This window comes from Pelophylax lessonae (assembly GCF_965119305.1).
Source record: "Pelophylax lessonae genome assembly, chromosome: 7".
NCBI lineage: Eukaryota > Metazoa > Chordata > Amphibia > Anura > Ranidae > Pelophylax > Pelophylax lessonae.
The window spans coordinates 287,295,085-287,356,773 of NC_138774.1; the positions used below are offsets into that span (position 1 = coordinate 287,295,085).

The 61,689-nt window shown below is 47.1% G+C and overlaps 2 protein-coding genes across 2 annotated transcripts; one reads left to right on the top strand and one right to left on the bottom strand.

Moving 5' to 3' along the window:
- Positions 1 to 6,116: 6,116 nt before the first annotated feature.
- Positions 6,117 to 13,269, top strand: LOC309559373 (large ribosomal subunit protein eL42). Its single transcript, XM_082262632.1, has 5 exons — positions 6,117 to 6,192; positions 10,253 to 10,358; positions 12,420 to 12,487; positions 12,959 to 13,081; positions 13,206 to 13,269. The coding sequence occupies exons 1-5, from the start codon at positions 6,190 to 6,192 to the stop codon at positions 13,224 to 13,226; spliced, it is 321 nt and encodes a 106-aa protein (XP_082118758.1). The 5' UTR covers positions 6,117 to 6,189; the 3' UTR covers positions 13,227 to 13,269.
- A 12,964-nt stretch (positions 13,270 to 26,233) lies between these two features.
- On the bottom strand, positions 26,234 to 53,508 carry GLA (galactosidase alpha). The gene is made up of 7 exons (XM_082264572.1): positions 53,299 to 53,508; positions 41,311 to 41,485; positions 39,826 to 40,003; positions 35,342 to 35,433; positions 33,625 to 33,786; positions 29,247 to 29,444; positions 26,234 to 26,515 (listed from the first exon to the last, which is right to left on the bottom strand). Exons 1-7 carry the CDS (start codon positions 53,475 to 53,477, stop codon positions 26,261 to 26,263), a joined length of 1,239 nt encoding a protein of 412 aa, XP_082120698.1. The 5' UTR covers positions 53,478 to 53,508; the 3' UTR covers positions 26,234 to 26,260.
- Between the last annotated feature and the right edge of the window lie 8,181 nt (positions 53,509 to 61,689).

The window sequence follows — 61,689 nt, forward strand, 5'->3', positions numbered from 1 at the left end:
AGTGCCCGGTATTAGGGGGGCAGGAAGGGGTGGAAGTGCCCGGTATTAGGGGGGCAGGAAGGGGTGGAAGTGCCCAGTATTGGGGGGGTAGGAAGGGGGGGAAGTGCCCGGGAATTAGAGGGGGCAGGAAGGGGTGGAATGCCCGGTATTGGAGGGGGCAGGAAGTGGTGGAAGTGCCCGGTATTAGGGGGGCAGGAAAGGGGGGAAGTGCCCGGGAATTAGGGGGGGCAGGAAGGGGTGGAAGTGCCCGGTATTAGGGGGGCAGGAAGGGGGGAAGTGCCCGGGAATTAGGGGGGGCAGGAAGGGGGGAAGTGCCCGGTATTAGGGGGAGCAGGAAGGGGGGGGAGTGCCCAGTATTAGGGGGGGCAGGAAGGGGGGGAAGTGCCCTGTATTAGGGGGGGGCAGGAAGGGGGGGAAGTGTCCGGTATTAGTGGGGGCAGGAAGGGGGGGAAGTGCCCGGTATTAGGGGTGGGCAGGAAGGGGGGGAAAGTGCCGGTATTAGGGGTGGGTAGGAAGGGGGGGGAGTGCCCGGTATAAGGGGTGGGCAGGAAGGGGGGGGAAGTGCCCGGTATTAGTGGGGGCAGGAAGGGGGGAAGTGCCCGGTATTGGGGGGGCAGGAAGGGGGGGGAGTGCCCGGTATTAGGGGTGGGCAGGAAGGGGGGGAAGTGCCCGGTATTAGGGGGGGCAGGAAGGGGGGGGAGTGCCCGGTATTAGGGGTGGGCAGGAAGGGGGGGAAGTGCCCGGTATTAGGGGGGGCAGGAAGGGGGGAAGTGCCCGGTATTGGGGGGGCAGGAAGGGGGGGAGTGCCCGGTATTAGGGGGGCAGGAAGGGGGGGGAGTGGCCCGGTATTAGGGGGGCAGGAAGGGGGGAAGTGCCCGGTATTGGGGGGGCAGGAAGGGGGGGAAGTGCCCGGTATTAGGGGGGGCAGGAAGTGGTGGAAGTGCCCGGTATTAGGGGGGGCAGGAAGGGGGGGAAGTGCCCGGTATTAGGGGGGGCAGGAAGTGGTGGAAGTGCCCGGGAATTAGGGGGGGCAGGAAGGGGTGGAAGTGCCCGGTATTAGGGGGGCAGGAAGGAGGTAAAGATGCCGGTATTAGGGGAGCAGGAAGGGAGGGAAGCGCCTGGTATTAGGGGGGGCAGGAAGGGGGGGATGTGCCGGTATTGGGGGGGCAGGAAGGAGGTAAAGATGCCTGGTATTAGGAGGGGAAGTGCCGAGTATTAGGGGGGGCAGGAAGGGGGGGAAGTGCCCGGTATTAGGGGTGGGCAGGAAGGGGGGGGAGTGCCCGGTATTAGGGGGGCAGGAAGGGGGGGAGTGGCCCGGTATTAGGGGGGGCAGGAAGGGGGGAAGTGCCGGTATTGGGGGGGCAGGAAGGGGGGGAGTGCCCGGTATTAGGGGGGCAGGAAGGGGGGGGAGTGGCCCGGTATTAGGGGGGCAGGAAGGGGGAGAAGTGCCCGGTATTAGGGGTGGGCAGGAAGGGGGGGGGAGTGCCCGTTATTAGGGGGGCAGGAAGGGGGGGAGTGGCCCGGTATTAGGGGGGCAGGAAGGGGGGAAGTGCCGGTATTGGGGGGGCAGGAAGGGGGGGAGTGCCCGGTATTAGGGGGGCAGGAAGGGGGGGAGTGGCCCGGTATTAGGGGGGGGCAGGAAGGGGTGGAAGTGCCCGGTATTAGGGGGGCAGGAAGGGGGGGAAATGCCCGGGAATTAGGGGGGGCAGGAAGGGGGGGAAGTGCCCGGTATTAGGGGGGCAGGAAGGGGGGGAAATGCCCGGGAATTAGGGGGGGCAGGAAGGGGTGGAAGTGCCCAGTATTAGGGGGGGGCAGGAAGTGGTGGAAGTGCCCGGTATTAGGGGGGCAGGAAGGGGGGGAAATGCCCGGGAATTAGGGGGGGCAGGAAGGGGGGGAAGTGCCCGGTATTAGGGGGGCAGGAAGGGGGGGAAATGCCCAGGAATTAGGGGGGGCAGGAAGGGGTGGAAGTGCCCAGTATTAGGGGGGGGCAGGAAATGGTGGAAGTGCCCGGTATTAGGGGGGCAGGAAGGGGGGGAAGTGCCCGGTATTAGGGGGGGCAGGAAGGGGGGGGGAGTGCCCGGGAATTAGGGGGGGCAGGAAGGGGGGGAAGTGCCCGGTTATAGGGGGGGGCAGGAAGGGGGGAGAGTCCCCGATATTAGGGGGGCAGGAAGGGGGGGAGTCCCCGATATTAGGGGGGCAGGAAGGGGGGGAAGTGCCCGGTATTAGGGGGGGCAGGAAGGGGGGGGGAGTGCCCGGGAATTAGGGGGGGCAGGAAGGGGGGGAAGTGCCCGGGAATTAGGGGGGCAGGAAGGGGTGGAAGTGCCCGGTATTAGGGGGGCAGGAAGGGGGGAAATGCCCGGGAATTGGGGGGGCAGGAAGGGGTGGAAGTGCCCAGTATTAGGGGGGGCAGGAAGTGGTGGAAGTGCCCGGTATTAGGGGTGGGCAGGAAGGGGGGGGGAGTGCCTGGTATTAGGGGGGCAGGAAGGGGGGGAGTGCCCGGTATTAGGGGGGCAGGAAGGGGTGGAAGTGCCCGGTATTAGGGGGGCAGGAAGGGGTGGAAGTGCCCAGTATTGGGGGGGCAGGAAGGGGGGGAAGTGCCCGGGAATTAGAGGGGGCAGGAAGGGGTGGAAGTGCCCGGTATTGGAGGGGGCAGGAAGTGGTGGAAGTGCCCGGTATTAGGGGGGCAGGAAGGGGGGGAAGTGCCCGGGAATTAGGGGGGGCAGGATGGGGTGGAAGTGCCCGGTATTAGGGGGGCAGGAAGGGGGGAAGTGCCCGGGAATTAGGGGGGGCAGGAAGGGGGGAAGTGCCCGGTATTAGGGGGAGCAGGAAGGGGGGGGAGTGCCCAGTATTAGGGGGGGCAGGAAGGGGGGGAAGTGCCCTGTATTAGGGGGGGGGCAGGAAGGGGGGGAAGTGTCCGGTATTAGTGGGGGCAGGAAGGGGGGGAAGTGCCCGGTATTAGGGGTGGGCAGGAAGGGGGGGGAGTGCCCGGTATAAGGGGTGGGCAGGAAGGGGGGGGAAGTGCCCGGTATTAGGGGTGGGCAGGAAGGGGGGGGAGTGCCCGGTATTAGGGGTGGGTAGGAAGGGGGGGGAGTGCCCGGTATAAGGGGTGGGCAGGAAGGGGGGGGAAGTGCCCGGTATTAGTGGGGGCAGGAAGGGGGGAAGTGCCCGGTATTGGGGGGGCAGGAAGTGGGGGAGTGCCCGGTATTAGGGGTGGGCAGGAAGGGGGGGAAGTGCCCGGTATTAGGGGGGGCAGGAAGGGGGGAAGTGCCCGGTATTGGGGGGGCAGGAAGGGGGGGAGTGCCCGGTATTAGGGGGGCAGGAAGGGGGGGAGTCCCCGATATTAGGGGGGCAGGAAGGGGGGGGAGTCCCCGATATTAGGGGGGCAGGAAGGGGGGGAAGTGCCCGGTATTAGGGGGGGCAGGAAGGGGGGGAGTGCCCGGGAATTAGGGGGGGCAGGAAGGGGGGGAAGTGCCCGGTATTAGGGGGGCAGGAAGGGGGGAAATGCCCGGGAATTGGGGGGGCAGGAAGGGGTGGAAGTGCCCAGTATTAGGGGGGGCAGGAAGTGGTGGAAGTGCCCGGTATTAGGGGTGGGCAGGAAGGGGGGGGGAGTGCCTGGTATTAGGGGGGCAGGAAGTGGGGGAGTGCCCGGTATTAGGGGGGCAGGAAGGGGTGGAAGTGCCCGGTATTAGGTGGGGCAGGAAGGGGTGGAAGTGCCCAGTATTGGGGGGGCAGGAAGGGGGGGAAGTGCCCGGGAATTAGAGGGGGCAGGAAGGGGTGGAAGTGCCCGGTATTGGAGGGGGCAGGAAGTGGTGGAAGTGCCCGGTATTAGGGGGGCAGGAAGGGGGGGAAGTGCCCAGTATTAGGGGGGCAGGAAGGGGGGGAAATGCCCAGGAATTAGGGGGGGCAGGAAGGGGTGGAAGTGCCCAGTATTAGGGGGGGGGCAGGAAGTGGTGGAAGTGCCCGGTATTAGGGGGGCAGGAAGGGGGGGAAGTGCCCGGTATTAGGGGGGGGGGCAGGAAGGGGGGGAAGTGCCCGGTTATAGGGGGGGCAGGAAGGGGGGAGAGTCCCCGATATTAGGGGGGCAGGAAGGGGGGGGGGAAGTGCCTGGTATTAGGGGGGCAGGAAGGGGGGGGGAAGTGCCTGGTATTAGGGGGGCAGGAAGGGGGGGAGTGCCCGGTATTAGGGGGGCAGGAAGGGGGGGGGAAGTGCCTGGTATTAGGGGGGCAGGAAGGGGGGGAGTGCCCGGTATTAGGGGGGCAGGAAGGGGTGGAAGTGCCCGGTATTAGGGGGGCAGGAAGTGGTGGAAGTGCCCAGTATTGGGGGGGCAGGAAGGGGGGGAAGTGCCCGGGAATTAGAGGGGGCAGGAAGGGGGGGAAGTGCCCGGTATTAGGGGGGGGCAGGAAGTGGTGGAAGTGCCCGGTATTAGGGGGGCAGGAAGGGGGGGAGTGCCCGGTATTAGGGGGGCAGGAAGGGGGGGGGAAGTGCCTGGTATTAGGGGGGCAGGAAGGGGGGGAGTGCCCGGTATTAGGGGGGCAGGAAGGGGGGGAAATGCCCAGGAATTAGGGGGGGCAGGAAGGGGTGGAAGTGCCCAGTATTAGGGGGGGGGGCAGGAAGTGGTGGAAGTGCCCGGTATTAGGGGGGCAGGAAGGGGGGGAAGTGCCCGGTATTAGGGGGGGGCAGGAAGAGGGGGGGAGTGCCCGGGAATTAGGGGGGGCAGGAAGGGGGGGAAGTGCCCGGTTATAGGGGGGGCAGGAAGGGGGGAGAGTCCCCGATATTAGGGGGGCAGGAAGGGGGGGGGGAGTGCCTGGTATTAGGGGGGCAGGAAGGGGGGGAGTGCCCGGTATTAGGGGGGCAGGAAGGGGGGGGGAAGTGCCTGGTATTAGGGGGGCAGGAAGGGGGGGAGTGCCCGGTATTAGGGGGGCAGGAAGGGGTGGAAGTGCCCGGTATTAGGGGGGCAGGAAGGGGTGGAAGTGCCCAGTATTGGGGGGGCAGGAAGGGGGGGAAGTGCCCGGGAATTAGAGGGGGCAGGAAGGGGGGGAAGTGCCCGGTATTAGGGGGGGGGCAGGAAGTGGTGGAAGTGCCCGGTATTAGGGGGGCAGGAAGGGGGGGAGTGCCCGGTATTAGGGGGGCAGGAAGGGGAGGGGGAAGTGCCTGGTATTAGGGGGGCAGGAAGGGGGGGAGTGCCCGGTATTAGGGGGGCAGGAAGGGGTGGAAGTGCCCAGTATTGGGGGGGCAGGAAGGGGGGGAAGTGCCCGGGAATTAGAGGGGGCAGGAAGGGGGGGAAGTGCCCGGTATTAGGGGGGGGCAGGAAGTGGTGGAAGTGCCCGGTATTAGGGGGGCAGGAAGGGGGGGAAGTGCCCGGTATTAGGGGGGGGCAGGAAGTGGTGGAAGTGCCCGGTATTAGGGGGGCAGGAAGGGGGGGAAGTGCCCGGTATTAGGGGGGGGCAGGAAGGGGGGGAAGTGCCCGGTATTAGGGGGGCAGGAAGGGGGGGAAGTGCCCGGTATTAGGGGGGGGCAGGAAGTGGTGGAAGTGCCCGGTATTAGGGGGGCAGGAAGGGGGGGAAGTGCCCGGTATTAGGGGGGGGCAGGAAGGGGGGGAAGTGCCCGGTATTAGGGGGGGGCAGGAAGGGGGGGAAGTGCCCGGTATTAGGGGGGGGCAGGAAGGGGGGGAAGTGCCCGGTATTAGGGGGGCAGGAAGGGGGGAAGTGCCCGGGAATTAGGGGGGGCAGGAAGGGGGGGAGTCCCCTGTAGACAATTGGTTCATTTTCTAAGCTGTGTAACAAAAAAATAAAAGATGGAAGCTGACTGGTTGCTATGGTCAGTGACACGATTGCCTGGTTTGTTATGTACTCTCTTGTGACAGCGGGCATTTCTATACACTCCGTTATATTCTATTATATATTTTACCTTCTATTACCTTATGGCACTTTATTGACTTTATGACGGTAACCCATAGCAACCCTCAATCGCTGCTGTACGAAGAATGCAGCGGTGACGTCAGCACGCAGGCGTCCCTCACCGCCGTGCGAGGAGACGCCGGTGACGTTAACACGCCTGCGTCTATATACCATAGAGAAGAGAGCACGGCGTAGTGCTACGGTCTATCCTATAAAAGACTTGGTGGTAGTCTGTAGTGCTCTTCTGAGCTCACTTCCTGTTTCCGGTCCTTCTTTTACGCGGACGGCCAAGATGGTGAGTTCTGTGTTGCTGTTCGCCTCACCCGAATCCTCTTCCATCCTCCACGCTGGCTCTGTCTATCGGGCTTTGGTGATGGTTTATCATACATTGGGTCTGTGGTTGTCAGGGCCGGGTCCTCCAAGGATTGATGTTAGCTGGGAATTTGCGGCCTGTGGCTCTCTATGTCTGAGAGGCCTGGGAGCCCCACTATCACACTGCAGGGGCCCCATCTGTACTTTTTATGGGGTGTTATGGCTTTTCTGTGTATAGGGACAGATCTAAGGCCGGCTGTACCCCGTGCAATCTCATTGGGTCATGTCTGTGGGATGTTTCAACCTTCTTGGAAGTCGGTGACAACGTTGGAAAGTTTCTGCAGAGCGTTGTCACCCCTGGTCTGAGTTATGCCTCATTCTCCATAGAGCTGGGGTGGGGGGTAGGCAATATTAACACACTATTTGATGTGGAACTACAAGTCCCAGAAGGCATTGCAAGACGGGACTGTTGGTGGCATGCTGGGGTTGTAGTTTTGCAGAAGTTGATTATAATGGGGGGGGGGGGGATCGTTTCCAGGGTGGCCAATTGGGGGAGGGGGGGGGATGATTTTGGACTTGATGGTGAAAATTTTAACACCTTTAACCAGTTGTGGACTGGAAAGATTTACCCCCTTAATGACCAGGCCATTTTTTTTACGATACTGCGTTACTTTAACTGATTGTGCGTTTGCCCCCCCCCAGGATCGCTCCTGCAGCTCACTGTATGCACAGTATATGCAGCGGGTGGTCGGCAAGCGGTTAACTGACAATTGCGCAGTTATGATTCAATGGTGAATAAATTGGCTTTTTTTTTTTTTTTTTGGAATGTTTTATATCCGAAAAATATATATTTTTTTTTCTTTATAGTGCAAAAAAATAAATACCACCCAAAGAAAGCTCTGTTTGTGAGGGGGGGGAGAAGGACATCAATTTTATTTGGTTACAGCGTTGCATGACCGCGCAATTGTCAGTTAAAGTAACGCAAAAAATGGCCTGGTCATTAAAGGGGGTAAAACCTTCTGGTCCTTAAAAGTGGTTGTAAACCCCCCCTCTGTTAACTTGTACTTGTAGGGCAGGGATCCTCAAACTACGGCCCTCCAGCTGTTGCAGGACTACACATCCCATGAGGCATTGCAAAACTGACATGACAAGGCATGATGGGAATTGTAGTTCCTGAACTGGAGGGCCATAGTTTGAAGACCCCCCCTGGTTTATATCTTCTACATCGGGGATCTATGAACTACACTTGCCATGAGGCAGTGTAAGACTCTGACAGGACTAGGCATGATGGGGATTGTAGTTCCTGAACTGGAGGGCCATAGTTTGCAAACCCCTGATCTATATCTTCTACATCAGGGATCTACAAACTACACATCCCATGAGGCATTGCAAAACTCTGGCATTCACAGACAGGACCAGGCATGATGGGAATTGTAGTTCCTGAACTGGAGGGCCATAGTTTGCAGACCCCCTGGTTTATATCTTCTACATCGGGGATCTATGAACTACACTTCCCATGAGGCATTGTAAAACTGACATGACAAGGCATGATGGGAATTGTAGTTCCTGAACTGGAGGGCCATAGTTTGCAGACCCCCTGGTTTATATCTTCTACATCGGGGATCTATGAACTACACTTCCCATGAGGCATTGTAAAACTGACATGACAAGGCATGATGGGAATTGTAGTTCCTGAACTGGAGGGCCATAGTTTGCAGACCCCCTGGTTTATATCTTCTACATCGGGGATCTATGAACTACACTTCCCATGAGGCATTGTAAAACTGACATGACAAGGCATGATGGGAATTGTAGTTCCTGAACTGGAGGGCCATAGTTTGAAGACCCCCTGGTTTATATCTTCTACATTGGGGATCTATGAACTACACTTCCCATGAGGCATTGTAAAACTCTGACATGACAAGGCATGATGGGAATTGTAGTTCCTGAACAACTGGAGGGCCATAGTTTGAAGACCCCTCTGCTATAGGTGATCCTATATTAAGGTTTACCTATAGGTACTTTACATATCTCCTAAACTTGCACCGCTTAGGAGATCTTTACATTTCATGGAGCCGATGATGTCATCAGTGCATGCGCTGTGAAGAAACGCCCACCTGTGCCGTTCTTATGAGCTCTGTGCTGTGAATGGCGGCGCATGCGGGGGAGTGATGTCATTGCACCTCCGGCCAATTAGATGGCCGGAGGACTAGAAACGGGAAGCAGGATGGCCGAAAATGTCAGCTGTGTCACTGCTGAGTGGGTGGCACTGTGGGGGCTTCGTTCTAAGGTAAGTATTTCATAATAAACTAGTATGCCATGCATACTAGCTCCTTATGCCTTTCTTACAGGTTTACAACCACCTGACGTTAAAGATGGTGTAGAGCCGAAGCTGGTTTGGCTGTAGATCTCCTATGGATTACAGGAGAGCACTTTGTTCTGCACTCCTGCGACTTGTCCATTCTCTGCTGACATCAGATGTCAGTCCAGGCACTGCGTCTTCGCGACAATGAAGTCGGGATCCGCATGGAGGGACACCCGGCTTCTTTAGGCTGTCAGCACCATGCTCAAACCATGGAGAGCAGCTGAGCATGTGCAGGGTGAAAGTGTAGTACTGGATTTTTAATAGGGATGCACTGATCCGATATTCGGATCGGATATCGGCGCCGATATGGCTATTATAGCTGGATCGGGGGATCGGTAACATTGACCGATCCACTGGCTGATCCGGTTTTTGCTTAGTAATGGCTCAGCCGTCCCTTGGTGCAGTAGTAGTATGGGATGGGAGCCGCTACTTCCTGTATAGTCCCGGCTCACAGGCGGAGTGATATCCGATGCACTCCGCCTGTGAATGGAGGAGCCGTACACATGAAGCAGAGGCTTTGCTCTGTACTGCAGCCGCATGCTCTGTGTGTAGCTCCGGGATCGGTTCTGGTATCAGCGATTTCACAACACCGGATAGCGGTATTGGGTCCAAAAAAGTCGGATCGGTGCATCCCTAATTTTTAAGCTGTGAGGCCCCTTTCACACAATCCGGTCCGTTATTGGACTCCGTTTATCTCAGCGGGGGATCAATCTGCCGATCCCCCGATGAGCAGGCGGATGGCAGCTGTGACTTCGCGCTGTGTGCGGAGACAGAGCTGTCAGGTCCCTGCTGTTCTCTGGGGGAATTGGATGGGAATGGACAGCCTGTCCGTTCTCATCCGATCCGCTGGACGGATAGGAAATCAGGTTTCCATCAGTCCGGATTTGACGGATCGGATGCTGACATCCTATGCCCCATAGAGATGCATGGGGCATCCGTTCAGATCCGCCTAAAGGGACAGGTGGATCTGAACAGTCCGCCTGTGTGAAAGGGGCCTTAAGGCAGTGGTCCTCAACTCCGGTCCTCAGGGCCCACTAACAGGCCAGATTTTAAGTATTCCTTGGGGAGATGCAGACTAGAATACTGCAATCACTGAGCAGCAAATGATATCACCTGGGATGTATTTCTGTTATCTTGCAAACCTGGCCTGTTAGTGGGCCCTGAGGGCCAGGGTTGAGGACCACTGCCTTAAGGCACTTAGGCTGGCCATACATGATCCAATTTTCTGTCCCAATTTTCTTGAAATGTACCTTTAAGTATGTAGTACGAAGGACTGCCTAATTGGATACAAGTGAATGTGTTTAGCTTTGACCTCACATTATGTGGTTTGTGGTAGATCTAACAGAAAATTGTACAACAAAAGTTGAACATGTATGGCCAGCCTTAGATTGCCGGCAGCTTTGCCCTGCTACTTCCTTCCAACTTGGATGCTATTTAGGAGCCGGTACAAGGGCTGAAATCGCATCAAAGTTGGACCAGAGTAATGCCAGAACCTTTTCTAAAGTGGGAGTGACTTGTTCAGTAAAAGTGAAGACGGTTCTCATAGGGAAACATTGAGTTTGATGTGTCGTGCTACCTGGGGGTCTCACACGTTGGATCGCATGTCGGTGTGATCCGAGCCTCGTAGGTCTATATCTACCCAGCGTTCAGATTTAACATCTCTCTCCTTGTTTTGCAGGTGAACGTCCCTAAAACCCGGCGAACTTACTGCAAGAAATGTGGGAAGCATCAACCCCACAAGGTCACCCAGTACAAGAAGGGGAAAGACTCCCTCTACGCCCAGGGTAAGCATGTCTTAAACTTAAAGACCCCACCTTATCTGACACGGTTTATATATATATATATATATATATATATATATATATATATATATATATATATATATATATATATATATATACATTTTTTTGGATGTCTTATAGCAGAAAGTACATTTTTGGGGGGGGGATTGTCGGATTTTTTTTTTTGTTTATAGCGCACAAAAAAAAAACAGGAAGAGGTGATCAAATACCACCAAAAAGCTCTATTTTTGGGGGAAAAAGGGACATCAATTTTATTTGGATACATCATCGCACGACCGCGCAGTTGTCAGTTAAATTAACGCAGTGCTGGATTGGAAAAAAATTGCCTGGTCAGGAAGGGGGGTAAATCTTCCGGAGCGGAAGTGGTTATTCGGCGAGTTCAAGTACCGATACCTTTGGTCAAGTACTCACCGATACAGAGTAGGGATCGACCGAATATTGGTTTAGAGCGCCACCTGATTACACAGTACTCCTGCCTATGATAGCACACTGACGTCTATCATAGGAGCCGGTCCAGGAGGCGGGACTTCGTATGACAGCGCCCGCAATGAGTAAGCAGAAGAACCCTACTTTGTGTAATGAGGTGGCGCTCTATTCCCCCATGCACTGGTCACTCTGCATTGGGTGGGGGGCGCTAGTCACTCTGCATTGGGTGGGGGGGGCGCTGGCCACTCTGCATTGGGTGGGGGGGGACGCTGGCCACTCTGCATTGGGTGGGGGGACGCTGGCCACTCTGCATTGGGTGGGGGGGGACGCTGGCCACTCTGCATTGGGTGGGGGGGGACGCTGGCCACTCTGCATTGGGTGGGGGGGGACGCTGGCCACTCTGCATTGGGTGGGGGGGGACGCTGGCTACTCTGCATTGGGTGGGGGGGGACGCTGGCTACTCTGCATTGGGTGGGGGGGGACGCTGGCTACTCTGCATTGGGTGGGGGGGGACGCTGGCCACTCTGCATTGGGTGGGGGGGGACGCTGGCCACTCTGCATTGGGTGGGGGGGACGCTGGCCACTCTGCATTGGGTGGGGGGGACGCTGGCCACTCTGCATTGGGTGGGGGGGACGCTGGCCACTCTGCATTGGGTGGGGGGGGACGCTGGCCACTCTGCATTGGGTGGGGGGGGACGCTGGCCACTCTGCATTGGGTGGGGGGGGACGCTGGCCACTCTGCATTGGGCGGTTGGCGCTGGCCACTCTGCATTGGGCGGTGGCGCAAATTTTTTTCCGCAAATGGTACTGCAAAGAAATTAGTTTTTCCCCCACTACTCCTGTGTGTAGAAAGTGATTAAAGCGCCATCTAGTGGGCAGTTTAACAAAAGAACTCACAGTATATCTTGCCACATGCAAAATAATCTGCATAGGTGTCCCAGGTTGGCGATGGTAGCAAATCATGGCCGCTGGAGAAGTTCTGGGATCCCTTAGGGCAGTGGTCCTCAACCCTGGTCCTCAGGGCCCACTAACAGGCCAGGTTTGCAAGATAACTGAAATACATCCCAGGTGATATCATTTGCTGCTTAGTGATTGCAGTACTCTAGTCTGCATCTCCCCAAGGTAATACTTAAAATCTGGCCTGTTAGTGGGCCCTGAGGACCGGAGTTGAGGACCACTGCCTTAGGATATAGGGTAGAAGTGATGTCTGCTTGGGGGCAGACCACACCTATACATCTCCAGCCTTGTGAGCACCTCCAGCAGCCCTGATTTGCAATCATTGTCAGACTAGGACTTCGCAAAGTATCAAGTTCGGTATCTGCAGCATTTGGGTGAGTACGGTTACTTGCACAAATGCTTGATATCGGCACAATACGGTATTGGTGCCTCCCTATTTCTTACTGCATTTTTCAACAGTGCTGTGTGAGATGGCTCTTATGCACGATTTTCTGAAATGCCGCATGTCTGCTTTGAAGGGGTGCAGCTGGAACTCGCACGGAGTGGTTGATTTTGATTTTCATTAATGTGAATGGCGCCCGAGTGGACAGGCTGTTAGTAAGCTTTACTCTCCATGATTTCAATGGTCTTTCTGTGATTAATCGTAACTGTTCTCCGCAGGAAAGAGGAGATACGACCGCAAGCAGAGCGGCTATGGTGGGCAGACCAAGCCAATCTTCCGTAAAAAGGTCAGTTCACATATTAACCTTTAAGATAAATGGATGTAGTTATGGATGTTGTTTCTTTTGAGCAAGGACTGAAATGGCTTCCTCTGATTTCACTGCACACTGTGAGCTTCTCACAATGTGCATTAGAGTCTGCAGCAAGACTGATAGAGCCCCTCATTTTCTGGCTGGAGGACATCCACAGGTGTCAAACTGATGGCCCTCCAGCTGTTGCAGAGCTAAGTCCCATGAGGCATTGCAAGGCTAATTGTTACAAGCATGAGGCAGAGGCATGATGGGACTTGTAGTTCACAACAGCTGGAGGGCCAATAAGTCCCATGAGGCATTGCAAGGTTTGACAGTTACAAGCGTGACTCCCACAGGCAGAGGCATGATGGGACTTGTAGTTCCGCAACAACTGGAGGGCCACCAAGTCCCCCTTTTTTTTTCTTTTTGTTTGAAGTGCTTAAAAATTGTCTTTTTGTGGCTCTGTAGGCCAAGACCACCAAGAAGATTGTGCTGAGGCTGGAGTGTGTCGACTCCAACTGCCGATCAAAGCGGATGTTGGCTATAAAGAGATGCAAGCACTTTGAGCTTGGAGGAGACAAGAAGAGAAAGGTGAGCGTTTGGCTGCTGAATGTTAGATGTCTGTTTTTAGCTCTTAAAGCAGAAATAAAACCGGATATTTATTAATGCTAAGTTATTGGTCCACATCTGACTTTTTCCTTTCTTTCTTTCACAGGGACAAGTCATCCAGTTCTAAGCTGCGGTATCACTTTGAAAATAAAATAAAATCTTTAAAATTTACTTCTAATGTGTTTAAATTTTTTTTTTCTGCTCAACTGAATTGCTAGATAAACTAAGTGGGGTGTTTCATGTTCCTGCTAAATTAAAATAGCCTAGAGCAGGGGTGTCCAGCTCAAGTTAATCGTAGGCCGTATCGGCATTATGGTTGCCCATCAAAGGGCCGGTTATATCTGTAAATCAAAAACGAAGGGATTTCCAGTCACTACTTGCCAACCAGCCAAATTAACCTGTCTAACAGTATGCGTTAAAAACAGGGGTTAAGTTGCACACATTTGCAAATACATGCGTAAGCTGCAGGCCGCGCCAAGGCACCCTGATATCTGCAGTCCCTAACTCTACCTTTAAAGAGTCTCCACAATGGAAGCACATGCATTCTGATGAGATAGATGGAGGACAGGTGACTGGAGGGAGCCCACCCCTCCTTAAAGGAGCAGGGTCACACTGAACACCCAGCACATAGCACAATGGCAGCAAAGGTGTCAGTGCGTTGCCTGACCAATATAAACGTTATACGATATTGCAAAAAGTGGCCACCTCCTCTATAACTGGTCTTGATAGTAAGGCGCACTGGAAGGGCAAACGCAGATCAAAAACAAAGGTATTTCCAGTCACTACTTAACCAACCAGCCAAATTAACCTGTCTAACAGTATGCGTTAAAAACAGGGGTTTAGTTGCACACATTTGCAAATAAATGCGTAAGCTGCAGGCCGCGCCAAGGCACCCTGATATCTGCAGTCCCTAACTCTACCTTTAAAGAGTCTCCACAATGGAAGCACATGCATTCTGATGAGATAGATGGACCGGTTATATCTGTAAGACTATTAAAATTTTATCTACGTCCTCCTGCCAAACCTCATCAAACAATGGGTGTGGTGGTGGGAGATCTGTCAAGGGGGCAGTAAATACAAGGATTTTTTTTTTTTTATGCAGGGATCGGGATGGCGTGCAGTGTACATCTCACTTCCACCCCTCCTTGGCTCTTGCACAACCAACCCCATAAAGCTTCCTCGCTTCTTACCCAGCGTGGCTCTAGTACCTTCTGGCAATGTACCGTATATACTCAAGTATACGTTGACCTGAATATAAGCCGAGGCACCTCATTTTACCACAAAAAAGTGGGAAAACTTATTGACTCGAGTATAAGCCTAGGGTGGGAACTGCAGCAGCTACTGGACCACCACGAGACACTAAACAGGGGCTGCAGGCATGGTAGAGAAGATTGTTCGGGCATGGCACAGATGGTACAGGAGATGCAGTGCTGTGGGCATGGTACAGGAGAATGTCCTGTACCATGCCTGCAGCACTGCATGAGGAAATGCAGGTAGGTAAGTGAGACCGTGAGTATAAGCCGAGGGGGGGTTTTTCAGCATAAAAACCATGCTGAAAAACTCTGCTTGTACTCTAGTATGTAAGGTAGGTGGCTCTGCCTCAGTCTCACTTGCAGGTAGATCATTGGTCAGCCGGGCACAGATGGGGGTCACCGTGCAGCTTGCCACTTGATGCCCCATCCTGCGCTGCACCTGCATCTCCCTTGTTCTGCCATCGGAGCAGGCAGGGATCTACAAGAACCGCCAAAAGGAAAGCTGTAAATGCAAGCCTGCTGTGTTTACAAGTGACCCTGGGAAGCAGGTGGTGGAACAGAGTTCCCCCCCATGTTCTGGCTAATAAAAAAGGCTTGGGTGCAAGGGCCACAAGAAATGGCTTGAAGTGCTGGATTCATCCAACAGGCCTTGTTTGACATGTGGTCTAGACAAAAGGTAAAACTTGTATTTAGCTGATATAAGCTGCCCTCCCTTGACTGACCTTGTACTAGTTCTGTAACCGTGACCTCATCTGCACTTTTAGGATCATTTGCTATACTCTAAAAGTAGTATGTGGATTTGAGCAAGATATGCTTGCAACTCCATGGTTTTCAAGGTGAGTGTTTACTTTGTGATAGCTACTAGGGCAGGAGAGATCATTAAACCGTTGGTGCCAGTAGAGTAAGAGGTAATTGTGGTTGGGCTTTTTCTTTAACCACTTGCCGACCGCCAGCAGTACTTATACTGCAGCAGGTCAGCTCTATTTTGTGAAACGACATACTTGTATCAATTTTTAGATTTCCACTTTCAAGTCCGTATAAGGCACATGCACACAGCCGTATCATTTTTACAAAGGAGCTTGCCGGCAGCAAGATTCTACTTAAAATGCTGTCGGTATGCTATACGCGTTTGTGCTAACATTTACATGTGTATAGCGTACCCTATTGGTTGCTGGGACAAATAGGGGTCCTAACATCCTTCAGGCAAACCAAAATGCTAGGTAAATATGTTTGAGCGCTATTGCAATCTAGTTTTCATTATTACTAGGGCCCAGTCGGCATCTCCTTTCTTCATTAAGGTGCAGGTAGCTTGTGTCACCTAATCAATTGTTGCTAGGATGTTGGCTGCTTTTGACTTCTAGCTTCCTCATTGCTAGGGTGCTGGTGGATTTTCACACCTAGCTTCCTCATTGCTAGGGTGCTGGTGGCTTTTCACAACTAGCTTCCTCATTGCTAGGGTGCTGGTGGCTTTTCACACCTAGCTTCCTCATTGCTAGGGTGCTGGTGGCTTTTCACACCTAGCTTCCTCATTGCTAGGGTGCTGGTGGCTTTTCACACCTAGCTTCCTCATTGCTAGGGTGCCGGTGGCTTTTCACACCTAGCTTCCTCATTGCTAGGGTGCCGGTGGCTTTTCACACCTAGCTTCCTAATCGCTAGGGGGCAAGTGGCTCTTGATGTCTAGCTTCCGGTGGTTTGTTTAGGGGTTGGGCTTGGCACCTTAGTTCCAGTGAAGGGAACTCTAAGGTGTCAGCATACCAAGACATTTTCCCGCTCCCAACTTTGTGGGAACATGACTGCCCACCAATACACAAAGCAAGGTTCATTAAAGACATGGATGAGCGAGTTTGAGGTGGAAAAAAACTTAACTGGCCTGCAGAGTCCTGACCTCCACACGATGGAACACCTTTGGGATGAGTTAGTGGAGACTGCACTTCTGGAAGAACGGTCAAACATTCCCATAGACGCCCTCCAAACCTTGTGGACAGCCTTCCCAGAAGAGTTGAAGCTGTTATAACTGCAAAGGGTTCAATATTGATCCCTATGGACTAAGACTGGGATGCTATTAAAGTTCATGTGCGTGTAAAGGGAGGTGTCCCAATACTTTTGGTAATATATTTTATAATAAATGGGACTGCTGGAGCATGTTACACCCTAAATATGAATGTAACATGCTTATCCTTTAAAGCTCCATACATACTGTACTTCATAGGACACGTAGGAAGAAAAACAGCTTTGTTTGCATGAGTGTTTGGTATTAGAGCATTTTATTGGGTAGATTACCCTTTTTATTCTGGCCATTAAAATGCTTTTTAGATATCAGGCTAAATGTCATGTTTGAAATAATCAAGCACAGTGAGCAATAATTGCATCGTCCCTACCGTCAGTGGCGGCCGGTGTGTTGGGGGTGCTGCCCCCCCACCCATGCGTCTGGGCCCCTTAATCTACATGCAGGGGCGCCAGACGCATGGAGTTCAATGGGCTTTTTTTTTTTTTTGCATCACCTGATTAGAGTCAGAGGCTGTAATAGGGTGATGCAAAGGGTGGACCCGGGACGCAGAGCAATGCGCCCTGAGCCCACCCATTGTGTGACGATAGCGAATGAAAATTCGTTATTGTCACATGGATCCTCCTCCTGGCCAATCAGGAAGCGCATCCGATACGCGCTTCCTGATTGGCCGAAAGGCAAACCCAATGCAATTGGCTGGTAGAGGAGGCGGGAGCCGAGGACTGAGGAGACGCCTCCATGCTAGAGAAGCCGCTGCTGTCTTAGCCTCGGTCTCCAGTCCATAGTGACCCCAGAGCGGAGGGTACCCGGGTTACGGAGGCCAGGGAAAGCGGCGCGTGTGTTTCCCATAGTAACGGGCGGGTGCAAAAGGCCGGTCAAGATCAGCTGCTGCGCTTCTGCGACGAGCTGATGGCTGGACAGAGGGAGTCCCTGCTGGGGGAGCTGGAGCTGAGGGAGCACTGCCAGCGGGCACAGGAGGCCTATGTCTGGGAGAAGAGCTGTCCGCAGCGCCTGGACCACAGGATGTGCCTGGTACCGGAGGAGTTCCAGGGCAGTGTGAGGGGGAGCTGAGAGCTGACCCAGTGCTATTCTGTAACTAAAGAGGCCCTGTCATGTCACATATATCACCACACCACCTAGAGAGCTGCCCATACAATATACAATCCGATTTAGATTTACCTAAACAATCCAACTACCTTGTACCCAATCAGATTGGAGATATAAAGGAGATTGTACAATCAGAAGGGAGATCTATGCTATGTATGCTGATCTCTGCATTGTGGGCACGTATGATGGTCAGTACATTGGGGGTACGCATGCTGGTCACTGCATTGGGGTAATGTACGCTGGTCACTGCATTGGGGGCATGTATGCTGGTCACTGCATTGAAAGGGGGCATGTACGCTGGTCACTGCATTGAAAGGGGGCATGTACGCTGGTCACTGCATTGAAAGGGGGCATGTACGCTGGTCACTGTGCATTGAAAGGGGGCATGTACGCTGGTCACTGTGCATTGAAAGGGGGCATGTACGCTGGTCACTGTGCATTGCAAGGGGGCATGTACGCTGGTCACTGTGCATTGAAAGGGGGCATGTACGCTGGTCACTCTGCATTGAAAGGGGGCACACTATACCTTATTTACTGAAGGCCCCTTTCACACTTTTGCGACCTCAAAGTCATGCAATTTTTTACAGCGTGTTTTTGCCGCAAAGCAATGCATATTACATTTTTCTGTTTGCGCCCCCCCCCCCAAAAAAAAAATTTTTGAGCACCGGCTGCCACTGCCTACTGTGAAACGTGGTGGTGGTGGCAGCATCATGTTGCAGAGATGCTTCTGTGCAGCAGGCCCTGGAAGATATCTCCCAGGGTATAGGACAGAATGAATACAGCAAAATACGCTGCTCCAAAAAACGATCTTGATGAGGAAAAACCTTCACGCTGGATATCTATACTGGTAGGGACTGGGTAATGTGTTAGGATCTATACTGGTATGGACTGGGTAATGTGTTAGGATCTATACTGGTATGGACTAGGTAATGTTTTGGAAGGAAAGGATGCCACATCGTTTGATGGAAATGAAAATTCTCACCCTACAGCGGGCTGAATTCAAAGACATCCCGAAAATCAAAGTGAAAAGGCTAGTCCATTTTGCTGAAATTTTATTGCAGCAACTCCGAATGGTCCTCAGTAGTGTCTATGGCCCCCGCATGCTTGTATGCATGTCTGAAAAACGCCACGGGGGCATGCGCTTATTGAGACGATGGATGGGGTCCTGGGGTATTTCCTCCCAGATCTGGACCAGGGCATCACTGAGCTCCTGAACAGACTGAGGTGCAACCTGGCGGTGTCCGATTGGACTGAAACCTAATGTCCCAGAGGTGTTCTATCGGATTGAGGTCAGGCAAGCGTGGGGGCCATTCAATGGTATCAATTCCTTCATCCTCCAGGAACTGGCTGCATACTCTCGCCACATGAGGCCGCGCATTGTCGTGCACCAGGAGGCACCCAGGACCCACTGCACCAGCGTAGGGTCTGACAATGTGTCCAAGGATCGCATCACAATACCTAATGGCGATCAAGGTGCCATTGTCTAGGCTGTAGAGGTCTGTGCGTCCCTCCATGGATATGCCTCGCCAGACCATCACCAAACTGGTCGTGCTGAACAATGTCACAGGTAGCATAATGTTCTCCACGGCTTCTCCAGACCCTTTTATGTCTGTCACATGTGCTCAGGGTGACCCTGCTCTCATCTGTGAAAAGCACAGGGTGCCAGTGGTGGATTTGCCAATTCTGGTGTTCAATGGCAAATGCCAATTGAGCTCCACGGTGCCAGGAAGTGAGCACAGGGCCATTTGGAGGACGTCCAGCCCTCAGGCCACCCCCGTGAAGTCTTTCTGATTGTTTGGTCAGAGACATTCACACCAGTGTCCTGCTGAAGGTCATTTTGTAGGGCTCTGGCAGTGCTCACCCTGTTCCTCCTTGCACAAAGGAGCAGATACCGGTCCTGCTGATGGGTTAAGGACCTTCTACGGCCCTGTTCAGCTCTCCTAGAGTAACTGCCTGTCTCCTGGAATCTCCTCCATGCTCCTGAGACTGTGCTGGGAGACACAGCAAACCTTCTGGCAATGACACGTATTGATGCCATCCTGGAGGAGTTGGACTGCCTGTGCAACCTCTATAGGGTCCAGGTATCTCCTCATACTACCAGTAGTGACACTGACCCCCTCTATAGGGTCCAGGTATCTCCTCATACTACCAGTAGTGACACTGACCCCCCTCTATAGGGTCCAGGTATCTCCTCATACTACCAGTAGTGACACTGACCCCAGCCAAATGCAAAACTAGAAAAAAGAGTAGGGAAAACAAAGTCAGTGGCCTCCACCTGTAAAACCATTCTTGTCTTGGACGTCTTGTCGTTGCCCATTAAGTGCACCTGTGCATGAAATTAACACCAAAGGAGCTGAAACCAATTAACAACCCCCTCTGCTGCTTAACTGACCAGATCGATATCCCAGGAGTTTACTTGACTTTATACTCTGATTAAAAAGTGTTCCTTTAAGTTTTTTTGAGCAGTGTATAAAGAAATCCTGGTGGAGGATTTTTGAAACCTCAGCCCTTCTGAGAAGATCTGCCTTTAAGTAAGACAATGACCACAAGATCCGTTTTTTTTTTTTTTTTTCTTCACTTTTGACATGAGTTTATTTCTGTTGAGCAGCATCAAGAATACAAAATAATCACACTTCCACTTTAAAGTTAAAGAATATATATGAAATAAAAACTTTTTGATAAAATCTGAATGAAATTTACATCTTTTCACAGGCTCTTTTGCAGTAATATGGGATCTTCTGATTTGCATAGTTGTCCAAGACCTTTTTTGGTTTTAGAGATTTTTACCTTCATCAGTTCCGTATTTTTTTTAAACGCTAACTTCACTATTTGTACCGTTACCAGGACTGCTCGTAGAAATTACGGGGCCCTGTAAAATCCAAAAGTCGCCAATCACTCAGGAAAGAAAGGGGCTGCTCTCCATCATGAAACTATCCCCCTGTGTGCCCGTAGCAGCCAGTGAGAAGAACAGCGGGGAAGGCTGGCAGTGCAGGGCAAAAGGGTACGCAGGGAGGCCAGGGCAGAAGGGGGAACTGGATTGTGGACAGGAGGAGGTAATCAGGGGGGCTGTTTTTGAAAGTGACCCCCAATGTAGTTCCCTCCTGCAGCAGGTGAAGGTGGGGAAAGATGGAAGTTCAGGGAAAAGGGGCACTCGGGGTGACCCGGGCGCAGGGGGGAAATTGGATCATGGACAGGAGGAGGTGATGGGGGGGGGGGGGGGTGCAATTACTGGAACTAATCTCCCTGTAGTTCCTTACTGTAGCAGTTGAAAGCTGGAGGGGGCGAGAGGAGGGGTACCCGGTAGTGAAAGTGACCCCCCATGTAGTTCCTTCTTGCAGCAGGTGACGGGTGGGGAAGATTGAAGTTCAGGGAAAAGGGGCACATGGGGTGACCAGGGCGGAGGGGGTAAATTGGATCATGGACAGGAGGAGGTGATCGGGGGGGGGGGGGCAATTACTGGAACTAATCTCCCTGTAGTTCCTTACTGTAGCAATTGAAAGCAGAAGGGGGTGAGAGGAGGGGTACCCGGTAGTGCGAGGTAAAGGGGCAATTTGAACATTGTCAGGAGTGGGGTGATCAGTGGGGGGGGGGGGCAGTTACCGTTTCCTCTTGCAGCAGGTGACGGGAGGGGAAGATGGAAGTTCAGGGAAAAAGGGCACACGGGGTGACCCGGGCAGAGGGGGGGAATTGGATCATGGATGGGAGGGGGTGATCAGTGTGGGGGGGGGGGCCTCCTACGGCAGTTGAAAGCTGAAGGGGATGGGAGGGGAACCCGGCAGTGCGCGGCGGGGGGGGGGGGGCAATTTAATCATTGTCAGAAGTGGGGTGGTGTGTGTGTGGGCAGTTACTGATACCAATCCCCCCTGTAGTTCCCTCCTGCAGAAGTTGAAATCCAAAGGTAGTGAGAGGGAGGGGAAGCCAGCAGTGCGGGGGGAAAGGGGTACACAGGGAGGCCCAAGCGGAAAGGGGAATCTGATTGTAGACAAGAGGGGGTGATTACTGGAGCCCATACTCTTGCCGGTTCTCCCTGCAGCAGCTGAAAAATGGCTTCTTTTTCTCTCCCTCCTTTCAACTTTCAGCTGCTGCAGGGAGCTCCACACAGGGGACCAGTAATTTCCCTCCCTGCCACACTGATCACCCCCACCTGTACACAATCCTCCCCCACCTGTACACAATCCTATTTCGCCTGGCACCCGGGCCCTTCCCTGCTGAACCGATGTGGCCTGGGCCCCATACAGGAGGAGGCCCCTTACTAGCGGCCTTGCATGTTACACCTAAAAAATGTGACCCCCCCCAAATCTCAAACAGTTGCACTACATGGTAGATCTAGACAATGCACAATCAAAACTGGACACTGCATGGTCCTCCTAAGGCTACATTCTATGGCGGTCTCCCAAAATGTGAAAGGTTGCGTGCTGTAAAAGGCTGCTAGTGCAAAATTTAATAGTCTTCTATTAGCATTGATAGACGAATGTCTCCTTCCAGGTATTGTATTCTGACAGCCGGCACTCGCAGTTGTCAGAATACCCGAACAGGGACTACATTTGAGTTGCTGCTAGTGATAGTGGATTTGATGGCTCTGGAACTTCAGGTAGATGTTACCTGCTATCGGCAATTGGTTTTATTGTCTGATAATATCCCAGTGAGGCATCTGGACGATATGTTTCCCACTTCCTTACACCAAAGAAATCCCTTAAGAGACCTCGGGATGTGAGTGTAATAATTGCAACAGAAGATTGGGGCGCCACACCGTAATGGTAAAATTCAAAAACAAGGTTTTATTCTAAACAAGATACAGTGATACGCTAAATATCCAACACGTTTCGGTGAGGCAGTTTGCCCCTTCATCAGGGGCCTCTGCAAGATACCCCAGCTGCTGAAGGCAACTAGAGACCCTACAATTTTCCAGATTTTATTTACGGTTTGAATCCTTAACGTCCGTTCTCTTAAAGCAGAGTTCTCCAAACTTTTTAAAGTTTAAACAAAGGGCCAGTTTACTGTCCTTCAGAATTTTGGAGGTGCTGGACTGTGGTCAGTGGGAGAAGAAAATGGCCTGGCATAAGTAGAAGCAAATAATGCTCATCTTTGGGTGTTGATGAGGAGGAATTGTCCTATCATTTATGACTTTGGGAACAATTGTGCCCCTTTGTTGGGGTCAGTGGTAGGAATAGTGCCCAATTGATTGATGTTAGTGGGAGGAATAGCTCCCCACTGTTGGGGTCATTGGAAACAATTGTGCCCCTTTGTCGGGATCAGTGGGAGAAATTGTGTCCCATTGTGGGTGTCAATGGATGGAATAGTGCCTTAAGGGCCAAATAGAAGAAAGCAAGGAGTAGAAAGTGCCCTGGCAAACAATGTCCCATCTTTGGTGTCATTAGGAAGAATCGTGGCCCATTATTGGTGTCATTGGGAACAATTGTGCCCCTTTGTTAGGTGCAGTGAGAAGAATAGAGCCCCATTGTTGGTGTAAGTGGATGCAATAGTGCCTCATCATTGGGAACAATTGTGCCTTTAGTGGGGGTCTTTGGGATTAATAGTGCCCCATCATTGTTGTCAATGGATGGAATACTGCCCCAAGGGCCAGATAAAAGGAAATGAGTAAAAAATGCCCTGGCATTAATGGGAGAAAACAGTGCCCCATCTTTGGGTTTCATTGGGTAGAATTGTCTCCCATGGTTTGTGTTAATGGGAACAATTGTTCCCCTTTGTTGGTGGGAGGAATAGAGCCCTATTGTTGGTGTCAGTGGATGCAAAAGTGCCCCGTCATTGGGAGGAATTGTGCCCCATCATTGGTGTCATTGAGAACAATGGTGCCCCCTTGTTGGGGTCAATGGGAGGAATTATGCCCCGTTGTTGGTGTCTGTGGATGCAATAGTGCCCCATCATTGGCGTCAATGGGAGGAACTGTGCCCCATCATTGGTGTCATTGGGAACAATGGTGCCCCCTTGTTGGGGGTCAATGGGAGGAATTATGCCCCGTTGTTGGTGTCTGTGGATGCAATAGTGCCCCATCATTGGCGTCAATGGGAGGAACTGTGCCCCATCATTGGTGTCATTGGGAAAAATTGTGCCCCTTTGTTGGTGTCAGTGGGAGGAACTGTGCCCCTTTGTTGCTTTCACTGGATGGAATAGTGCCCCAAGGGCCAGATAAAAAAAAGGAAAGAGCCGCATCTGGCCCCTAGGCCAGTTTAGAGACCACTGTCTTAAAGGATGAGCTCATCACCACCCTTGCAGTTTATTCAGAGCTACAAGTCGTTTGCTGCAGTGAATGACCGTACTTGTAGTTCATTAATTCACAGGAAACTGAATGAAAGACGCAGCTGTGTGGGCTGAGCGCCGTCCGCTTTTTAAAAAATGACAGCGGGTGCGTGGAGAAGAACCCCCACCCACTGTCACAGGGTAAGAGGGACTGTGGGGGGGAGGCGGCAGGAGATGGAACATGTTACATATTTCCCCCCTGAATACGGGTAAAACATGTAACATGTTCCAAAAGTGAACCTGGTAATAGGGCAAAATGTGCCCCCCCCCGAAACGCGTAGGATATTTAGTGTCTCATGTTCGGAATAAAACCTCATTTTTGAATTTCAACATTTTGGAGCGGGGCTCCAATTTTCCGAACGAGCTACCTGATTGGATGCAGCCACTGTTTGGCTCCTAGTTTTCCCCCTGGCTCTGATTTTTTAGATTGAAAGGATGTCAGGTGGGAGGGATGCGACGTAGCTCCCAGAACTCTTATTTTGGTCGGTTCATCAGGAATCATGTATTGGATTAAGCGAACCGTCTTAGTAGTCAAGCAGCATATTAATCAAACATTGGTCATTTTGGGAAGTTTTTGATGATTGTAAAATTAAAATATTAAAAAAAGAAACCCATCCTCATCCTATAATAAAGCAGGAAATATTCCCCAATATAGTGAATAACAGTTTGCCTGTTATTTTGGCTTCATATAAATGGTAATAGAAAAGAGAAAAGTTCTGATTTTTCCTTGTACCAAACAGACCAAATCATCAGGGAGTGCATCTGTCTGTTTGGCCATCCATTTCTTCAATCACCTTTAAAGCTCAATTGATCTTTTAAGTGTAAATCAGCTAATTTTCTTCCTAAAGTAACCACAACCTGAGTAGAAAAGCCGGTCGCTTACCAGCATGCTGTAGAAAGGACCTAAAAGTAGCCACAACCTGCACCGAAAGGCCTGTCCCCTGTCAGCATGCTGTAGAGAGGACCTAAAAGTAGCTACAACCTGAACAGAAAGGCCTGTCCCCTGCCAGCATGCTGTAAAGAGGACCTAAAGTAACCACAACCTGAGTAAAAAAGCCTGTCCCCTGCCTGCATGCTATAGAGAAGACTATTGTTCTGTGCAGAAGTAATGGTCTCTCTGCAGAGGACTGACACCCCCCCCCCCCTACTGAGTTGAGCCTGTAGCTCTGCAATGGCTTATGCTCCCTGCTGATTTGAGGGGTTTCCCACCTCTGCAAGGATAGCACTGCTTGCCTACAGCTCTCTGACTCCTGAGTAGAAAAACGTGTCCCCTGCCAGCATGCTGTAGAGAGGACTATTGTTCTCTGGGTGGATGTAGTGGTCTCTCTGCAGAGGACCGACACGCCCCCCCTAGGGAGTTGGCCCTGTAACTGTGCAATCAACAAAGGTCATGCTCCCTGCTGATTGGAGGAGTGTCAGACCTTTGCAAAAATACCACTGCTTACCCTCAGAGATCAAAGGTCCTTTTCAGGCTCCTGAGTAGAAAAGCCTGTCCCCTGCCAGCATGCTGTAGAGAAGATTATTGTTCTCTCTGTGGAAATAGTGGTCTCTCTGAAGAGGACCAACCTACCCCCTACTGACTCAGACCTGTAGCCCTGCAATCAACAAAGGTCATGCTCTCTGCTGATTGGAGGGGTGACAGACCTCTGCAAAGATACCACTGCTTACCCACAGAAGAAAAAGGTTCCTCTCTGGAGTTTTCTAGCTCCTGAGTCGAAAAACTTGTCCCTGCCAGCATGCTGTAGAGAGGGACTATTGTTCTCTGGGTGGATGTAGTGGTCTCTCTGCAGAGGACCGACATGCCCCCCCCCCCCCTCCTACTGAGTTGACTCTGTAGTTCTGCAATTGACAAAGGTCATGCTTTCTGCTGATTGGAGGGGTGTTGGACCTCTGCAAAAATACCACTACTTACCCTCAGAGAACAAGGGTTCTTTTCTGGAGCTTTCTAGCTCCTGAGTAGAAAAGCCTGTCCCCTGCCAGCATGCTGTGTAGAAGGACCATTGTTCTCTGTGTGGAAATAGTGGTCTCTCTGCAGAAGACTGATATGCCCCCTACTGACTTGGACCTGTAGCCCTCCAATTAACAAAGGTCATGCTCCCTGCTGATTGGAGGGGTGTTGGACCTCAGCAAAAATACCACTGGTTACCCTCCGAGAGCAAAGGGCCTTAACTGGAGCTTTCTAGCTCCTACGTAGAAAAGCCTGTCCCCTGCCAGCATGCTGTAGAGAAGACTATTGTTCTCCGTGTGGAAATAGTGGTCTCTCTGCAGAGGACCGACTCTCTGAGTCGGACCTGTATCTATGAAAGCGGTCATGCTCCCTGTTGATTGGAGGGGTGTTGGACCTCTGCAAAGATACCACTGCTTACCCACAGAGAGCAAAGGTTCTTTTCTGCAGCTTTCTGGCAGGGAGCAGGCTTTGCTACTCAGGTTGTGGCTGGTTTAGAAATAAAAATAACTATAACACATAAAGCATCATGGAATGTATCTAGCTGATTTATACCGAAGCTTCAACTGGGCTTTGAGAAGCTGTCGATTTTCTTAATCCAACCTCAGCAGCACAGTTCCCGATGGATTCACCGCCACCTTAAAGACTTGAGAGGAATTAAAATGTCCGTATTCGTAGCGCGTCGGAAGCAGCTGCGTCACATGGCAAGTTTCACAAGTAAGTTTATCCGATAGCATAACTCGTGCCAATAGGAAATAGCGAGGGCCACCTATTTCTTGCCGATTCGTTACCGAGATTGCTAAAGATCCGCTAGCGAGGGGTTTCTCCCACAGGTCGAAATTATTAACCTGAAATAAGAAAAAAGTAAGGATTGGGATAAATCTAAATATCACTATTAAAACCCAGTTACAAACAATTAAATACAGTTCAGGTGCACCAAAAGAAATCAAAGTCTTCCAGTTGTCTTTATCTAGAAAGTAACCACAGCAAGGTAGAAAAGCTTGCCCCCTGTCAGCATGCTGCAAAGAAGGACTTGCTTTCTGTGTGGAAGTAGGGGGTCTCTCTGCAGAGCTCCAACTGCTGAATTAAAGCTAAAGCTCTCCAACCAGCATGGAATAGCTGATTGCAGAGTTATGGGTCCACTCTGCTAGTTTGCATTAGCTAAAAGGGGGGGATGCGTAAGGGAAGGGGGGGGCTGCGTAAACACACATGGTCAAACTGTGTTTTTACTTCTCTTCTTTACACTGCAAAGGCAGTGGACAGGAGTGTACATGCCACAGTTGTAATGCTTTGCTGCATCATGGCGTGGCAAAATTTAGCCCCCCCCCGTCATGCTCGGTGGGCAGTACTACCCGCCAAACGTGACCCATTAACTTAAATAAGGCCAAACCGCAACCGCTTGCAATGTGCGTGGTTGTGGCACAATGGTACAGGGTAATAGGGGTTAAAATAGGTAATGAGGAATCTGCATACCTTACCACCTGTCAAGCACCTTCTGAAGAGCGATGCACTGTGGATCGCTCAACAGAGGGCACTGCAAGTGTAAAATTTTACATAGGTACAGTGCCAATGGACCCTATTGGCCAATGCCACCTCCCTCCACTAGTTACACACTATCAGGGGCTGGCTGGCAACTTTTGGCCCAGGGGGAAAGTACAATCCAGAGGCCCATGGTGCAGTGACTCGGCCACCCCCTCCTACTCTCCCTCTTCCCGGCCTCCTTCTGACCCCCATTCTAGGCTGAAGCTCTGCTCCAGGTATTCTCTACCCACTGTCCGAATCCGGGTTTCCAACATGGCCAGCAGGTTGGGGGGAGCTGGCCGGGGGAGAGTCTCTAGTTGGGCATGGAACCGGCTTCTGCTCAGACACAGTTTACAGCATCCATGCTGGGGGGGGGGGGGGGGGGTGGGGGGAGGGGGTTGTTGCGCTCTGTCCTTTTCTTTAGTCTCGAAATACGGAAAGGTTTCTTCACCGTAAGAGCTTTGAAAATGTGGAATAGACTCCCTCCAGAGGTGGTGAGTAGACTCCCTCCAGAGATGGTGAGTAGACTCCCTCCAGAGGTGGTTCTGGCTAGCTCACTAGATTGCTTTAAAAAAGGCCTGGGTTCTTTCCTGGGTGTACATAATATAGCTGGGTATTAATATTTATAGGTAAAGATGATCCAGGGAATATCGGATTGCCTCTCAGGGGATCGGGAAGGAATTTTTTTCCCCCTGCTGTAGCAAATTGGATCATGCTTTTCTGGGGTTTTTTCACGTATATGGGATTGTATGGTTGGGTTTTCTTTACTGTTTTTTTGTTTATTATTGGTTGAGCCAGATGGACACGTGTCTTTTTTTCAACCTAAATATGTAACTATGTCATTTGAGGTGAGATTCTTGAAAACGTTGTCCTGGATTACAAACTATAAATTTAACCGGTTGCCGACCGCCGCACGACTATATACTGCGGCGGTCAGCCCCGGCCAGGCAGAGTGACGTAGATCTACGTCACTTGCCTGTCACTTCCTTGTGAGCCTATAGCGGGCGAGCGCGCGCCCGCCCGCCCGCCGCGGCTCGTTCACAAGGAAGTCAGTGCGTGTGACTGGTGGACCCGATGTCCACCGGTCACTCGCCGATCGTCGGTAGAGAGGGAGAAAGTCAGGCGGCTGATGTAAACAAGCCGCCTGTCATTCTCCCCTGTGTAGAAACAGTGATCAAACGGTTCTACTATGTAGGACCGTTGATCACTGTTCCTATACTAGTAGCCACAGCCAATCACAGTTAGAATCACGCCCCTAGGGACACTCACCACCCGTCCCTCCCCAATAAAGTTAACCCCTTCCCTGCCAGTGTCATTTTGCAGTAACAGTGCATATGTATAGCACTGATTACTGCAGTAATGTCACTGGTAACCCCAAAAAAGTCAGTCAAGGGTCCGATCTGTCCGCCGCAATGTTGCAGTGCCGCAAAAAAAATTGCAGATCGCCGCCATTAAGCGTTAAAAAAAAAACACCAAAAATGACATAAATCTTTCCCGTAGTTAGTAAACGCAATAACTTTTGTGCAAACCAATCAAAATACGCTTATTGCAATTTTTTTTACCAAACATATGTAGCAGAAAACAAATTGGCTAAAAATGTTAAAAAAATTTTGATTTTTACATTTTTTTGGGGGGGAATTTCATATGAAAAAAATGTGAAAAATATTGTTATTTTTGCAAAATTTACGCTCTTTTTTTGTTCATAGCGCAAAAAGTAAAAATCGCACAGGTGATCAAATACCACCAACAGAAAGCTCTGTTTGTGGGGAAAAAAGGACATCAAATTCGTTTAGGTACAGCGTCGCACAACCGCGCAATTGTCAGTTAAAATAACGCAAAAAATGGCCTGGTCATTAAGGGGGTAAAACCTTGCGGTCCAAAAGTGGGTAAAAGAAAATACTCCATCTAGTGGCCATAACGTGGTATTATTATTTTCTTTTAGACATTTAGAAATAATACCAGTAAAAAATCGCAAAAAAAACCCTGGTCAGGAAGGGGGTAAAATCTTCTGGGGCTTAAGTGGTTAAGAAACAGTACATTTCTAGACACTTTTATTACCTTGAGTAACCTGTATCCTTGTATCCCTAGAGGATCTTGATTGATGGCAATGACCTCTTGGTTCTGAAGGAGTGCTGTAGACTCTGGACTTATTTCCCGCAAGTCATTAGACATTAACAATGGTGCAGCCATGATTGCCCAAAGAGCCATTTGTGTCACCTGCTGATCATAACTTAATCCGAAGTTACCGATAACAAGCTGTTTGAAAGAAAAAATGAATAAACAAGGGTTCTGAAAGTCTAAACTTATATATATATATATATATATATATATATATATATATATATATATATATATATATATATATAGAGAGAGAGAAGAAAAAAAAAAACATGAGCATGTCTCGGAGGGTAATAGATCAGGTGTTAAATATCAAAAAATCTTTTTGATTTTAAAACGGAGCTCCACTCAAAAGGGGAATCCCTGCTTGTTTTCACCCCCCCTTCACTGCCACATTTGGCACTTTTTGGGGGGGATGTGGCAGCCGGTACTTTGTTTTGACAGCTCGGTGTCGACATTGCCGGATCCCTAGATGGGTAAGTGTCCCTATATTAAAAGCCAGCAGCTACAGTATTCGTAGCTGCTGACTTTCATTTTTTTTTCCCCCGAATGGAACTCCACTTTAAATCTAAAGGCTGTGGGGATAATTACACTGCCCAAGATTGCTCAGCTCAGTTGGAGGTACAGTATATCCCAGCCAAAGATTGACCATCATAGAACATGGGGCTTATCACTTCTACAGTCAATGCCTGATCCCCCACTAGACCCAGGGACCGGGACTCCAAGATAGAAGACAGTGAGGGAAGCCAGAATGTGCTCTATTAGTTAGCACACACAACTGAAGTGTTTCTTAGCAAAGTGGCCACTGTGTGTAATTAGCCAATGTATGGGTCCCGGTTGAATCTTTGTCTTAACCTGTGGCCCTCAGAACCCTCTGATGTGGCCTTCAGTGCCCTCTGATGTGGCCTTCAGTGCCCTCTGATGTGGCCTTCAGAACCCTCTGATGTGGCCTCCAGTGCCCTCTGATGTGGCCTTCAACCTCAAACCAGGGAAGCACATGCCCATGCTCTGGGATGGTGGGTCGGCAAGTCCAGATCGCGATCAACGGGTTGTCGACCCGCCATCCTAGAGCATCAGAAGGCATTGAGCCTGCGCTGGCAGCAGAGGAAGCTGGCGGCCGTGGAGGGAGCAGGAGCCGATGCTTTCTCTGTAGCACAGGCTCCTGTCCCAAGCAGAGTGATACCAAGTGCACTTTGCCTGGGACCTTACTAGCAGCCTGGAGAGTGATACCAGCAGAAGCTGAAAAAGGAAAAAGATCAGTGTATTAAATATCACGTACACTGTACTGTTGCAATGGGCAATATTAGTACTTCTAAAAAATTTTTGGCTCCTTTCACATCCACATACGTACTTTAAGCGCAGAGCACCTGCGGCTTAGCTGCACTGAGCCATAGACTTACTATTATATCCTGCAGGTTTGGTGTGCTTTCAGAAAGCTACACTATATTACCAAAAGTATTGGGACACCTGTCTTTACACGCACATGAACTTTAATGGCATCCCAGTCTTAGTCCATAGGGTTCAATATTGAGTTGGCCCACCCTTTACAGTTATAACAGCTTCAACTCTTCTAGGAAGGCTGTGCACGAGGTTTAGGAGTGTGTCTATGGGAATGTTTGACCAATCTTCCAAATGCATTTGTGAGGTCAGGCACTGATGGTAAAAAGAAGGGCTGGCTCGCAGTCTGAGCTCTAAATCTTTCCAAGTTCCTAGACCCCAAACGTGCTCATCCATGTCTTTATGGACCTTGCTTTGTGCACTGGTGCGCAGTCATGTTGAAACATGAAGGGTCAACCCCAAATTGTTCCCACAAAGGAAGCATGAAATTGTCCAAAATGTCTTGGTATGCCGACGCCGTAGAAGTTCCCTTCACTGGAACTAAGGGGCCAAGCCCAACCCCTGAAAAACAACCCCACACCATAATCCCCCCTACACCAAATGATTTGGACCAGTGCACAAAGTAAGGTACATAAAAACAAGAACCTCACAAATGTGCTTCTGGAAGAATGGTCAAACATTCCCATAGACACACTCCTAAACCTTGTGGACAGCCTTCCCAGAAGAGTTGAAGCTGTTATAGCTACAAAGGATAGGCCAACTCAATATTGAACCATACAGACTAAGACTGGGATTCCATTAAAGTTCATGTGTGTGTAAAGGCAGACGCCCCAATACTTTTGGTTATATATTGTCTTCTAATATTAGAAGTCAATGGCAAAGCGCAGCTAACCCACAGGAAAGCCGCAGGTGCATTGCGCTGCACCCACGGCAGGGCATCAGTGTGAAAGCAGCCTTATAGGGGGCTCAGGGCAGTAAGGGCTCATATACATTTGCAGTTTGAAGGCGGTAAAACCCATAGTTCATTGTGGCATTGTTCATGACCTGTTATCAAATCACTTAAGTGGCCCTCGCTCTTCAAAAGGTTCAGCACCCCTGGCCTAAACACTCTTTTGCTACAAGCATCATCTTTTCACGTTGCTCCCTATTTAAACACATAGCCCTGAAGAAGAAGACCATGAAATGCGTGGGGTTTCTGTTAGTTCTTCAATAAAATGTCCTACGTGATTAAAGAGAGGTGTGCTTCTTTCAAGCTCTTCATTCACTTTAGCTTTGAGTGGAGTACTTATTACCACATTCCTTTTTCCCTGGTGTAATGCCATATTAGTTGCTAATGTCATCAGGAGCCAGTTGACTCTTCCTGGTTCAGGCCCCCTGATGACGTGCCACTGGGTCCGTCCTTCTTCTATAGCACCTGGAGCATCATGGCATATGTGATATGAATATTCCAGGAGGCTCCAGAGCACTGATAATGTCATTTTTACCTAGGCGAAAATGGGGCTAAAAAAGTTTGGGGGAGAGGGTGCGGGGAGTACAATGATGCCTCTTGCACCCATCGGGTGAAGGTTAGCTTTAAGCTTCCACATTTGTTCTCATCAACATCTGGTCTACTGAGCAGTCCACTATCTGGTAACACATTCTGCACCTTTAAACATGCATTTCTCTATCGTTCATTGACAGACGCAGCGCCATATTCTTCTTAACCATGGGGTTTTGCTGCCCCCTACAGAAGTAGGACACTAGGCAGGAAAAAAACTTTACCACACCTATGGGGCAGTCCCTGAAGGCATACACCCACTCACTCTGCTATAGGATTCAGTTTGTTTCTGCCTAGTTTAGGAGTAGGACTTTGTTCCCGGCTGGAACTTCGGTCTTAGCTTGTTTTTTTATTTTAAAGGGAACCTTTGTTAAAATTTTAATTTTTTAGCTAGATATGTTCCTGGGAGAACTGCAATCAACAGCCGGACTGGGTTTTGGACTGGATATCCTAGATCCATAAGGTCTCCCAGTCCGGCCAGCAAGCACGTGTAGGTTATAGCCCCGCGCTAGGCCTCGCCACGACAGAGCCCCAATGGATGGGGGCTGGCCCGCAAGTGAAACACCTCCCCGGGACACACACGACCTGGTTCGGCCTGAGTCGCAGCATACCCCTTGGCCGTCAACACCCCTACCCCGAGTGGAGAGGTAGTCTGTCCGGAGTGACACCCACCCGATTGTCGTTGGTATGGTGAGTAGTGTCCCCTCATAGCTCTTGCGGTCTCGGGGTGGACGTGAGCCCCTCCTTAGGATGGTCGGACACCCGGGTTCCCTTCCATTTCCCCCAGACCCTCTAACAGTCACGGTGGTCTTTTGGCCCCAACCTACCCCCATGCCCTCCCTCCCGTGGTTAGGTAGGAGCTGGCTTTGTTACTTGCTCCAGTAAGGGGGATGGATGAGGTTGTTGCTGACCGGGCTGTCCGGATCCCACACGGGGGTCTTTGAGCAAGTTCCCAGCCCCCTGGGGGTTAGTGACTGGGGCAGGGATGTCCTTTGGGCTCCCTGCAGTGGTTATAGGCTTGGGGGGGAGCAGATGCTTCTTCATCAGAGGGTCTGCGCCTCACGTGTCTGGGTCAGGCCGAAAAGTTAGTCCGCGACTTTGCGGCCTACTCGCGGCTGTCCAGGTACCTGACCAAGCTGATTGAGTGCCTGACCAAGGCGACCAAGTGCCTGACCAAGCCAGATCATGACCATCGTATTAGCGCTTTCATAGCCTGGTAATAAATGCCACATTCAAACCACCCCAGCAAAAAAGAGACAACACCACCATCACTGCTGGAACCCCCAAAACCATGGGATGGGCATGATCTATACCCATTTGTTAGACAATGCCCAACAAGTTTCAATTCATTACTTTTAGAATTTTCAAAACAGCTGCAACTTTTTAATGTAAAAAAATTCTATATTTAGTTTAGGCCTAAAAATAGAACTGTTATCATCTGACCATGTCTGGGTCATTCCAAGCTCCTGGACCCGCTGCAGGAACCAGCTGTTCTTGGATTGCAGCAGTAAAATCCACAATAGTCTTCACACTTGCCCATGAGTCATCAACATCGCCAAAATTTCTCCATGAGTTGCAGTATTCAGCAACTTCTGTATAGTTAACCTAAGAATATTAAACAAAAAAAAAAAAGAATGTTTATAATTAAAAGAATTGCAAAAACATTGATTTTTAGAAGAGGAAACTATAAGAAATTATTCTATAGATTTTGTCTAAGGAGAAATAATGCTATATACTTTTGGAGCAGTGCAGAGGTATGTGGGGTGGGTGCGTAAAATTATTACCCAATATTGAGTTTTAGTTTAAATTGCTTGTGAAGCAAGGGGATAGATTAGGGTTTGAAACCTCTACCAGGTTTTTTTTGCTGTCTTCCTTCCCTTGGGTAGAAATTCCTTCACTTCCTGTCCTGCGGCATTGTAATTTTTTTCCAAAGATGTTCAGTAGGATTGAGGTCAGGTGGTCCTGATGTTGGAAGAGTAGACCTGATCCTAAAGGTGGTCCGTAGGGTTGAGATCAGGTCCTGATATTGGATGAAAAGACATGACCCCAAAGATGTTCAGTAGGGTTGAGGTCAGGTCCTGATGTTCGATGAGAAGGCCTAATCCCAAAGGTCCTCAGTAGGGTTGAGGTCAGGTACTGATGGACGTAAGGACCTGATCCCAAAGGTGTTCAGTAGGATTGAGGTCAGGTGGTCCTGATGTTGGATGAGAAAACCTGATTCCAAAGATCTTCAGTAGGGTTAAAGTCAGGTCCCAATGTTAAAAGGGAAGACCTAATCCCAAAGATGTTCAGTAGGGTTGAGGTCAGGTCTTGATATTGGATGAGAAGACCTGATCCCAAAGATGTTCAGTAGGGTTAAGGTCAGGTCCTGATGTAAGAAGAGAAGACCTGATTCCAAATATGTTCAGTAAGGTTGAGGTCAAGTCCTGATAGTGGATGAGAAGACCTGATCCCAAAGATGTTCAGTAGGGTTAAAGTCAGGTCCTAATGTTGAAAGGGAAGACCTGACTTCAAAGATGTTTAATAGGGTTGAGGTTAGGTGGTCCTGATTTTGGATGAGAAGACCTGATTCCAAAAATGTTCAGTAGGTTTGAGGTCAGGTCCTGATGTTCGATGTTAGACCTGATCCCAAAGGTGTTCAGTAGGGTTGAGGTGAGGTCCTGATATTCGATGAGGAGACCTGATCCCAAAAGTGTTCAGTAGGGTTGAGGTCAGGTCCTGATGTTCAATAAGTAGACCTGATCCCGAAGGCATTCGGTAGGGTTGAGGGTCAGGTACTGATGTTGAATGTAAGGACCTGATCCCAAAGGTGTTCGGTAGGGTTGAGGTCAGGTACTTATGTTGAATGTAAGGACCTGATCCCAAAGATGTTCAGTAGGGTTGAGGTCAGGGCTCTGTGCAGGACACACATGTTCCTCCACACAAAACTGGCCAACCCATGTCTTTATAGAGCTGAAAAGGGAAACTAATGCTGCCACTTCATCCAAGGACCAGTAAGCTGCAATATATTGCATTTTTATTTTTGCATACACTTTAGGCTAATATCCAGGAGATCTACCCTTACTTTCGAAACTAGAAATCTTCTTAAAGTTGATCATAGAAGAAACATACAAACAAAAATATATGTCACTTAGAAAGATAGAATATTATTCCCACTTACACGTGCTTCTTGACGAGCATACAGCGGCCATTCGCAGGAGTATACAATATCTCTTCCAGTACGGTTTAATGCAATAGCCATACGACGATACCCTGCAATGATAGAGTAGCAGAAAGGATGGGTTGCGGAAAAACCATAAATATCTATTGAGCATCTTTGAGGACAGAAATGCCTGGTTGAAAAGATTGGTCAGAAAAAAAAAGGCCAGACTGGTTGGAGGGGACAGAAAGGCTACGGTAACTTTACCTAACCACCCTTTCCAACTGTGGGGAGCATCTCAGAATGCACAACACATCCAACCTTTAACTACTGTAGATGGTCTACAACAGCATAAAACCTCAAAAGGGTTCATAGAAGGCAAAAAAAAAGAAAGCTGGGGCTAAAGTGAGCACAGGATCACCGAAACCGTACCAATGAAGACTGTAAAAATGTAGCCCGGTCTGATGAACTTCTGCCTCCGTTTTCGGCTTACAGGAACCCAATGTGGTCTTCTGCTGTTGTAGACCATCCACTTAAAGGTTCGATGCGTTGTGCATTCTGAGATGCTTCCAACAGTTGTAAAAGGTGGTAATCTGAGATTTTAGGTTGGTCCATGGCTCTAAAACCAATAGAACACCTGTGGGATGTGGTAGAATTAATGTGAAATAGATTAATAGAATTTTTGGAATGTGGACCTGTGCCACAAGAGAGTGAGAGAGACCCAACCCAGTATTAATATAATATTCCTCATAAATTGCTTAGTGTTGTATATGCAGGAAAGAAAACACAAAAAAAAAGAAAGTATGGCGATATCTTGACATATATTTGGACTAATCAGGACATATAGGAAGAAAGAAACTAGAAGAAAATCCATACAAATATCTAGTTTTAAATGTTGCCTCTCCATTGTTCTTATCTTTCCTTCATATACTTTATAATACATTTCTATACTATCGACTTTTTTTTTTTTTTTTTTACTTTTTCCAAATAATCATGTGACTGGCGAGAGTCTGTGTGGCCGGTAGGCGTGCCAGGGATCACAGGAGCTTAAAGCTGAAGTTTAGGAATGGAAATTTTGTGCATAGTTGCATTGGTCCAGCTATGACCAGAGGAAGTATGCATATACTATACCTTTGGGATCCCTCTAGAATAGCTATCCTCACCCAGGGTTCCTCCCCCAGATTGCAGACATGATACAAGAGATGGTCAGAGACTGCAGACATGATACAAGAGATGGTCAGAGACTGCAGACATGCTATAAAGTTGGTCAGAGACTGCGGATATGGTAAAGAGTTGGTCAGAAACTGCGGGCATGAAACAAGAGTTGGTCAGAAACTGCGGGCATGAAACAAGAGTTGGTCAGAGATTGCAGACATGATACAGGAGATGGTCAGAGACTGCAGACATGAAACAGGAGACGGTCAGAGACTTCAGACATGATACAAGAGATGGTCAGAGACTGCAGACATGATACAAGAGATGGTCAGAGACTGCAGCCATGATACAAGAGATGGTCAGAGACTGCAGCCATGATACAAGAGATGGTCAGAGACTGCAGACATGATACAAGAGATGGGCAGAGACTTCAGACATGATACAGGAGACGGTCAGAGACTTCAGACATGATACAAGAGATGGTCAGAGACAGGGGCGTAACTACAGGGGTTGCAATCGCTACCGGGCCCCATGCTCCAGGGGGCCCGGTAGCAAACCAGTGGGTGAACTTCCAGGATCGCAAAGGTCACACTTGCGACCGGACCCTGGCATTGCACCACTCTGGGGAGGCCCCAAGATTGCAGGAAGGGGGCCCACTGCAGAACCTGTGAAAGAATCCTGCTGCGGGACCGTAATAAAAGGCCATGCAATGAGTGTAAAGAGCCCCAGGATTAGTGGGAAGAGCCCTGGGCTTGAAGGTAAGGGCCCCGGCCAGGGGTCTGGGGGGCCCTTCATGGTTTCTTGCATCAGGGCCCTGAAGGTTCTAGTTACGTCTCTGGTCAGAGACTTCAGACATGATACAAGAGATGGTCAGAGACTGCAGACATGATACAAGAGATGGTCAGAGACTGCAGACATGATACAAGAGATTGGCAGAGACTTCAGACATGATACAAGAGATGGTCAGAGACTGCAGACATGATACAGGAGATGGTCAGAGACTGCAGACATGATACAGGAGACGGTCAGAGACTTCAGAAATGATACAAGAGATGGTCAGAGACTTCAGACATGATACAAGAGATGGTCAGAGACTGCAGACATGATACAAGAGATGGTCAGAGACTGCAGCCATGATACAAGAGATGGTCAGAGACTGCAGCCATGATACAAGAGATGGTCAGAGACTGCAGACATGATACAAGAGATGGGCAGAGACTTCAGACATGATACAGGAGATGGTCAGAGACTGCAGACATGATACAAGAGATGGTCAGAGACTGCAGCCATGATACAAGAGATGGTCAGAGACTGCAGCCATGATACAAGAGATGGTCAGAGACTGCAGACATGATACAAGAGATGGTCAGAGACTGCAGACATGATACAAGAGTTGGTCAGAGACTGTGGACATGCTACAAAATATGGTAAGAGATTATGGACATGATACAAGAGATGGCCAGAGACTGTGGACATGATACAAGAGATGGTCAGAGACTGTGGACATGATACAAGAGATGGTCAGAGAAGAGACTGCAGACATGATACAAGAGATGGTCAGAGATTGCAGACATGATACATGAGCTGCTCAGAGACTCCAGACATAATACAAGAGATGGTCAGAGACTGCGAACATGATACAGGAGTTGGTCAGAGATTTCAGAAATGATACAATGATACAAGGGATGGATAGAGATTGCAGACATGATACAAGAGATGGTCAGAGACTGCAGACATGATACAGGAGTTGGTCAGAGATTTCAGAAATGATACCATAATACAAGGGATGGATAGAGATTGCAGACATGCTACAAGAGTTGGTCAGAGACTGCAGACATGATACAAGAGATGGACAGAGACTGCGGACATGATACAAGAGATGGACAGAGATTGCAGACATGATAAAAGAGATGGTTAGAGACTGTGCACATGTTATAAAATATGGTCAGAGATTACGGACATGATACAAGAGATGGTCAGTGATTGCAGACATGATACAAGAGATGGTCAGAGATTACGGACATGATACAAGAGATGGTCAGAGACTGCAGACATGCTACAAGAGTTGGTCAGAGACTTCAGACATAATACAAGAGATGGACAGAGATTGCAGACATGATAAAAGAGATGGTCAGAGACTGCAGACATGATACAGGAGTTGGTCAGAGATTTCAGAAATGATGCAATGATACAAGGGATGGATAGAGATTGCAGACATGATACAAGAGATGGTCAGAGACTGCAGCCATGATACAAGAGATGGTCAGAGACTGCAGCCATGATACAAGAGATGGTCAGAGACTGCAGCCATGATACAAGAGATGGTCAGAGACTGCAGACATGATACAGGAGATGGTCAGAGACTGCAGACATGATACAAGAGTTGGTCAGAGACTGCAGACATGATACAAGAGATGGTCAGAGACTACGAACATGATACAAGAGTTGGTCAGAAACTGTGCACATGATACAAGAGATGGTCAGAGACTGCAGACATGATACAAGAGATGGTTAATGACTTCAGACATGATACAAGAGATGGACAGAGATTGCAGACATGATAAAAGAGATGGTTGTAGACTGTGGACATGTTACAAAATCTGGTCAGAGATTGTGGACATGATACAAGTGATGCTCAGAGACTGCAGATATGATACAAAAGACAGTCAGAGACTGCAGACATGATACAAGAGATGGTCAGAGACTGCAGACAGGATACAAGAGTTGGTCAGAGATTGCAGACATGATACAAAAGACAGTCAGAGACTGCAGACATGATACAAAAGACAGTCAGAGACTGCAGACATGATACAAGAGTTGGTCAGAGACTTCAGATATGATACTAGGGATGCTCAGAGACTGCAGACATGATACAAAAGACAGTCAGAGACTGCAGACATGCTGCAGGAGACTTTCGGAGACTGAACATGTTGTAGGAGCTGCTGGAGACTGGGGATATGCCTCAGTTGGCGGTCATAGACTAAAGATATATTACATTAGACTTCTAGAAATTATTTCTAAAACAGGGCAAGAAGGCAACAAAGAATAGTGTCTACAGTGGTTCCAATGGCCTCACAAAAGGGCCACATGTTGGGCACCTGAATTCTAGAGGGATCCCACAGGTATGGTCTATAGCCTATAGCCTAAAGCTTTAGCGCTGCTGGCCCTCCACACAGAGATGCTTTGCAGTCCTGTGACCACTTGGATAAAGATATAATATTAGGTGATTGCATTGAGATTTATTATGAACTGTATGGAGGAAAGATAAGAGCAGCGGGGGAAACAACATTTAAAGGTAGGTAGTTGTATTGTCCTTCCTTCTACAATAATACAAAAGAGCTTTGTCTCACCTTCTTCCAGATCGTCCAGAGTTCCATAATTGCATCCATCAAATTTGAGAAGGTCCACCCCCCAATCCGCAAACGTTTGTGCATCCAACTCATAAAAATCTCGACTTCCTGGAAATCCGGCGCAGGTTTTGTTGCCCACATCTTGATAGATCCCAAAAAGTAGGCCGCGATCATGTATCTAGGAAAACCAGATCAGGTTCTATAATGAATACAGAGCTGCAATAATTGGTCCATTTTATATATGCCCGGCATTCACCAATAAACCCAAACAGTTAATATTATATTGCTGCTCAACAATCCTTAAATATGTTGGATGCATTTGTTTTCTATTTTTAGGCTTTTCCCCCCTTTATTTTCACCTGGTGATCGTGAGATTTTCCAATTTCCTTTAACAGACCAATCTGTCCATCAAAAATGGCAGTTGGAATCCCAAAAATTTAATATATTGCAGCTTACCAATACTTAGATGTGATGGCTTCCTTTTTTTGTTCTATTTTTAGGCATTTTCCCTTTATATTTACCCTTTGACCCGTTCAGTAAGTCTGTTATTTTTCTACTACCTTTAACAGGCCAAGCTGTACATCAAAAATGGCAGTTGGTTTTCAAAAAATGTAATATATTGCAGATTACCAATTCTTAGATGTGATGGCTTCCTTTTTTGTTCTTTTTATAGGCTTTTTTCCCCCTTTATTTTTACCCTTTGACCTGGTCAGTAAGTCTGTTTTTTAACTTCCTTTACCAGGCCAAGCTATCCATCAAAAATGGCAGTTGGAATCCCAAAAATGTAATATGTTGCAGCTTACCAATCCTTAGATGCAATAGCTTCTTTTTTTGTTCTATTTTTAGGCTTTTTTCCCCCCTTATTTTTACCCTTTTACCCGGCCAGTAAGTCTGTTTTTTTAACTTCCTTTACCAGGCCAAGCTGTCCATGAAAAATGGCAGTTGGAATCCCAAAAATGTAATACGTTGCGGCTTACCAATCCTTAGATGTGATGGCTTCCTTTTTTTATCTATTTTTAGGCTTTTTTCCCCCTTTATTTTTACCCTTTGATCCAGCCTGTGAGTCTGTTATTTTTCAACTTCCTTTACCAGGCCAAGCTGTCCATCAAAAATGGCAGTTGGAATCCCAAAAATGTAATAAATTGCAGCTTACCAATCCTTAAATGTGATGGCTTCCTTTTTTGTTCTATTTTTTAGGATCACCAGTTGAAAATAAAGGATAAATAAAAAACAAATTCAGCCACTAAATCTAAGAATTAGTAAGCTGCAATATATTTACTTTTTTTTTTCGGTGTTCCAACTGCCATTTTTGATGGATAGCTTGGTCTGTTAAAGGAAGCTTAAAAAAGTTCAAAAATACCAGGATTTGTCAGGTGTAAAGGGAAAAAAACGAATGCAGCCACCACATTTAAGGATTGGGAAGCTACAATATCTACATTTTTTGGGTTTATTACGGCTTTAGGTAACAAAATTTAAGTGACTCACATAATCGGCCAGTTTCTTGATGCCCCCCGGGAACCGGTCAGGGTCAGCCTGTAGCCTGTTGTTCTTGTCTCTCTGTGGAGCCAGCCAGCAATCATCAATGCACAGATATTTATATCCCGCTTTCAGCCATCCGTTGGACACCATGATATCCGCCATCTGCATGAAGAGCTGGTCTCTGGGAAAGAAAATAATTATTGGGTTTATTAAATAATTATAATAATAAAATAAAATAATTATAACCACTTCACCCTTGGAAGATTCACCCCCCTTCATAACTAGGCCATTTTTTGCGATACGGCACTGCGTTACTTTAACTGACAATTGCGTGGACGTGCAACGCTGTACCCAAATAGAATGGATGTCCTTTTTTCCCCACTAATATAACTTTCTTTTGGTGGTATTTCATCATAAAAAAAATAAAAAAAATCTAATTTCAAATAAAAAAAAAAATTATTTTTTTTTCCCCTACAAATAGAGCTTTCTTTTGGTGGTATTTGATCACCCCTGCATTTTTTATTTTTTTAGGTATAAACAAAAAAGTGAAAAAAAAAAAAAAAAATATATATATATATATATATATATATATATATATATATATATATATATATATATTTTTTTTTTTACTTTCTGCTATAAAAATATCTAATAAAAAAATTCAAAAAATCAAATTTCTTCATCAATTTAGGCCAATATGTATTCTGCTACATATTTTTGGTAAAAAAAATGCCAATAAGCATACATTGATTGGTTTTCGCAAAGGTTATCGTGTCTACAAACTATACACACATAGTGGGTAACCAGATCTTAATCAGGCAAAGGAGGGGAGTGAGCCCCCTCTATGTTGACTCATCTATGTCACTGTAACGGAACCGTGACCCCACAATGAGCTTGTGTGCTTCTGTCAGAATACCGCATCCTCCAGTCTGAACATAGATATCAGATATTACAGCCGCCCCCATACAAAACTAGCTGGTACTTAGCTTGTATAGATCTGGAACAACACAAGAGGACATCCCCCTCCTGATCAGATTACCCCACCAGGTCAGGTGCCTGATTACATTATCATATGTAGATGAAATTGTGTACAGAACTATAAGTAACATATCTAAGGAACAACCAACACAAACAGTGGGTGAACTTCCAGGATTGCAAAGGTCACACTTGCGACCGGGCCCTGGCATTCCACCACCGTGGGGAGGCCCCAAGATGGCAGGAATGGGGCCCGCTGCGGGACTGTAGTAAAGGGCCCCAGGATTATGGGGAAGAGCCTCAGGCTTGAAGGGAAGGGCCCCAGCCAGGGGTCCAGGGGACCCTTCATGGTTTCTTGCACCGGGGCCCTGAAGGTTCTAGTTACGCCTCTGCCCTGTGCCCCTAATAGACACAGGGTGACTTTCACACAAGAGGGGCCTAGGGAGCTGAGAGAGGGATTTCCCAACCTCTCTAAGGTAAGCTGGGTTCCACTGACCCCCCCCCCCCAACCAAAGTGAGTCACATTTAACTTTGGGAGTAAAAAATCAAGCCGGTGTTTCTTATACAATTCAACTAAAATGGAAGTCGGAAACTAAGGTTAGAAAACAAGGAAATTTCACATGCCTTGCCAATACGGCCTGTGCAATAGTTAATAGAACTTCCTCCTATGATAAAAGATTATGATAGATTCAGGTAAGGTTATAGTTATTACTAACACATCCTCATGTAGTTTAAATGCTACAGGTAATTTGGCAGAACTTCAGTATAAAGTTTGGAACAATACACACCCTACCGTGGCAAAAAGTATACTAGAGAAGCATTAGGTGTGGTCAGGGAAATGGGACCTGGAACAATACAATGGGATATTGACACAAGTATGGTCATTTATAACCCAACAATTCAGAATAGAACATGGTTTGGAATTTTGTTTTATTGTATTCATGAGAAGACTCCAGAAGTAACTAACACCCAGTGGTGGCTGGTGCTCCATGGGCCGGCAGACGGACCACACCATACCCCCCCAGGCCACACCAGCTCGCACACTGTACCACCCCCCCTGGACCACACAAGCTCGCACACCACGTGGAGGGCAGGCTTCCCCCGGTGGCAGCTTCCCCTGCGTCTCCTCCCTCCTGCTTCTCCTTGGCCAATAGCATGGCCTTTCCTTTTGGGAAACGGGTCTCAGGAACCGCTTCCTGATTGGCTGTGAATCAGTGTGATAATAGCGCATATTCATTCACTATTGTCACACAACTGGGTGGGCTCAGGGCGCCTATGGCTCTAATCATGTGCTTAAAAAAAAAAAAAAACATTGGAATCCATGCATCCGGCGCCCTGCATGTAGATTAGGGGGCCGGACGCATGGAGTAGTCAGTGTCCAGGCAGAGGTCAAGGCAGGCAGCAGGCAAAAGAGTAGTCAGTGTCCAGGCAGAGGTCAAGGCAGGCAGCAGGCAAAAGAGTAGTCTGTGTCCAGGCAGAAGTCAAGACAGGCAAAAGAGTAGTCTGTGTCCAGGCAGAAGTCAAGGCAGGCAGCAGGCAAAAGAGTAGTCTGTGTCCAGGCAGAAGTCAAAGCAGGGAACAGGCAAAGAATAGTCAGTGTCCAGACAGAAGTCAGACAGAAGTCAAAGCGGGAAGCATGCAAAAGAGTAGTCAGTGTCCAAGCAGAGGTCAAGGAAGGCAGCAGGCAAAAGAGTAGTCAGTGTCCAGGCAGAAGTCAAAGCAGGGAGCAGGCAAAAGAGTAGTCAGTGTCCAGGCAGAAGTCAAAGCAGGGAGCAGGCAAAAGAGTAGTCTGTGTCCAGGCAGAGGTCAAGGCAGGCAGCAGTAGAATCAGCAACAAGGCGGGAGACATGATCAGGGGCAGACAATTCAGGCCAGCAGTGAGCAAGCAGCAACAATAGTAATCTCACAAACTTGGTAGCCTGCAAGAAGATACAGCAACCCCCCCTTCCTCCCTGCATGCTACCATTTATGCATACAGACAGGACAGACCCTGAGATGAATAGATTTGGACCCTGGAGCTACTGTAGCCAAAGTGGACTGGAAATTCCATTTAGAGTCATACAGAAACTCTAAAGTACTAGTCCAGGTTCCTTTTCCTGAGATACAAGCAGACCTTCTCTGTCGATATTAACTACTTCCTTAAGAGAATGTAGCAGGGCAGTTAAAAATGACCTTTAGCCTACAGATCTGCCGTCTTCTTGAGTGTTTAAAGTTAATTTTTATCTCCTAAAGAAAACATATCCTTTGTCATTTTAGGGCATAGTAACAGATTCCTTCCATTGCAGGATTGGTAAGGCAGACATAAGCCTTCAATGCACTCCCTTCCCCCAGCCTTGCTCATCCATTGGAACACCCGCAAAAATCACTGTGTAGGTTCTGACCTAACATTGGACAATCTTCGAAAAGTGTGACTAGGACACATGGGATGCAAAGGTCTTCTAGTTTCTCAATGTGAAGAGTGCGAGAAGGATGAGAACACCAAAGATACATGTGTCCATTACGTCTTGGTGATACACAATGGAAGGCCACAAGAAAATTCAACATGTTTTGAGGGCCTTAACGCTCAGTTTTCAAGGCTTAGATAGGAGAGAGATTACTTGACAATAGATTTCAAAGTAAAAGGATGAAATGATGCTTATTTGGGTCACTGAGCACCATGAGCACCATTTTATCTTCTTACCCTAGGTTCACACCTGTGCATTTTTAGTGCGTTTTGCAGAAACGCACTACAGTCCATTCAACATAGTTTCCTATACACGTTCACATCTATGTGTTCTTCAGCTTTGGGTCCTGTATGGATTTTGAAGGGAAGCCCACGTAAAAATTTTAAAAAATGTCATAGAGTCCCCCCAAAATCCATACTAGACCCTTATCCGAGCATGCAGCCCAGTAGTCCAGGAAAAGGGGGAGGGGGAAAAAGTAAGCACCCCCCTCCTGAGCCATGCTAGGCCACATGCCCTCAACATGGGGGTTGCTTTTGGGCATGGCACCTCACCCCAAAGCACCTTGTCCCCATGTGATGGGGACAAAGGACTCTTCCCCAAAAACCTTGGTGGTTGTTGCGGGGGTCTGAGGGCGGGGGGGGCTTATCGGAATCTGGAACCCCCCTTTATCAAGGGGGCCCCCAGATCCCGCCCCCCCATGTATTCACTACCTATGAGTATGGCTACCTATTCACCAAAAGAAGTGAATAAAGATGCAACACAAATTTTTGACAAGTCCTTAATTAAAAAATAAAAAAGGATGTCCCCCGATGTAGATCCAGCGTCAATCATGATGCCCGTCTTCTGTCCGCCCAGCTGTCTGTCTTTTCTTAAATCGCTAAGGTGTGACATCATTTGGTGCCACTGCCCCCTGTGACGTCATCAACTTGTGCATGCTGGGTCGGTAACACCATGAGGGGGTGGGGGGTCACTGCATGAACAATGCAGGATTAAAAACACAACGCACTGGAAAAATGCATTAACCACAGCCGCATAGAAGTAAACTTACTTTGTAATTTGTTGTCCAGTAATCCTTCTATTATCCTTCCAGTAGTAATCTATGGCTGTGAAAGTTGGACCAAATGGACGGCTGAATGCCAAAGAATTGATGCTTTTGAACTATGGTGTTATAGAAGACTCTTGAAAGTCCCTTGGATGGCAAGAATATTAAACCAGTCAATCCTGAAGGTAATTAACCCTTAATATTTACTGGAAGGACAGATCCTGAAGCTGAAACTCAAATACGTTGGCCACCTAATGCTAAGAGAGGACTCATTGGAAAAGACCCTGATGCTGGGAAACATGGAAGGAAAAGGGAGAAGAGGACGACAGAAAACAAGATAAATAGATAGCATCATCGAAACAATGAACATGAAGGTAAGCAAGCTTCGGGAGGCAGTGGGGGACAGAAAAGCCTGGCATGTTATGGTTCAAGAGGTCATGAATAGTTGGACTGACTGAACAACTGAACAACAACAATCCCTCTATTTACTATCAGCACCTAAGCCCTGATGAAGGGGGAGTGTTGACCCCCGAAACACTTTAGATTTTCTTGTGATTTACCAATGTGTATAATACAGTTTTAATTGGCTCTTATCTTATCTTAGGACTCTTATTTTATCTTAGGCGCTCTCATCCTTCCCACATATTTAGCATGTTTTAAAGAAGACTGACTGCTGCCCTATGTCACAATTTCCCAGTCAGGAGATTGTAAAGCAAGCAACCTGTACTTGAGGACATCTGAGTCATCCCCTTGATAACCTGAGACAACCCTGAAGGTAATTAACCCTGAATATTTACTGGAAGGACAGATCCTGAAGCTAAAACTCCAATATGTTGGCCACCTAATGCGAAGAGAGGTCTCATTGGAAAAGACCCTGATGCTGGGAAACATGGAAGGAAAAGGGAGAAGAGGACGATAGAAAACAAGATGAATAGATAGCATCATCGAAACAATGAACATGAAGGTAAGCAAGCTTCGGGAGGCAGTGGGGGACAGAAAAGCCTGGCGCGTTATGGTTCATGAGGTCATGAATAGTTGGACTGACTAAACAACTGAACAACAACAATCCCTCTATTTACTATCAGCACCTAAGCCCTGATGAAGGGGGAGTATTGACCCCCGAAACACTTTAGATTTTCTTGTGATCCACCAATGTGTACAATACAGACTTAATTGACTCTTATCTTAGGACTCTTATTTTATCTTTTATCTTCTCATCCTTCCCACATCATTAGCATGTTTTTAAGAAGACTGAATGCTGCCCTATGTCACAATCTCCCAGTCAGGAGGTTCTAAAGCAAGCAACCTGCACTTGAGGACATCTGAGTCATTTCCTTGATAACCAGTGACAACACTTCTGGGTTAACCCCTTCAGACCATTTTTTTTTGTTTTTTTCACTTTTCGAAAACAAAATGCCTGTTTTTGGCTTAAAAATGACTTAACATTGCCAAGAGAATACATATTTTTCTAAAAGGAGAGAACCTGTAGAATAAAACAATGGTAGCTGAATGTGACGGGAGTTACTATGGGCAGAGGGATTGTGGAACCCAGATTACCTTAGTGAAGTCGGGAAACTCCTTGTCCAGCTCCCTCTCCTATGTGTAAGTCACCCTGTGTCTATTATGGTCACAGGGTGACCGAGAACCCCAGTCGGGTCTGCACTAACCAGACTCACTGTACAACCACACCGGACTCAGCATTTTGTGTTACCCTGGTTATCCTGGGTTCTATATGTGTGGTTTGTGTTAAAAGAATAAAGGGGCTTTTTCACTTAGGACAGTAATATTTATGGACAATATCCCTCACGAAATATATGAAGATATATTGGTTTGAACTTTTCAGGCTGTTTGTAGAAGTTTATCTCATAGACCAGGGTTTCTCAACCAGGGTTCCTCCTGAGGTTGCTAGGGGTTCCTTGAGCAATGGGCAATTTCTGCCTCTCAGATAAGTTCTCAATGACAACATTGTTCCTTTTAGCTATCTGTAAGGGGGTAATTCTTCCCAATGATGACAAGAGTAAGGAGCGTTCTTCCCACTGACTGTCACACTAATGTGTCATGAGTTGTAGATTTTAAATTTTAAGCAGGGAGTCCAGAAATGTATTTCAAGGGTCCCTCTGTGTTGAAAAGGTTGAGAAAGGCTGTCATAGACCATTGCTAGATGTTTTGCTTCAGTATGTCACAGTACATGTTGGCATTCATCGTTCCCTCAATGAACTGTAGCTCCCCAGTGCCGGCAGCACTCATGCAGCGCCAGACCATGACACTCCCAACCCCATGCTTGACTGTAGGCAAGACACACTTGTCTTTGTACTCCTCACCTGGTTACCACCACATACGCTTGACACCATCTGACCCAAATACGTTTATCTTGGTCTCATCAGACCACAGGAGATGGTTCCAGTAATCCATGTCCTTAGTCTGCTTGTCTTCAGCAAACTTTTTTCGGGCTTTCTTGTGCATCATGTTTAGAAGAGGCTTCCTTCTGGGACGACAGCCATGCAGACCAATTTGATGCAGTGTGCGGCGTATGGTCTGAGCACTGACAGGCTGACCCCCCACCCCTTCAACCTCTGCAGCAATGCTGGCAGCACTCATACGTCTATTTTCCAAAGACAACCTCTGGATATGACGCTGAGCACGTGCACTCAACTTCTTTGGTCAACCATGGTGAGGCCTGTTCTGAGTGGAACCTGTTCTGTTATACCGCTGTATGGTCTTGGCCACCGTGCTGCAGCTCAGTTTAAGGGTCTTGGCAATCTTCTTACAGCCTAGGCCATCTTTATGTAGAGCAACAATTCTTTTTTTCAGAACCTCAGAGAGTTCTTTGCCATGAGGTGCCATGTTGAACTTCCAGTGACCAGTGTGAGAGAGTGAGAGCGATAACACCAAATTTACCACACCTGCTCCCCATTCACACCTGAGACCTTGTAACACTAACAAGTCACATGACACCGGGGAGGGAAAATGGCTAATTGGGCCCAATTTGGACATTTTCACTTAGGGGTGTACTCACTTTTGTTGCCAGCGGTTTAGACATTAATGGCTGTGTGTTGAGTTATTTTGAGGGGACAGCAAATTTACACTGTTATACAAGCTGTACACTCACTACTTTACATTGTAGCAAAGTGTCATTTCTTCAGTGTTGTCACATGAAAAGATAGAATAAAATATTTACAAAAATGTGAGGGGTGTACTAACTTTTGTGAGATACTGTATATAGGTATGCGATTTCTCCCAGGAGGTCCACCCTGCCGTAGTATATATGCATGGAGCGGTCTGGAAGAGGTTTACAGCCTCTAACTGATTTGTCCTTCTGGCACTTCAAGTTTTCTTCATTTGAAGAATTTTTATAATCAGTTGGGCAATTTTTTGAAAAAAAAAAAAAATATATATATACAGTGGAATCCTCTTGACTGTGGAATTAGAATGAAGTAGGACTTGAAAATCAGCTTTTGGCGGAAAAGGACCGGCGATTATTCTAACCAAACAAGTTGGGAAATTCAACAAAAATGCCGCTTTCAGTACGCTATGGAGGTAACTTCAATGACTTCATTCACACCTCAGCGTTTTATAGCAGGAGCCTCGAAGCTCCAAAACACTGGAGGAGAAAAAAAATCTATTATTCTCTATGGAGTTGGTTCACATCTCCACTACAAGTCACCTGAAGCCAAAGGTCTGAACCTCAAAAAAGTTCCGGAGCTTTTTTTTATAGCTAGAATGGGGCAGATTTGAGCGTTTGACGCATTTTTTTTTCCAAGAGAAATAAATGGAAATGCATTTTTCGCGTGTTTTTTGTGTGCATTTGCATGTTTGTTGCACGTATTTGCGTGATTTTCGGCTCAAAAAAAAAAACATTTTTTTTAGATTAAAGCGGAGTTCCGGGCACAAAATCGATTTTTTTTTTGTGCCCCTCCGCTAGGTATGCCTCACCTGAAAAGGAATTGGATAGTTATTTTTATTTTTTTTGTTTACTCACCTTTTTATTGAAGATCGAAGATACTCACCTCTGACTGCTTCCTCCCTCTAAGCCGCGGCTCACCCCGTCACTTCCTGCCTCGCTATGATTCCTGGGAGCTGAACGTCATCGCTCCCAGGAATCAATGCGACGGCACCGGCCCCGCTCGTCATTTCCGGGCGACGCCGCATTCCCCTGCTAAACAGCTTCTGGGCATGCCCAGAAGCTGTTTAGGAATGCGGTGCCGCACCGGAAGTGACGAGAGGGGCCGGTGCAGTGCATTCTGGGACACGAAGACGCGGAAGAAGACAGAGAAGAGGACCGCGCCGGCTTCAGCTGCCCACAACAGAGATGGAAACGCTGTGGAAGAAATTTTCTAAGTAAGTATTTCTTCTAAAAGGTAAGTGCGAACCGGGACAGATCAGAGGCTAGCCATTGTGGAATGTGCTAGCCCTGACTGTCCCGGGGGTATGTTCAGCAAAAAATCATTTCTGTGCCCGGAACTCCGCTTTAAATAGTAATAATATATGAATAAATAAATGTAAAATAAATACAGAAATAACAAAAATCATCATAAATAATAAATAAAACAAATGTATAATATGTAATAATACATAAATAATAATTAACCTCAACCTTATAAAAATTATGAATACATTATTATTATTAATAATAATAAGAAAATAATAATACATAAACACCCAGCCCAAAAAAAAAAAAAGCACTATTTCTATAATATTTTATTTATTTTGTGATAGGGTTTTAGCTATTTATCATTATTATACGTTATTTTTTTAAGGGTTAGACGTCGGCCCTTCAGTTGTTGCAGAACTACAAGTCCCATCATGCCTCTCCCTATGGAAGTCATTTTTGGAACTGCGAAGCCTCATGGGACTTGTAGTTCAGCAACAGCAGGAGACACGCCAGTTTGACACCTGTGGAAGTTAGAGGTTATTTATTTATTTATTAATAATTAGTACTCATTTATTGAATGTATTTATTATTAATTATTTATTATTATCTTTATTTATTTGTGTATTTTACATTTATTTATTTATTAATTTAGTATTAAAATTATTATTATTATTAGTCGTAGTAGTAGTAGTATTAACACCCTAACAAAAATAAATAAATAGATGAATATATAATCCTAACCCTAACCTCAACTCCTAGTCCTAACCCTAACCCAACCCTTACTCTAACCCCTTACCCTAACAAACAAAAAAAATATTTATTTATTAATTTATTATTATTATTATTATTATTATTATTATTAGTAGTAGTAGTAGTAGTAATAATAATAACACCCTAACAAAAATAAATAAATATCATATAATCCTAACCCCTAATCCTAACCCTAACCTCAACTAAACTTTAACCCCTTACCCTAACAAATTTTGTTTTTATTTATTTATTCATTTATTGTTATTATTATTATTATTATTAGTAGTAGTAGTATTAGTATTAACACCCTAACAAAACAAAAAAAATATATATATATTTTATAATCCTAACCCTAACCCAACCCTTAGTCTAAACCCTTACCCTAACAGAAAAAAAAAATATTATTTATTCATTTAGTATTATTATTATTTTTATTATTAATATTATTATTATTAGTATTAGTAGTAGTAGTAATAACACCCTAAAAAAAAAATAAAAAATAAATATATAATCCTAACCCCTAATCCTAACTCTAACCTCAACTCCTAATCCTAACATTAACCCAACCTTAACAGTAACCCCTTACCCTAACGAAAATGTTTTTATTTAGTTATTCATTTACTATTATTATTATTAGTAGTAGTATCAGTATTATTATTATTAATATTATTATTACTAGTAGTAGTAGTAGTAACACCCTAACAAAAAAATAATAATAATAATAATAAATATTATAAAATCCTAACCCCTAATCCTAAACCTAACCTCAACTCCTAACCCAACCCTTACTCTAACCCTTTACCCTAACAACATTTTTTTTATTTATTTATTCATTTAGTATTAGTATTATTATTAGTAGTAGAACACCTTAACAAAAAATAAATAAATAATATATAATCCTAACCCTAACCTCAACTTCTAATCCTAACCCTAACCTAACCCTAACCCTTTACCCTAACAACATTTTTTTTATTTATTTATTCATTTAGTATTAGTATTATTATTAGTAGTAGAACACCTTAACAAAAAATAAATAAATAATATATAATCCTAACCCTAACCTCAACTTCTAATCCTAACCCTAACCTAACCCTAACCCATTACCCTAACAATTTTTTTTATTTATTTATTTATTCATTTAGTATTATTATTATTATTATTACTAGTAGTAGTAGTATTAACACCCTAACGAAAACAAATTAATAATAAATAATATATAATCCTAACCCTAACCTCAACTTCTAATCCTAACCCTAACCCTAACCCAACCCTAACTCTAACCCCTTACCCTAATGAAAAAAAATAAATAAATGAATAATAATAAATAATAATAATAAAAAATAAATAAAAGCTAATGGAAAAGCTAAGAAAGCAGAAATGCATAGCAACAAATGATGCAACAGATGATAGCTTTCTCTATTGGCTAATAAAAAAAAAAGGTTAAAGCTCAAAAACGCTGTATAAAAACACGCATAAAAACCGTACCAAAATGGCGCATAAAAACCCGCCATAAACGCTTGAAGACGCTACGCTCAGGTATGAATGCAGCCTAAAACAGCAAGGTGTTCTGGGAAAACAAACTTTAGGGGCTCCGTTCACATCTTGGTGTCCCGGATCGTGGACAGAATCACCGCGATTCTGCCCCTCGATCCAGAATCACGACAAATCGTAGGACGCCCGTGTGATCCCTGTGCACCCGCGATTGTAGCCCGACGAATCGCAGTAAAATTGTGCAAGTCGAATCGCGGGACGTGGTGCAAAAGCGCCAAGATTTTTGTGCCGCAGCACTTTCGAATAAATGCACGCAGGGCTGTATATATGTGAACCAGGGGGGCTGGCACAGGGATCAGGTGCGTCAGCGGCACGATCCCTTTTCACCCTGAAATTTGCCGCGATTGTAGCCCAACGAATCGCAGTAAAAATGTGCAAACTTAATCGTGGGAGATGGTACAAAAGCGCCAGGATTTTTGTGCAGCAGCCCATTCGAACAAATGCACGAAGGGCTGCATACATGTGAACCTGGGGGCTGGCACAGCAATCAGGTGCGTCAGCCGTGCAATCCCTTTTCACCCTGAAATTCGCCGCGATCGTAGCCTGATGAATCGCAGTAAAATCGTGCTAACCGAATCGTGGGACGTGGTGCAAAAGCGCCAGGATTTTTGTGCCGCAGCCCATTCGAATAAATGCACGCAGGGCTGCATACATGTGAACCGGGGGGCTGGCACAGCGATCAGGTGCGTCAGGAAACAATCCTATATTTTATTCTAAATGAATGTAGCAAACCCAGCCGCATATGTACATGAGCCCTAAGGGGCATTCACCCACAGTGAATGTTTGGTGAATGTATGAATACGCCTTTTCTGGCACTTCCTCTATGTATACTCACGATCACCTGACCCACTGATACTTACTTGATACAAGAAGTGGGGTAGTTTTTGCAGTCGGTCTGACAGAGGAACCTCTGCCAGTGCAGCCAGCCCATCGGAGGGGTGAGGGCCAGGCCATTCTTCAGCGCGGCCACGTCCGATCGATACAATACAAAGCTTAGAATCACCGAGGACAGCAAATGTTTCCACACAGCCGGCTCCATTGTCCTTCTGGGCGTCACAGATACACACAGCCTATAGACGGGCTGTTTACACGCCAATGTTATGTAAAAGAACACATCCACGGCGTCCCTTTAGACGTACCCCTGGCTTCCTGTCCCCGATAGCCACTGGGTGGTGAAGATGCCCGACAAATGTGTAAAATCCTGATAATCAGCTTAAAGCTAGGGAAATATTAAAGAATATTTAAAAGATAAGTAAATATTGTCCGTATACAGTCATCGTGTCTTTTTATTGAACCTTCGTGTATTTCCTCCAGACAGGGGGCGTAACTACAGGGGTTGCAATTGCAACCTGGCCTGTGCGGCTCCCCTGTACACCTGGATAGGAGGAGGGGGGGGGGTCAGCATGTAGAGAAATCACTGTCCTCCTTTTTCCCCCTGTAGCTGCAGGAGGACAATTCCTTCTATCCAGTTCACTTGTGTTCTGCTGTCTATGGGCCCCTGTGTGCTCTCCCAGTCCCCCCCCCCCCACTGTACTGCCCCCCCCCCACTGTGCTGCCCCCATCATTCCTTCTATCCAGTTCACTTGTGTTCTGCTGTCTCTTGGCCCCTGTGTGCTCCCCTGCCCCCCCCACTGTACTGCCCCCCCCACTGCGCTGCCCCCCACCACTCCTCCTATCCAGTTCGCTTGTGTTCTGCTGTCTCTGGGTCCCTGTGTGCTCCCCTGCCCCCACTGTGCTCCCCCCCACCACTCCTCCTATCCAGTTCACTTGTGTTCTGCTGTCTCTTGGCCCCTGTGTGCTCCCCTGCCCCCCCCCCCAACTGTACTGCCCCCCCCCCCCCACTGTGCTATCCCCCACCACTCCTCCTATCCAGTTCACTTGTGTTCTGCTGTCTCTGGGTCCCTGTGTGCTCCCCTGGTCCCCCCCCCCCCCACTGTGCTGCCCCCCACTGCGCTGCCCCCCCCCCATTGTGCTGCCCCCACCACTCCTCCTATTCAGTAGACTTGTGTTCTGCTGTCTCTGGGCCCCTGTGTGCTCCCCTGGTCCCCCCCCCCCCACTGTGCTCCCTCCCCTCTCCTGCCGGCTGCTGCAGGGGATGTGTCACAATAGAGAACCAGGAAGGGGTCGGTAAATATGTCATTTACCAGCTCCTTCCTTTTCTGAAAGGACAGAGTCATAGTCAGTGACATATAATAAATATAAATAAAAATATATATAAATATAAATAAAAATGTATATAAATATAAATAAAATATATATAAATATAAATAAAAATATATATAACTAAAAAAATATATAAATAAATATAAATAAAAAAATATATAAATAAAAATATATATAAATATAAATAAATATAGATAAAAAAATAAATTAATAAAAATAAAATGATAAAAAATAATACAATTAAAATACCAAAAAATAAAAACTACTGACACCAGTGGGTGAACTTCCAGGATCGCAAAGGTCACACTTGCGAGCGGGCCCTGGCATTCCACCACCGTGGGGAGTCCCCAAGATGGCAGGAAGGGGGGCCCACTGCAGAACTTGTGAAAGGGTCCCACTGCCGGACTGTAATAAAGGGCCCTGCAATGAGAGTAAAGGGCCCCAGGATCAGTGGGAAGAGCCCCAGGCTTGAAGGGAATACATATATATGTATACATATCCATACATTACAATATATATATATATATATATATATACACATTTATACTTTTTTTTTAAATAAAATTCTGTTTTTGCCTTTTTTTCATCCTTTGTTGCACCTCAGTGCTGCTGATCTCCCTCAGCTCTTTGCAGCCACTTCATGTTTACTTGCATTCTACAATGGCTGCATTGTATTTCTCAGGGCGGGTTTCCAGTTAGTGACAACAGTACAAATAAAATAATTTTTTCTTGACAATATTGCCAAAAGAAAGCCTTGTTTGTTTCGATAATGTACAGTATGTAATACTTTGTTATTTTAAAAACCAATTACCAAATCGAAGCCCATAAAGGAGCCATTTAAGTCTCAGCCACCAAGTGGCTGTCGGTGGTAATTACAGGGGGTGCACATCCAAAGGCACTCCTGGGATGCCCTTTATCCACAAAACACAAGTATCCTCAACCAATCAAACAGCAGCTTCCGATATAACGCCCTCCCCTAATAACTTAATGTCCAATTACGAGAAAGCACCTGCTCGGCTATGATTATATAACTTTCATGATATTAAGTAAACTTTGTAGCATTTTCACGTTAGCCCGGGTTGACGTCTCGCGATTTGGGATTGCAGGCAAAATCGCCACGATTCTGCCTGGGATTCCCAAATCACAGCCGAACATGCGACGTGCCTTTGGGTGCAATTAACGCTACCCCAAACACGATGCGATTCTGCTGCGATTGTCGTTCAATGCGTTTTTGGCAAAAAAACGCAAGTTTTAAAAAGTTTGTTGCCCAAAAAGGAGCACAAGTTTCTTTTCGGACGACAAACACGGATAGGGCGGCTCTATGTGCGACACGCGAGATTGCGTGAAAACTGCTTAACAAGAGCGCAAGTGGGAACACAATGAATGCAGCCTTAGGGATGAACGGAGGGATTTTTTTTTGGAGGGGGGGGGGGGTGATTTTACCCAAAACACCTACAGTATCTCACAAAAGTAAGTACACCCTTCACATTTTTGTAACTATTTTATTCTATGTTTTCATGTGACAACACTGAAGAAATGACACTTTGCTACAATGTAAAGTAGTGAGTGTACAGCTTGTATAACAGTGTAAATTTGCTGTCCCCTCAAAATAACTCAACACACAGCCATTAATGTCTAAACTGCTGGCAACAAAAGTGAGTACACCTCTAAGTGAAAATGTCCAACTTGGGCCCAAAGTGTCAATATTTTGTGCGGCCACCATTATTTTCCAGCACTGCCTTAACCTTCTTGGGCATGGAGTTCACCAGAGCTTCACAGGTTGTCACTGGAGTCCTCTTCCCCTCCTCCATGATGACATCACAGAGCTGGTGGATGTTAGAGACCTTGCGCTCCTACACCTTCCATTTGAGGATGCCCCACAGATGATCAATAGGATTTAGGTCTGGAGAAATGCTTGGCCAGTCCATCACCTTTACCCTCAGCTTCTTTAGCAAGACAGTGGTTGTCTTGGGGGTGTGTTTGGGGTCGTTATCATGTTGGAATTCTGCCCTGCGGCCCAGTCTCCGAAGGGAGGGGATCATGCTCTACTTCAGTATGTCACAGTACATGTTGGCATTCATGGGTCCCTCAATGAACTGTAGCTCCCCAGTGCCGGCAGCACTCATGCAGCCCCAGACCATGACACTCCCACCACCATGCTTGACTGTAGGCAAGACACACTTGTCTTTGTACTCCTCACCTGGTTGTCATCACACACGCTTGACACCATCTGAACCAAATAAGTTTATCTTGGCCTCATCAGACCACAAGACATGGTTCCAGTAATCCATGTCCTTAGTCTGCTTGTCTTCAGCAAACTGTTTGCAGGCTTTCTTGTGCATCATCTTTAGAAGAGGCTTCCTTCTGGGACGACAGCCATGCAGACCAATTTGATGCAGTGTGCGGCGTATGGTGTGAGCACTGACAGGCTCTGCAGCAATGCTGGCAGCACTCATACGTCTATTTCCCAAAGACAACCTCTGGATATGACGCTGAGCACGTGCACTCAACTTCTTTGGCCAACCATGGCGAGGCCGTTCTGAGTGGAACCTGTCCTGTTATACCGCTGTATGGTCTTGACCACCGTGCTGCAGCTCAGTTTCAGGGTCTTGGCAATCTTCTTATAGCCTAGGCCAGTGATGGCGAACCTTGGCACCCCAGATGTTTAGGAACTACAATTCCCATGATGTTCATGTACTCTGCAGTGTAGTTAAGCATCATGGGAAATGTAGTTCAAAAACATCTTTGGTGCCAAGGTTCGCCATCACTGGCCTAGGCCATCTTTATGTAGAGCAACAATTCTTTTATTTCAGATCCTCAGAGAGTTCTTTGCCATGAGGTGCCATGTTGAACTTCCAGTGACCAGTATGAGAGAGTGAGAGCGATAACACCAATTTAACACACATGCTCCCCATTCACACCTGAGACCTTGTAACACAATGGCTGTGTGTTGAGGTATTTTGAGGGGACAGCAAATTTACACTGTTATACAAGCTGTACACTCACTACTTTACATTGTAGCAAAGTGTCATTTCTTCAGTGTTGTCACATGAAAAGATAGAATAAAATATTTACAGAAATGTGAGGGGTGTACTTACTTTTGTGATATAATGTATATGCATGATCTGGCACAGGGGTGCCGCTTTGTAGCAGTAAAACGTCTTTAAGTGGTTAAGATGCTATCAGGAACCTATGCAGAGTTTGGAAGCCTTCGCCATCTGCTGGTCCTAGTTCAGTACTGCGGTGCATGGGTCTCTGCAATTCACACCTGCCCTAATCAGGAATGTTAAGAAGCCTGCTGGGCCTGATCAGCAACTTAGTTTGCTTGCTGATGCCGTGGATTCAGGTCTGTCTGATTTCTGTTTGCATTATTTCTGCAAATGCTTCTCCATATTTGTATTCCGCTTGTCATTTACCTTTGTTGTTGTCAGTCTGTGCCGCTGTCTGGAATCTGGACTCTGTTTAGGATAATTTTTTATTTTTTTTTTGCACCTGATATGACCATCATCCTGCTGAATCTGCGACTGTCTGAGGACTTACACCTCTCAAGCATCTGTCTTGCCTGTTAGTTTGCTCTCGCCCCCTAGTGATACAATGGGAGAGATTTACTAAAACTGGAGAGTACAAAATCTGGAGCAACCAATCAGCTTCCAGCTTTTATTGTCAAAGCTTAATTGAACAAGCGGAAGTTAGAAGCTGATTGGTTACCATGCACAGCTGCACCAGAATCTGAGTGCTCTGGTTTTAGTAAGGACCAGGTCCCACCATAGAAACGAAGTCTGGTAAAAAAAAAAAAAATCCCAATAAGCGTAAATTGATTGGTTTGCGCAAAAGTGATAGCATCTGCAAACTAGGGGATATCTCTATGTATTTTTTTTTTTTTTATACTAGTAATGGCATTTTTGATGCATTTTTGGTGCAGTCCAGTGCATTCCCCCCCCCCCTCTTTTTTCTTAGCCTTAAATAAGAACGTGTGTTCCGATGCGTTTTTGATGCGTTTCACAGTGTTCCAGTACAGTCCAGTGCAGGGAAAATGCAGCACGTTAAACGTTGGCACGTTAAAATGGATTATATTTTTGATTTTGGATTTGATACCATATTCATTTTTTCCAATTTCTATATTTTGACGTATATGGGAGCCTGAAAAAAAAAAAAGAATACAGTAAATACACAGAAACATTGTATTTTTTTCGACGAATACTCAGCCCCTGTTTTGCTATGAGAGCATTTTCCATGATTTCCATAAAGAAATAATGAATAAGGCGACAACCAATGACTATCACCACTCTGCTACGCCAGCTGCAGACCGCCGTCCGTGCCGCTGTAAAACTGCTGTGTATGAAGTCAACTTTTGATTCCTCCTCAGTACTGTAGCAGGTTGAAGGCGACCATAATAGCCGGGTCCTTGTGCTCCCGATGAAACAGGGAGCTTTGTGGTTTGTGTCTTGGCTGGGTGTCAGTGTTAGCGGCCCCCGGGGGCTGTCCGTGCCTGACACCACTCAGCACCCAAAACTAGAGCCGGGGCCAGCTGCGATCAAGACAGATGGGGAGAGAGACGAGCAACGCCGCGCCAATCCGAAACAGAACAAAGCTGGAAAAGAAAAGTGAGAAACAATGACTGCAGATCAGGAATGGAGCGGAGAGGAAACCAAAATTGTTACTTTGTATATTCTGTAAAATCTTTAGATGCAAGATGGAGCAAATCTATCCACCTAGGGGGGCAGGGGTCTCCAAACTATGACCCACGGGCCACATCCGGCCCACTACAAGATTTTATCTGGCCCCCAGCTAGGCTCAGTGGAATATCCCCAATCTTAAAATAATAACAATAATAATAATAATAATATAATAATAATCATAATAACAATAAGGGGCAGGGGTCTCCAAACTATGACCCGCAGGCCACATCCGGCCCACTACAAGATTTTATCCAGCCCACAGCTGGGATCATTGGCCTATCCCCAATCTTAAAATAATAACAATAATAATAATAATATAATAATAATCATAATAACAATAAGGGGCAGGGGTATCCAAACTATGGCCCACGGGCCACATCCGGACCACTACAAGATTTTTTCCGGCCCCCAGCTAGGCTCAGTGGCTTATCCCCAATCTTAAAATAATAATAATAATCATAATAATAATAATAATCATAATAACAATAAGGGGCAGGGGTCTCCAAACTTTGGGCCATGGGCCGCATCCTGCCCACTACAAGATTTTATTCGCCCCCCCCCCCCCCCCCGCTGGGCTCATTGGCATATCCCCAATCTTAAAATAATAACAATAATAATAATATAATAATAATCATAATAATAATAATATAATAATAATCATAATAATAATAATATAATAATAATCATAATAATAATAAGGGGCAGGGGTCTCCAAACTATGGGCCATGGGCCACATCCGGCCCACTACAAGATTTTATCTGGCCCCCCCAGTAGGCTCATTGGCATATCCCTAATCTTAAAATAATAAAATAATAATGAACATAATAACAATAATAATAATCATAATAATAACAACCGCAACAACAATAATAATCATAATAACAATAATAATAAAAATCATAACAATAATAATAATCATAACGACAATAATAATAATAAGAAGAAGGAGAACAACAACAACAATTTACTTTGTATATTCTGTGATATCTTTAGATGCAAGATGGAGCAAATCTATCCACCTAGGGCAGGGGGTCTCCAAACTATGGGCCATGGGCCACATCCGGCCCACTACAAGATTTTTTCCGGCCCCCAACTAGGCTCAGTGGCACATCCCCAATCTTAAAATAATAACAATAATAATAATAATAATATAATAATCATAATAACAATAAGGGACAGGGGTCTCCAAACTATGGGCCATGGGCCGCATCCGGCCCACTACAAGATTTTATCTGGCCCCCACTAGGCTCATTGGCGTATCCCTAATCTTAAAATAATAATAATAATAATAATAAAAAAATAATAATCATCATAATACCTGCAACAACAATAATAATCATAATAACATTAATAATAAAAATCATAACAATAATAATAACAGCAACAACAACAACAACAACAATAATAAAAACAACAACAACAACAATTTACTGTGTATATTCTGTGATATCTTTAGATGCAAGATGGAGCAAATCTATCCACCTAGGGCAGGGGTCTCTAAACTATGGGCCGTGGGCCACATCTGGCCCACTACAAGGTTTTATCCGGCCCCCAGCTAGGCTCAGTGGAATATCCCCAATCTTAAAATAATAACTATAATAATAATCATAATAATATAATAATAATCATAATAACAATAAGGGGCAGGGGTCTCCAAACTATGGCCCGCGGGCCACATCCGGCCCACTACAAGATTTTATACAGCCCCCAGCTAGGCTCAGTGGAATATCCCCAATCTTCAAATAATAACAATAATAATAATAATAATTATATAATAATAATATAATAATAATCATAATAACAATAAGGGGCAGGGGTCTCCAAACTATGGGCCATGGGCCGCATCCGGCCCACTACAAGATTTTATCCGGCCCCCAGCTAGGCTCAGTGGCTTATCCCCAATCTTAAAATAATAACAATAATAATAATATAATAATAATCAAAATAACAATAAGGGGCAGGGGTCTCCAAACTATGGCCCATGGGCCACATCCGGCCCACTACAAGATTTTATCTGGCCCCCAGCTAGGCTCAGTGGCTTATCCCCAATCCTAAATAATAACAATAATAATAATAATAACCGCACAGGGCGCCTGAACACCTAAAGCCGGCCCTGTGCGGCTATTATTATTATCTAATCTAGTGGCGCCCCCTTGCCCCCTAGTCACCTAAACATACACAAAGAGGAGAAAAATATTTGTAACAAATAAGAGAGAGATGCAGGGGCTGCGGGCATGGTATAGGAGATGCAGGGGCTGCGGGCATGGTGCAGGGGTTGCGGGCACAGTGCAGGAGATGCAGGAGCTGCGGGCATAATGCAGGAGATGCAGGGGCTGTGGGCATGGTACTGGAGATGCAGGGGCTGCAGGCATGGTACAGGAGATGCAGGGGCTATGGGCATGGTGCAGG

Excerpts from the sequence above, each read along its gene's own strand:
- GLA (XM_082264572.1), bottom strand. The coding sequence starts at position 53,477 with ATGGAGCCGGCTGTGTGGAAACATTTGCTGTCCTCGGTGATTCTAAGC. Across the intron at positions 35,434-39,825 it reads TCTGGACGATCTGGAAGAAG|GGTATCGTCGTATGGCTATT; the intron begins GTGAGACAAAGC and ends CTATCATTGCAG. Across the intron at positions 33,787-35,341 it reads ATGCTCGTCAAGAAGCACGT|GTTAACTATACAGAAGTTGC; the intron begins GTAAGTGGGAAT and ends TAATATTCTTAG.
- LOC309559373 (XM_082262632.1), top strand. Across the intron at positions 12,488-12,958 it reads AGCCAATCTTCCGTAAAAAG|GCCAAGACCACCAAGAAGAT; the intron begins GTCAGTTCACAT and ends GTGGCTCTGTAG. Across the intron at positions 13,082-13,205 it reads GAGGAGACAAGAAGAGAAAG|GGACAAGTCATCCAGTTCTA; the intron begins GTGAGCGTTTGG and ends TTTCTTTCACAG.